Below are 72,089 nucleotides of genomic sequence, written 5' to 3' on the forward strand. Positions count from 1 at the left end.
CGGAAAAAGTAATATAACCATTCCAATGACTCCGAAGCTGTTCAGTTCAGGTAAAAAACCTGCAAAGTTCACCTTTAAAGCGACAGATGACAAAAGTGCAGAATAAACATGCTTGATTTTCCTTTTCGTCACACAAAGATTGTTTGGCAACTCGAATGTTAAGACTGTGTGTGTGTTTTGACCAATGGGAAGCTGTAAATACAGACATCACCGCTGCTTATTACGACGTCCATGGCAAGCTGGGAAATTTGGAAAGAAAGCCAATATGTCTGCGCTCTGACATTTGACATTGAGCAACTTCATTTGACCGGCCAGCAGAAAGGGCAGGAGGACTGAAGGCGCTCGACCAGTTACAACTGATTGGATTATAAGCAGTGTCCTCATTCCCAGTGACGCTCTTTTTGGTGTCATCATCAAATTAAAGGGCATCGTTGAGGGTCGAGATCAAAGTCGGCTTGGGAACAGAGAGGATTATGGGAAGTGGATGCATCCATCATATGCGTTGACAATGTGAATGCATTTCTGTGTAGGCTACCTCATTAACATGTGTAAATAATGATTTGAACAATTTAATATGTGAAACATCCACAATCAGAAGTTTGAGTGAAAGGCATGATGAGATATGAGACGGTATATGAGAAGAAAAAAAAGGTAAATGTCACTTCTTTTTAAAGAATATCTTAAGCGTACTTTCCAGGTGAACTATAATTTTGTCAATTATGCAAAAAAAAGAAAGAAGGGTTTGTTATTTTTTTTTATATTAAACATTGTCAAATATGATTCATTCTTTTTACATGGGTTGAATTCAGATAAATATGATTTAAATAGTTTTTTTTTGTTGAAAATATATTTGGCATCTTTGTCATCATTTTGAATAATTTGCAGTTAAATAAAAAATTGAAAATAAATATATAAAAAAAATCATTTTAAATATTTATTTGAAATATAATTATGCAAAAAGTAGTATGCAAAAAATATTAAACTAAAGATAAACTATGCAAAAAGGTGAAAATATATTTAATATCTAAAATATCATTTTTTATCATTTTAAAGTCATAGCCTATTGTGTTTAATATAATTTAACTTTAAATAAATTTTCACTTTTTCATAATTTGATTCAGATAAATATAATTTAAAATGAAAGCTTTTGTAATATTTAGAGTAAATAGATTTAAAAAAAATCATATTGTCAAATTTATATATTTTTTTAAATAATTTAAACTGAAATAACATTAAAATATCACGTATGAAAGTAGCACACCCCAGAGACTGGATTATAATATTTTCAGATTCTAGCGTTTCCTGTTAAAACAATAACATACCGTTAAATTGCTACCTAAAGAGTTAAACAAATTCAGCAAGAGTTCATTTAACCTGTTTTTGTTTCCCCTTCATGTTCCCGCCGTGACCTCGCGCTCGCGCTGAACGGCTTCAGTTGACAGATCTTTAATAACTGTGAAAGTGAAAGCGCACAGGATGATTAGGGCAGGAGGATCGACACCTCTTTCCTCGACAGAATAATGGAATAATAACTCTACAGGTACTAATCTCTCCGGAGGGTCGAAGGCTATCAGCAGTGTCCCCGCGGAGCCTTCATTGACCGCACAACGACTGTCAGGTGACCGCTAATCCCTTCAGTGAACGTCACGCTATTGTGTCCACGTCCTTCCAGTCGCCCGTCATTGTGGAGATCAGAACAGAGAGCGCTTGTCAAACTCAAGAGGGCGAATTAAGCGTTTTCTCAGCGGAGCGGAGTCACTTAGCTTTGAGCAGGGGATAATCAACGTTTGATGCCGTAGCATGAGATAGTACAGGGCTAAAAGGGCTTGTTAACTGTCGATTAGCATAGGCTAGCGGTTAAAACTGCTAGTTGGCTGGTTCTCAAGTCAGTTTTCTTATAAATGCTGTTGGTTAGCATACAGAGACTAGTTTATGGTTAGTTGGCAAATTCAGTGTAGAAACACTGTCGATTAGCATGCAAACATAGGCTAGCGGGTAAAACTGCTAGTTGTACTGGTTCTCAAGTCAGTTAGTTGGCCAATCCACAATAGAAATACTGTCGATTAGCATGCAGAAACATAGGTTAGCGATTAAAATGGTTAGCTAGTTAACAAGTGTGTTTCCCTTACAAATACTGTCGGTTAGCAAACAGAAACATAAGCTAATGGTTAGTTAGCCAATTCACAGTAAAAATACTGTCGGTTATCATGCAGAAACAGGCTAGCGGCTAACATTGCTAGTTGGCTGGTTCTCAAGTCAGTTTTTTTTAAATAAATACTGCCGATTAGCATGCAGAAACATAGGCTAGCGGTTAAAATGGCTAGTTTGCTAGTTAACAAGTGTGTTTCCCTTACAAATACTGTCGGTTAGCAAACAGAAACATAAGCTAATGGTTAGTTAGCCAATTCACAGTAAAAATACTGTCGGTTATCATGCAGAAACAGGCTAGCGGCTAACATTGCTAGTTGGCTGGTTCTCAAGTCAGTTTTTTTTAAATAAATACTGCCGATTAGCATGCAGAAACATAGGCTAGCGGTTAAAATGGCTAGTTTGCTAGTTAACAAGTGTGTTTCCTTTACAAATACTGTCGGTTAGTAAACAGAAACATAAGCTTATGGTGAGTTGGCCACAGTTCACAAGGCAGTTTTCTTTACACCACACACTTTTCAATTAAAACTATATCTTTATTTTTGTCTACAGGTGTGTAGTTTCTTTACAAAATGACATCGCCATCTACTGGCCTGGCAGCAGAATACAGCGTTTTTAATCGGTTTGGCGGATCCGCGTGAACGGGAATGTTTTGACAACATTGTCATCTTGACGCGAAAAAAATGCAAAGGACAAACTTTTTTTGTTTTGTAAATTGTACAATTGTTAAATGTACCCTAAACCGGTTGTCTTTATACTGTCAGTTAGCACACAGATTCATTGATGTTAAAACTGCTAGTTGGCTGTTTCTCAAGTCAGTTTTCTTTAGAAATACTGTTGGTTATATCATACAGACACATAAGCTAAAGGTTAAAATGTCCAGTTTACAAGTTACTTTATGGGGTGTGAACACTCAATAATGGCAAATAATGGAAAAATCCATTTCTTTTACTAATATTGTTCATAAACTAACATCATAAGATCTATATCCTCTAAATGACATAGCATGCATTTCTATATATGGGCTAATTCATAAGATTTTAATATAGCAGAACATTTCTGTTCTCTCTTCATATGGCAGAAATCATAAAGAGTAGCCTAACTTAACCATATGAATTCAGTGTTTGACATTGCCTTAGCAAACTTTTATAATAGCGTTTCGTTTCATATTTTAGCTTGAGCTCACATTCGAGGCTTTCAATTGACCTCCTCGTCGTTTTGTGTCTGGTTCTAATATTTCTCCTCTTTTAAGCTTTGTCTCTTTGACACGTAATAAATTAGCGCGCGTCTTAGCTCTGCGCTTTTGGGTGGCTTCCGCGCGCTACGCCTGAGCGAGTTTTGGCTTCCTGACCCTGGATTATCTTCTGGTTATTATTGGCACAACTCTCAGTCTGTCTCTCCTTCCATAATCACACCTCAAGACTCCTCCACCTTAATGCTAGCAAGAAAACCTTATTAACATCATCTCACAGTCAATTAACCTGTCACATGTGACTTAGCCGCCTTTACCCACAATGCAGTGCTTCGGTCTATTAATAAACCGCTAACTCCTGAGCAGAAGTTGCTGTTAAAACTGTTAAGACTCTTCACAAAAAAGCACCGGGAATGTATTTGACACTCCTCATCCACTTCTTCCCTCCAGTTTCTCACGCTAGTTTCTTTGCTTTATCTCCTCTGTTGTTTTTAGAGACGCTAGCTGCATGACAGGCAGGGTAAATATGGCTGGATGAGCTGAATTTCCCTCAAGACCTGTGATATTGTCGCACAGAACAACACACTAACGCTAACAGAGCATCTGCGTTTGATGTGACTCATTCTGTGAATGAACGAAGGAAAGAAATAAAAGGGGTTGCTAGTTTTAGACTCTGCTTTTGCACAGCACTTTTTTTTCACAGTTTCACAACATTGCATTTTGTTAGCTGTTAGCTAATGACGCAGAACAGTTTAAACCAGTCTGAGGTTGTTTGCTGGTCTAGCGGGTATCTCAGCTGGCGCATTTTGCTAATTTTGAAGTAGACGTAATTTTGAAAGTGTGGACTTTTTCATGTGTATATATAACATTTTTGTTTTTGGCCGGATACAATACAACATGAACACGTTTGTGGAATGTTTTGTTTATGTTTTCCTGCTGGAAAAAAAAAAGTTTAAACCAGTTTAAAGTGGTTTGATGGTCTTTGCTGGTTTAAGCTGGTCTAGCGGTTATTTTTCTGACTTATTTTGACAACCTTCCTGCAACCAAAATGCAATGAATGTTACAGTACAGCGTTGTAGAAACGTTCTAGGACATTTCAAGAAACTATACCAAACTTTTATACAATTGTTACCATGCAATATTAGTGGAACATTTTGTTCATGTTTTCTATTGGGGGAAATAAGTTTATACCAGGTTTGAACCTGATTAAAATGTCCTGAAAAGAAATTAAGGTTTTTATTCCAGGATTTTCAATGGGGTCCAACAGTTTGAAGGTTTCAGTGCAGCTTCAAAGTCTCTAGTCTACATGATCCCAGCCGAGGAATAAGAGTCGTATCTAGCCAAACCATCGCTCATTAAAAACCCCAAAAAACATTTATATACTTTTTTAACCACAAAAGCTGGTATTTATCTGGCTTATTGGCACATTGTGATGGTTTTGCTAACCTAACTGCAAACAAAAAGCAATGTTGATGTTATAGAAAAGTTGCACCACTCCTTGCAACATTGTGATCAGTTATAAGACGCACAAGCAATGACGTAAACCCGTTGTTGAGGAAAGTCAGCATGAGTTTACAGTATCGTAACGTCAGTGCTAAGAACAAACGAGTACACTTTCTGCTGTTACACTTGTTCTTACGTCGGCTTTTCTCAGTATTTGGCTCTGCTGAATGGGCTTTTATCTTCCTCCTGCGAGAGCGTGGGCCCCGATGCTTCTCCATTGTGCCCTTCCTTTGCCGATTTATTCCTGGAATTGATTGAGAGTGTACAAAGAGGTAGTGCTCTTGAAAGCAAGTCCTTGTGTTTAGACAGCGTGGGCCGCTCGGTCACACTCGACAATCGGAAAACACTCCAGTTAATTCCGTCAATGACCAGAGTCATCACGGTGATGATACGGCGGTAAACATGCGCCTATCAATGGGGTCCGTTCAACGGCTCGCTTGCGGACCAGCACTTCTGAGTAGCATGAGCGAGCAAAAGACATAATCTGCACACTCGTTCTTCATTTCATGAGCTGATTTATCTTTAAACATGACAGTTGCTGAACACACAATCTACATACTTAACCCCTTATCAAGCACCCCCCTTTTTTTAATAGACATGAAAATGCACATGCCGAACTTAAATGGTTGTAATTCAAGAATGCTTTGGACTAGATGTCAGATTAGTCTTGTTTTAAAGAAGACACTTGGCAGATTTTTGTAGAAGTGAAATAAATTAAGAGAGTTAAACAGAAAAAAAGTTATAGAAGTTTGAGTTTCTGAAAATGTACAACGTTAAAAATGTAATTATTCATATTTTAGATAAAATATATATTTTCAAAACCTGGTGGACTCTAAAACTGCAAAAAAATCAAAGGCAAAAATCTGAACAAGTTGTGTTTAAAATGTTAGGTTGATATCTCTTGAAATAAGCTTTCAGTGAGATGTAGTTTGGGCGCAGTACCACACTTCTCCACTAGTGGACATTACTGCCCATATAAGGGCGGCACCATTTCCATATGTTGTTTGAGTGATCTGAACCATTATTTTTACAATTTTCATACAATTTATGAAGTAGTGTTGGAAGTTTGGCAGATTTTGAAATGAATTCAACCTCTAAGAAACACAAAAGATCACGTATGTGCATTATAGCTCGCTGCCACATCACAAATGCTGAATCTATTATTATTTTCTTTATATTTAAAACATTTTCAGACCTTTTTTTCTAAAAGAATTGAATGGATGCTATCTTTTGAACTCTTGGCATGAAAACAAACAGGTTTCTACCATTCTTTCATGATTTTTCATGTTCATCACTATTTCAAAATAAAGGTCTGAACACGCCTTAGGAGTATGAAAATATTCTTGTTGATAAAATATGCAAATTGATAAATTACGGCTCCTTTGTCATTTATTTTGAAAATCAGTCACCAAATATGTAAACTAGAGATTGTAAGCTTTCAAATTATATATAGTTTGTCAGGATTAGTTAAGGTTTAGTATAGGATATTTTTGTTTTAAATATGTTATGACTGTGGTATAAGGGGTTAAAGTTTAATCCCGTCTGCCTGGCACACTTCCCATAATGTTTACGCATTAGGTCAGTTTGTCGAAAGTACAGTGGTCAACATTTGAAGTGGATCAAAAAAGTTAATCAAAGTTGTCCTAAGAGTAAGACAAGAACGGGTACTGTTCAAAATTCAGTATAACTTTGATGAAAGGTTTTGGTCCACTTGAAATATTACACCATTACGCCAGTAGGTGGCGACAAAGGACTATTAAAAATGTAGTTGGCATTGCAGAATTTATTCAAGAGATTCATCAGAAATGCTGATTCATCCAGTAATGAATCAAGTGGAGTCATTAATTCGACATTTGTTATTATACTGTTGTACTGCTGACGTGTTGTTTGTTGTTTTTATCTCCTTTCAGGCGTGGTTGAGGGTGTTCACAGGGAATGAACACTGGAATGACTGACTTGGATGATTGCAATGGTGAAAGTTGGAGAGTCAATGTAAGAAAGGAGAACACAATTATGAATACAACTTTTGAGTGCTGTGTAAACACAGAAATGCTATATTATTGCAAGCTTACCGTAGTTTCCGGACTATAAGTCACACTTTTTTTCATAGTTTGGCTGGTCCTGCGACTTATAGTCAGGTGCGACATGTATATCAAAATTAATTCATACTGACTAAGATGAACCAAGAGAAAACATTACCGTCTGCAGCCGCGAGAGGGCGCTCTAGTTAGCGGAGATGTTCAGAAGCGACACCGAGGAAGAACTCAATGTATTCAGTGTTGAGGAATGAGATCGGGAGCTTGGTGAACTTGCTGACCGGTAACTTGTTGGACTCGCTGGCTAATGTTAATTTAGCGTATTCAGCCTCCCAGGTATATGTTCTTTATGCTATTGTGTCGCTGAATAACTGTTAATGTGTTACGCTAACACACCGGACGCTATTCAGTCTGTTGTTCTGTGTGCTGTTGTGGAGCTGAATAACCTTTCCAGATTAAATGTCTGTTCTTGGTCTTGGATTTTGTGAAATAAATTTCGGAATAAATGCGACTTATAGTCCAGTGCGACTTATATATGTTTTTTTCCTCTTCATGACGCATTTTTGGACTGATGCGACTTATACTTCGGAGCGACTTATAGTCCGGAAAATCCGGTAAGTGTTTATTCAAATAAATCCACTTGCTTTTTTACATTTAAAATAGATCTTGACATGCAATGCGCATTGGTTGACCTTAATAAAAAAGGTCTTGGTTCAGAAGTTTGCAAGTCTGCTCTCATTTAGCATTCATAATTTGTTGCTTTTTCACGCTTAACAAAATCCATCAAGCATAACATCCACCCTGTCAAATGAACTTTTACTTAACTAAAAGTTATTATTATATTTATATTTTTTTCTACAGTTCATATAGGCCTATGTTGACTCTTGAATGCTGATGAGAGCAGGACAGAACCTTACTAACATTTCTCTTTCCAGCTTGAAATGGCACACACACACACACACTTCGGAAACGCACTGGAAAAATGCTTTGGAACCGAAAATGCGTCCGTTTTACAGATTCGTTCAGAAATGCTGATTCATCCAGTAATGAAACGAGTGAAGTATGAGTGAGTCCATTTAAAATAATTTAGATTAAACATTTTAAACTGCAGTCAATTAACATTTTGTCAGAATCTCTAGTAAATTACATGTTATTTCTTTTAGTTGTCCGTTCAGAAATATCGAGAATCAGGATTTTCAATTTATCCACAATCGCGCCAGTTTTAGTGCATCACTTTATGATTAAGATGTTTGGACAGATTTTAAGTGCATTGCTGGGTTTTTTTTTTCTTTTCTTTTTTTCACTTTGCTATGAGGTTTCTAGATTGTTTAAAACAGTTTTTAGTTTAATGGGATTGCTGAGGTGTTTTGATTTGTTTTAAAGTTATCATTACATTTATATCTTTTCTACAGTTCATGTTTGTTGACTCTTGAATGCTGATACAGAGCCTTACTAACATTTCTCTTTCCAGCTTGAAATGGCACACACTCTTCGTAAAAACGTACCGAAAACGCGTCCATTTTACAGAATGACTCTGGAGACGAGGCCTGTGATGTAAGATGACACACGGTTGGCTTTGAGGTTGCAGACGGGTGAAGCTAAACCTCTGGGAGAGGCTCTTTTGTGTAAATCAAGGCTGTGTCTCCCGTCCCGGAGCCGATGATGAGGCTGCTTCTGTCAGTTCGCCCTCACCACTGGATTTGTGTCGAAACTCTCCAGATTCATCGACGGCTGATCAAAGCCCGCGCGCCGACGAGACTTTCCCCTCACTTTCATCTCTGACTCCAGATCTTTTTTTTGTTTTCGCTTGTCATTTCACAATGTTGCTCTCAAAGAAATATAATCATTATTTATCAGAGGAAGCTTTTTTGATTTGTTTTGACTGGAGAATAACGACACCGCCGTACGTGGCAATAATTGACTCGCATGTCTGTGATTCGTTTGGTTATTCAGTCAGAGCAACAATTAAAGTGGATCTCGCGTAAAGTTTGGTGCAACTCGACTTAGGAGTTATTTTAGTCAATACACTAAATTCCAATGTCATTTTTCAGAAACAAAAGTGCATGACGGCCTGGAAAAGACTTCACACTGTTTAAAGCCTAACGCTTTCCTGTTTTACCATCATGAATCGTGAATTCAATTTATGTGTTGGATATTTTAATTTATTTTTATGATAATTTAACAAAAAAATTGATTTTTCATGTATTTAAATGTATTAGATTTATTTAATTTTTTAAATCTTTGATTTATAGATTTTTTTTAATACATGTTTTTAGTATGTAACTAGAAATGCAACATTTTTGTGTTTTAACCGTTTTTAGCGCATTGCTGCGTGGTTTAGATAAAAAAAAAAAAGTGAGTTTTTTTTTTTTTTTTTTTTAGCGTATTTCAGTGCATTTGAGATGTTTTTGTTGTTGTGTGTTGTTGCCTGGTTTTCAGCATGTTACTAAACACCACCAGAAACACTGCATCAACATTCACAAAGAATCACAACACCTCAAATAGATTTTTTTGCATTGCTTTGCAGTATCGCGGGTGTTCTGGGCGCTTGCTGAAAGACACATGATTTGAGGAATCATTGAAACGCTGCAGGATAATGCACCCGCTGTGCTTTAATACTTACTGTGTGTGAGGGGTTTGTTCAAACCTAAAGCAAACACATGCTATATTCAAAGATTTTTTTTTCAAATATGCGTTTATGCTAAAAATACCTCATAACCACATGCTGCTTCCATAGCAACCATGCTATTGCTGCCCATGCATCTTTAAAAATCATGTGTTGAACATGTGGAAAACAAGATGTGCTGCAGAAAGTCACTCAATGCAAACGTATTAGCGTTTAATGTGCGCATTGGCAGTGTTTGAGAAGGCGGCCTGACTTTGAGCTAATCTACAGCAGAAAATCCCCGGCCAATACGCATTACAGAAATCACATCCTACACGAATCACTCCGTCAGCGCACTGTAAGTGGGGGCTGTTATGGGTTTAACGTGTGGAACAAAATATTTTCCGGATTATCCTCATTACCGCCTGATCAGTCCTCCGTAGCAATTAGCGGTTCACTGTTTCATCCGACTATCGTTAGCGTCGAGCTCACGGGCCTTCAGGCTCTCCAGAACTCGCTGTTAGTCTGTTTATTTACATTGTGCATTCATTGTGTGACTTGAAATCTATCAATCCATGGAAAAACTTCAATTGCGTCAAGTATTACTGGAAAATATGAATATGTTTCAGCCTTAAGACAATATTTGATAATTGTCTCAGTTAATTGAGAATTGTTAATGACTTGTTTTGCATTCAGAGAAACCATCGTTTCAGAGTAGATTCACAGTTTAATGCAAGTAGTAAAGTGCAGTCAAAATCTCCAATTTCCATGGACTCCCCCCCCCCCCAGTGCTGATATAAATTAATAATTGAATCAGAGTTTGACACAGTTGATTCACTAAATCGACTAATCGATTCATTGAATCGACTTATTGATAAATTGAATCAACTCATTGATAATTGAATCGACTCATGGATAATTGAATCGACTCATTGATAATTGAATCGAATAATTGATTAATTTAATCGACTCATTGATTCGTTGAATCGATTAATTGATTCTCAAAATCGAGGCTGCGTTGGAAATCCCATACTCTTTAGTAGGTAATTATTTTGAATAAGTGATGACTTTACGGCTGCTAAATATATGGTATGAACGTGTGTGGTATGAATGTAATCTCGATGTACTACTCGCCATGTTGTCATTTGTCATGTGACCAACCAGCGTCAGTGTTCCCTTCACGTCCATTCACAAATGTTCACAAAAAAAGGGCATAAAAATTAACAAACATGTTCTCTAAATAATTTATGAGGGGCAAAAAATGCCCCAATGAGTTCCTAATTTTTGTATTTATATTGATTTAGTTGAACAATATGCTATCACACGAGCAAGAGTGCTGTTTTCCCTGAAAAGCATCCTGCCAATGTGGTATTGATATTATAGAAAAGTTAAAATAAACAAGAAGTTAAAATTAAGTGACGTTTCATTCCTGAAAGATTCGTTTCTGAACAAATTGATTTGATTGAATGATTCAATGACTCCACCTACTGGTGTGCAAGTCACTATCCACTCTGGAGTGCAAGTTTGTAAGACAGGCAAGTGTTTAATATATTCATTATTTATTTCATGTCAGATTGGCTTATTGTCTGCAAAAATACCTCAATAGCCCTTTTTTTAAATTACTTTTTTCTTTTTCTGAAAAATACTTTTTGCCTACTGTGAATTCAAACATACTACTTTTGTCACATACTGTTTTTTGCCTACTAGTATGTAGAAGGGAAGTGTGTGATTTCGGACACAGCCCTACTCAGTGAGTCACTCAATCGATTAATTGATTAATTCAGTTGGCTCACTGAATAGACTCACTCCCAATTCGACTCATTGATTTACTGAATCAATTGGTCAATTCACGAAATTGGTCAATTGCTAACTGTAAATTCAAACACTACTTTTGTCACATACTGTTTTTCGCCTATTATGTAGAAGGGAAGTATGTGATTTCGGACACAGCCCTACTCAGTGAGTCACTGAATCAATTAATTGATTCACTCGGTTGGCTAACTAATTCACTTAATTGATTCACTCCTTCACTAATTTGTCTCATTGATTCACTTAATTAGTTGGTCAATTGCCTACTTCTTTTGTCACATACTGTTTTTGGCCTACTATGTAGTAGGGATTTCAGACGCAGCCCTACTCACTGATTCACTGAATCGACTCTCCCTTTCACTAATTTCCTGCAGCTCAAACAGTAGAGCGTTGGCGCTTGCAACACCACGGTCATGGGTTCGATGTACAGGGAAAGAACTTATAAGAATGTAAATGTGTATCTTGAAATGCAACGTAATTCGCTTTGGATAAAAGTGTCTGCCAAATGTATAAATGTAAATCTCATTTGACTCAATGATTCACTGAATCAACTGGTCTGTTCACGGAATTGGACTATTTGAATTGATTATTTTTTTTGCTGATGTTTTTTTAAACGTCTTTGTCTTAACACGAGTGTGTTCACTGCTTCTTCTGTTAGCTTTTTCCAAAGTCCTGTTGTGGGAAAAGCTAAATGCCTTCTGCTCAGGTTCCGGTTTAGCACTTTTAGATTCACTTGCACTACACCACATGGTGAAACAAGTGTCTATAAATATGAGTGTAGGCTACTTCAGGAGGAGGAGGAAGATGATGAAGATAAGGAACAATGTCACCGACCCGCAGCATTACTCATTCTGTCAGCTGCTGTCTCAACACCTTTCTGTAGATCCATGTGTTCACACGGTGGAGTCCGGCCAACCGGTGTGACACGCCGAGACAAAAATACAGTCAGTCGCCCACTGATCATCCTATTATTGGGACTGGAAACTTGCTTAATATTTTTAGGATCATTTGTAAATTTATACAAAAGCACATTTGATATGTAAGCAATAAGGTACTCGAGGCTGTGCTGTATCATGAATAATAACTCCCGACCGAAGGGCGTTGTTAGGCACGATGCGAATCGGAGTCGGCCGTGACTTATTCACAATACAGCACAGCATCTCATATATTATTGCTTTTATAAACCGGTTAGCACATAATGCAAATCGTAAAGCCAAAAAAATATGTGTCAATGCAACTTTCATTATGTAAAATCAACTAAAAGACTAAAAAATAGTCCCTGCCCGTGAATAACAACAGAAGTTACATTATTTCACCTTTAGATGGCGGCAAAGACTGTCTTTATGAATGAGTCAGTCAGTAGAGAAGACTTTTAAATTGAAAGGACTGAAACTTGTGAACACGGAGAAGCAAGACGCAACTGACAAATTACTAGTGTTAGGACGCGGAAAACCCTCTGTTAAAAGGACAAGATTTCGGACATTCAAACTGATTTTTATTACGTTTATAGGACTGACCTGAAGGAACATGCTATATCTACTGTAAATGCACGTACACTCGCTTACTCAATCTCTCACAATACTCCATAGAGCTTCAATAAACAATATCAATGAGATCAAACATGTGTTTACGTTGCTAAGTGCGGTTGCTAGGGGTGTTGTGTAGTGATACATAGAACCGTTGGGTGAAGCGTTCATAGCCGTGTTTTATCGTGAATAAAACACAGCTATTGACCAATCAGAATCAAGGACTGGAACTAACCGTCTTATATTATAATGTAATAGAACAGTTTGTTTTGTGATATTGGCCCGTCTCGTTCTCTCTGCATTTACCTCTCCTTTGTCTTGTCCAGTAGAAGAGCAGGTGAATATGATGCGAGGCACATCTATAATGAATGTATGAGTGGCCAGACGTGTCTCATCGAGGGTAAAGGATGCCCGCTCAGGGATCACTTCCCCGCTGCTTTATTGCCACGTGCTTTATTTATGTGTTTGACATGGTGCCGCCGGGCTGGAGGTGCAGGCGAACCGGACCGTCACAACCTGTAAATGCCATCAAGAGAGAGCATTGGGGTTAGTTAAAAGGTTATTTATCCCAAAAATGAAATTTCTGTCATTGATTCCTCTCCCTCATGTCGTTCCAAACCCGTAAGACCTTCGTTCAGCTTAAAAAAAAAAACACAAATTATGATATTTTTGATGAATCTGAAAGCTTTCTGAACCAGCCATTGGCAGCAACGTAAGAATACTTTTTTTGCGCAAAATAACGACTTTATTCAACAATCTCTTCTCTTCCACGTCATTCTCCTACGCTGTTGATGTTGTAAACTCGGGGCAGGACTTCCTGGTTCTACGTCAGAATGCCGGCTTACTATTGGCCGACGCTGGTCACGTGATCACCACGACACGTGTGTGAAGCTGACGCAGGAGCCGGCCAATAGTGAGCCAGCATTCTGATGAGAGAAGAGATTGTTGATTTTTTGCGAACAAAAAGTATTGTTTTCGCTTCATAACATTAAGGTTGAACCACTGGAGTCACATGACTATTTAATAATGTCTTTACTACCTTTCTGGGCCTTGAAAGTTGTAATGATATTTCTGCCTATGTGGGGTCAGAGAGCTCTCGGATTTCATCAAAAACATCTTCATTTGCGTTCTGAAGATAGTACGATTTCTTACGGGGTTGGAACGATATGAGGGTGAGGAATCAATGACAGCCATTTAATTTCTTGGTGAACTAACCCTTTAAAATCATCAATCTCTCAAACTGCGCTCATTTGTTCAGTGCCAGAGATCTCAGTGTGAACTCGAGCATTTCTCACCAAATTCTTCCAAAACCAAAAACTTTTTCCACAATCCGTTCCATTATAACATGGCTGTTTTGTTTTGTGTTTTTCTGACGGAAAGGCATCAGATTGTGGGAGTAACGGCTCTCGGACATTTTCCAGTCTTCTGAGCTTTTAAAGGAGAATCCTCTGAGGAACTGTGAGAGTGACCGAACGCACTGATGTTCCGGTTTCGACTGGTTTTGGGTCTTGTTGGTTTCATCCGGTTCTGATGGATGTCAGAATCCTCCGGTCTGTGGATGGACTGTGACAGTAAAGTGGACGAGGGACAGTCAGTGAAAGTAGACCAACTCTAGCAGTTCATACAAACTCTGTAAACTACGATAAAAATCTTTAGGTAACACTTTATTTTAATGTGTCCTTGTAACATATGTGACCCTGGATCACAAAACCAGTCTGGAGTCGCACGGGTATATCTGTGGCAATAGCCAACAATACATTGTATGGGTCAAAATTATAGATTTTTCTTTTATGCCAAAAATCATGAGGATATTAAGATCATGTTCCATGAAGATATGTAGTAAATTTCCTAACGTAAATATATAAAACATGTATTTTTGTGAGTGAATGCAGCACAATCGTGAACATAAATGCACAACTTTAAAGGAGATTTTCTCAATGTTTCGGTTTTTTTTTGCTCCCTCAGATTCCAGATTTTCAATAGTTCTATCTCGACCAAATATTGTCCTATCATAAACCATACATCAATGGAAATCTTATTTTTTTCAGCTTTCAGATGATGTATACATCTCAATTAAAAAAATAATTACCCATGTGGCTGGTTTTGTGGTCCAGGGTCACATACTGTATGTTACATGTACTTACCATAGTAATAACAGTAAATTATGCAAAATTACATGCAACTAACCCTCAACCAAACCCTAATCGTACCCTAACCCTATAGTAAGTACTGTACATGTTTTTAATTAATATTACTCGGTACTTACAATTACACTGTAACAATGACACCTTAAAATAAAGTGTAAGCAATCTTTAAAATCACAAAAAAAGAAATTACATTCAAAGAACAAACAACCATATTAATATCTTCATAAATAATTGATAATTACCATAAAAATAACATCAAATGAAAAAAGTCGAGTAAAACGTTCAGATAAGTCTTGAAGGCCATGTCACTGGAAGTCAGTAAAGTATTAGTATACAGTCGTTCTTATAAACTCAGTAGTCTGCAACAGTGAGCTTAAACCCTCCCCAAAACCCTTTCAAAACCAACTTGTCTATTTATTGTTTGGCTGCCGAAGTGTCTCCAAAAGTCAGCCGGAGCAATAAGAAATCCCATCTCGTGTTGCGCTTCAGTAATGTCTCCTGTGGTTTTGTGTTCGGGTTGTTGTTCCTCCTCAGTTGTTACACCGCTGGAAGAAAAGCTGAGGCCTGCAAACATGGTTCTGGAAACATCCAACACCCAATATCTGACTAAGCGCTTCTCCGATCTCTGTCTGTTGGCGGCTTTATTCACTTGCGAGCTCACATCCATCAGAGAACGAGAAGATTAAACCCCTCGCTCATATTTCCAGCACAAATCCCATTTCATGCCAAAGATAGAATTCCAAGTTCATTACCGCCGGTTTCCATCAAGAAAAGTTTTTTGCCAACTGACAGTTTGGAAATCACAGTGTGTTTGACAGCGGTGATCTGATCATTTCCATATGAATCAGGATGTGTATTTGTTATCAGTAGATGATTGGGTGCTGAAAAGTGAACGATAAGATGGATGGGATGGGCTGTAGAACAAGAGGGATTGGTGACGTCAACCGAAAGGCAAAGACTTTTCAGAGCAAGTTATTACATTTTGATTATGCATTAAACTAAATAAAAAGGTACATTTTCATTGCATGTTGACTTGAGTGTTTAGAGCAGGTTTCAGGACGTCTCAAATCTTCAGATCTGTTATGAGTTCTTCATGAAAGTGTTTTGTTTTTGTGTTCTGTCTGTCAGTCTGAAAGTGTTTGTCTATTTGGGAAGCATTGGTCTATTCTTCTATGTGGGAAAAAAAGTGTTTGCCCATTTTGAAAAAAGTACGTCATTGTATCTGTTCGTCTGGAAAAAAAAGTGTCTGCCTAAAAAAACCCTGAAAAAGTATCTGTTTGCCCATCTCTCTATATATCATCTGAAAAGTGTCCATCTATCACACGGATGAAAAAAGTGTCTGAAAAAAGCGATGTTTTCCTGTCTGTTCATCTGAAAAAGTATCTGCCTGTGTGTCTGTTTGTCTGAAACAGTATCTAAAAAAAGTGTCTGTCTGCCTTTCCATTCATCTGAAAAAAGTACCTGTCTGTCTGAAAAATTATTTCTGTCTATCAAATCACCTGACTATCTATTTGTCTGTCTGTCTATCCATTCATCAAAAAATACCTGTCTGACTATCTGTCTGTCTATCAGTCTATCCATTCGTCTGAAAAAAGTACATGTCTGTCCTTCCAATTGTCTGACTATCTGTCTGTCTATCTATTGTCTGACTATCTGTCTGTCTGTCTATCCATTCGTTTGACTATCTGTCTGTCTGTCTATTAATTCATCTGATTATCTGCCTATCAGTCTATGCATTCGTCTGAAAAAAGTACATGTCTGTCTATCCATTCGTTTGACTATCTGTCTGTCTGTCTATTAATTCATCTGATTATCTGCCTATCAGTCTATGCATTCGTCTGAAAAAAGTACCTGTCTGTCTATGCATTCGTCTGACTATCTGTCTGTCTGTCAGTTTATCCATTTGTCTGATTATCTGTCTGTCAGTCTATCCATTCGTCTGATTATCTCTGTCTGTCTATCCATTCATCTGAAAAAAGTACCTGTCTGTCTATGCATTTGTCTGACTATCTGTCTGTCTGTCAGTTTATCCATTCGTCTGATTATCTGTCTGTCTGTCTATCCATTCGTCTGAAAAAAGTACCTGTCTGTCTATGCATTTGTCTGACTATCTGTCTGTCTGTCAGTTTATCCATTCGTCTGATTATCTGTTTGTCTGTCTGTCTGTCTATTCATTCTTCTGAAAAAAGTACCTGTCTGTCTATTAATTCGTCTGAAAAAGTACCTGTCTGTCTATGCATTCGTCTGACTATCTGTCTGTCTGTCAGTTTATCCATTTGTCTGATTATCTGTCTGTCTGTCTGTCAGTCAGTCTATCCATTCGTCTGATTATCTGTTTGTCTGTCTGTCTGTCTATGCATTCTTCTGAAAAAAGTACCTGTCTGTCTATTCATTCGTCTGAAAAAGTACCTGTCTGTCTATCTATTCGTCTGACTATCTGCCGGTATGTCTGTCTATGCATTCGTCTTTTTTTCATAACATAATGTAAAATCACTTTGACAGAAACACATCCACTGAACAGTCCATCCTAGTACCTGTCTGTCTGTCAATCCATTCGTCTGAAAAAGTACATGTCTGTCTGTCTATCCATTCGTCTGAAAAAAGTACCTGTCTGTCCATCTATTCGTCTGACTATCTGCCATTCTGTCTGTCAGTGTATGCATTCGTCTGAAAAAAGTACCTGTCTGTCTATCCATTTGTCTGAAAAAAAGTACCTGTCTGTCTATGCATTTGTCTGACTGTGTCTGTCTGTTAGTCTATGCATTCGTCTGACTATCTGTCAGTTGTAATGCATCATGGGAGTGGCCAGTCACTCGATCAATTCTGATTGGTGGATCTCTCTACAGGATTATGGGTAATGTTGTTTTTCACTTGGGATCTATCTCTTTTTTTCAAAACAATGTAAAATCACTTTGACAGAAACATATCCACTGAACAGTCCATCCTAAAATATTCATACGTTGTCGTTAAAAATCAGTGTAGTGTCTTTAGTGCCCGTATGAACTAACGGAGCTGGTCTTAATCTAGAGTGTGTCGTTTGGCATGTTATCACTGAGGTTTGGTCTTGGTGAAGTGTTTGTAATTATCTCTTCATTCTGGAGACTCGAGCACTAACAGCACCATCTGTTTTGTGTGTGTGTGTGTGTTCAGGTACGGCACACACACCTGTCTGATCTCTCTCAGCGCCGTCAGCTCACAGCGGCTGCTGTCCACATCTCAGGAATATCTCTGAGCTGAACACCGTTAAAGAGACGCCAGAGGAACACGTGCTGTTAGTGAACACTACACCCACACCTGTCTGTCGAATACCTGTCTGTCTTAAGAATACCTGTCTGTCTGTCTGAAGAATACCTGTCTGTCTGTCTGTCGAATACCTGTCTGTCTAAAGAATACCTGTCTGTCTGTCTGAAGAATACATGTCTGTCTGTCTGAAGAATACCTGTCTGTCTGTCTGTCGAATACCTGTCTGTCTAAAGAATACCTGTCCGTCTGTCTGAAGAATACCTGTCTGTCTGTCTGTCTGTCGAATACCTGTCTGTCTGTCTGTCGAATACCTGTCTGTCTGTCTGAAGAATACATGTCTGTCTGTCTGTCGAATACCTGTCTGTCTGTCTGTCTGAAGAATGTCTGTCTGTCTGTCTGAAGAATACCTGTCTGTCCGTCTGTCTGAAGAATACCTGTCTGTCTGTCTGTAGAATACCTGTCTGTCTGTCTGAAGAATATCTGTCTGTCTTTCTGTCTGAAGTCTGTCTGTCTGTCTGTCTGAAGAATACATGTCTGTCTGTCTGTCGAATACCTGTCTGTCTGTCTGTCTGTCTGTCGAATACCTGTCTGTCTGTCTGAAGAATACATGTCTGTCTGTCTGTCGAATACCTGTCCATCTGTCTGAAGAATACCTTTGTCTGTCTGTCCGAAGAATACTTGTCTGTCTGTCTGTCTGTCTGAAGAATACCTGTCTGTCTGTCTTTCTGTCTGAAGAATACCTGTCTGTCTGTCTGTCTGTCTGTCTGTCTGTAGAATACCTGTCTGTCCATCTGTCTGAAGAATACCTTTCTGTCTGTCTGTCCGAAGAATACTTGTCTGTCTGTCTGTCTGAAGAATACCTGTCTGTCGGTCTGTCTGAAGAATACCTGTCTGTCTGTCTGTCTGTCTGTCTGTCTGAAGAATGTCTGTCTGTCTGAAGAATATCTATATATCTATATATCTCTATTGCGCTATATAAATGAAGGTGACTTGACTTTCTGTTGTTGCTCGTTCTTTCTTTCTAATGTTCTTTCTTTCTTTCTTTCTTTCTTTCTTTCTTTCTTTCTTTCTTTCTTTCTTTCTTTCTTTCTTTCTTTCTTTCTTTCTTTCTTTCTTTCTTTCTAATGTTCTTTCTAATGTTCTTTCTTTCTTTCTTTCTTTCTAATGTTCTTTCTTTCTTTCTTTCTCTGTCTGTTAGTAAATTATTTTCTGACGCTCTATAATTAATTATTATAAAAGACCAAAATGGCCTTTTGAATTCAATAATTTATAATTAGGCATATAATATAATCTAAATGTTGTAAGTAAAAAAAAAACATCAACAACAACAAAAGAAAAACAGCAGAGGAATTCAGTACTACAGCATTTTTTTTTTTGGCCCCACTTTGTCATAAATTATTTTTGCCCTGAGCCCTTATTAATTTCCAGCCCTGCCTCTTTCCAATTAATGACTTCAGAAAGCTTGAATCCCGACTGCAGTGCGGCGAGGCCGATCATAACCACTGCGCCATATTTCATCATAAAGGGTCACTTTATCAAACATCTCGGCCGGTCTGGAGGCCTACCAAATGTGCGATTAGCGGCGGATGTGCTGATAACGTCCAGATGTCCCGCGATGACTTTCCTCACTGATGGTTTTAATGACTCAGGTGTGAGGAGGAGGAGGATATTGATTCTGTCTGGAAGGCTTTAGACGGGGATGTGTTTAAGACGAGGACAGGACCTGTGAGAAGACGGCTTTGTTTCTCTTGTCGATCTGCTAATGCAGCGTAGCGCTCGCGGTCTGTTTAAAACCGGCGCGAGATGGAGCTGAATCTCGGATTATTGATTTGAGTTCACATAAGGATATGAACTCAGCCATTGAGTATGCGCACCGTAAAGACGCTCGATTCAATGCATGGCGCTACAGTGAAATAAAGAGATGACCGTTTAGGGTTTATCAAATCCCAGTCCAGCAGGACAGAAACATGCTTGACACAGGAAAGCAAATGTGGTTCTTTCCCATCGTACATGCTTGAGTTGTGCTTGTGTTACTGAGACATCATCAAAGAAAAGATGGTTTATTAGTGCTGCTTGCGTGCTTCGCAATTATAACTCGTTCCGCACCATTTGCCGTAGACCAGAGCCATAGAGAGAAAGAGTTGCGACACTCCCATAGACCTCCGTTGTAAAAAATGGCGGCGCTTTTAAACGCCTACTTCCGGGATTTGAAGATCGCATTAGTTCCAAACACTGTCATTTGTGCGTTGGACCCCATTCACTTACATTGCAGCGCGTCGAGTTGTTCCAGAGATAACTTGCTGAAATATCGACCTCTTTTGAATTGTCAAGTGTCTACATTGTATCAGAGGCCCTTTGCGATGCTTATACTGGTCTTCATTTGTACATGCACAGCGTAATTATTTATATTTTATCTTGGTTGTTTCAACCGATTGTCTAGCATTGCCTGCTTGCTTGCTAGTTAGCGCGACTCCGCCAGCTGTGAAGGTAGCATCTAACTAGTTCGGTAATGAATCGCTACCACCTTTATAGCAACTTTTATTTAATTGCATTTTTGGGATATACTAACTTTTCATTAGTGACGTGTTGGCTGAGTTTGAGTGGTGAATGCCAAACGTTGAGTTGTTCCAACGTAAGTTAATGAAATATCGACCTCTTTTGAATTGTCAAGTTGTGCTAAAATAAATATCATGAGACGTCCGTCATCAGATGAATGATATGGAAAAGTTAAGTTAGAGCCGCTAAAGCCAGTGCTACTACCCATGCGAACATGAAAGCTTTTCCCTCCAAAAATATAGCCTAAAACGTATCTAAGAAATATACAGTATTTCGTTGCCTGTCCAAATGCAAAACATGACATTAACTAAATGCAATAATGCAATAACAGCTGAAAAAGTACTTGGGTGTGTGTTTTATTTTATATTTACCGTTCAATAATGCAATCGCTGCTGTCTGTCCCATAGAAGAACATGTTTTGGAGCTATTGGGGCTTACATGAACCACGTGACAGCCATAACGGCGACATTAAAGAGTGCGCTCTCACTTTTTACGAATTCCCATTGACAGAACAAGCAGCAAATAAATACTGACGTTTAACCCTCCTAGCGATGCCTTAGCAACAGTCCAACTCTTCCGCTGAAAAAATCAAAATTTATTTTTTATATTTTAGATTGAAGCCTACGATCAATCAGTTCCAAAACTAAATACAAAACCTGTCCTAACTGAAGGAAAACAAGTTGACAAAAAGATTGAATCCAATTTTTGTTGATAATAATGGCGATGACGAGTGATTTATAAGCTATTTTTAATAGACCAGTCTTTTATCACCACAAGTGTGGCTGTTTAATTTTCTACAAAATAAAAGCATTTCAAAACAAACTTCCTGGTTAAACATTAAAACACTCTAAGTGTGATATATTTTGTTGACTATTGACACATTTATCCAAAAATAATTATAAATATTTTTTTACATTTAAATGCCTACAATTAAATGAAGCAAAACAGGTTGACAAATTTGCTGATAATATAGCATAAAGAGCTATTTTTTTTAAAAGATCGGGAACACAAAAGGTGTTACCGGGTTTTCAACACCGCATAAGGGCTAAACACATTTGTTATTTACTATTATGGGGTTGTTAATTTACGTTGAGCTGCTCGGATACAGAGGGAAAGTCTGCAGCATCATCAGCTCAGCAGAACGACACCGATATTCAGTGTTTATTGCGAGGTAAAGCGTTTCCTAATTAGCCATGAATGAGCGGCGTGTGGCTTTGTCTTCAGTCTCTCTCTCTGTTGTGGCATGAAAGCGAACTGTATCAAAACGCTAGGCCGCGTTTAATGTCACAAAGCTGGAGGAGAAGTAGCCCGTCTCGACACCTCGGCTCGATGGGAATAAAGCGACTGGTGTGAATATCAACACCCACCCGGTGGCTCTTTCACACTGAGTCTAAATATAAACCCGCTAGTCGCTAGTATTAGCTGCTAATGCTCTGGAGACCGGCACGCCCACTCGCCTTGCTGACACGCTTGTTATTGTTTGTATTTACACGTTTCACTTCTCAAAGCTCCTGTGCTAAAATAGAAGCCGCCACCTCGTCTTGTCATCTCGCGCTATTGAGGAGCTTAACATGTTTTTTGGTATTCTTGGATTCTGAGTCTGTCCGGTAGCTAATCTTAAATATATAACATGTGAGAAGGAAAACAGTGCACATTATTGTGTTAAATTCATGTGCCTCATAATCTTGAATCAGAATAACTTCAGAATACTAATATATTCTCTGATGACGAGGGCGGTGCAACCTGTCACTCACATGAGATCCACCAATAGCAAACCACAACCAGCCAACCAGCCAATCAATTCCCCATGGAGAAAATCAAGCCCCGCCCACATTTGTTCTTGTTTCAGAATGCAATACATCTCTATGACGTTTTATGTTAGATGTCATATAGACATTTAGAAGATGTATTTAAGATGTTTAAGAGTGTTAAGGTTAAGTCTTAATGCCATTGCAGATTCTATTATTTCCGGCGAAATCACAAAAATGCACACAAAAGTGTCCCTGCTCTTAAGATACAATCATTAATGAACATCTTTAATTTCAATGAGGATTTAAAAAAAAAAAAAAACTATACGAGGGCGGATTAGAACCCAGACCCTCCGGCACGCTTAGCAAAAGTCCTACCACCCAGACCATTAGGGAATACAAGCTGCAATGGTGGATCTATTGGTGTGTTCAAGTCATTTTCATCGGAGTAAGATGGCGGTGTAGCTACTTTACACAAAAAAAGTTATTACACAAAAATACAAATACAGCAAGGCTCTTAAACTCTAGTTCTGGGTTTTTGCTTTTTTGTATGAAGCCACTGCGAACTTTATCATATTATATTATATTGTTATATTATAATGTCATCATATTATGTATGTGCAGGCAATTAGCTTCGCTGTAAATAGAAAAGCCTGACACTATCACTGCTAAATACCTTCAAGTATTATTGTATTCCGCCATGTTTCTCACTGACACACAACTCGTTAAGATCAAGGGTTAAATACCATATGTATTTATCCACTAATGTGAAGAATCCAACCCAATCTCACGGCAATTCGTAAGTATTTTACGGGGTGAATTCGAATTTTTTTTGCTAAATCGTAATTTTTTTATGAGGTGCACAATTCGTACAAATGACCCCCCCGCCCCTAAACCTTCCCATCACTGGGGTTTAGACAAATCGTACGAATTGGTCGTGAGATAGCGTTGGAAGAATCTTGGGACTAACAATGTATTGTAAGTAGTAGACGTAATAATGAAACTCACATGAGGTCTATGTCGATACATTATTGTAATTTTATTTATTTCAACCATTTTTATTGTACATATCTGATATTGCATTGTATTAGCACCCCCCCCCCCACACACACACACACACACTGTCCCACACACTACAAGTCCCCCTGCAGATGTAGTCAATCATTTTATCCCTTAAAACTCCCAAAATGACAAATTTAAAAGAAAAAACTATTTCTTCATGCCTTAAATTATCTTGAATGTAACTCGACACCCTTGCCTTATTTAGTATTCGCGGTTCTATAAATATGCAAATTAGCCCCGCCTCCACTCACTCACAGCAGCAGCTCAGAGATCCACATGTGCTATGCTAATCCACTCTAGCCATTTATATTTACTATAGAAATGTTCAACGATTCTTTTCCCAATATTCTAAGTTCCCTGATATTTTCAAGCTTTCCGTGACTTTTTGAAACCACATCTCAATGTGTTAGCATAGCAAATGCGCTAACCGCCAGACCACAGTTTCTGACAGGAAATGTAGGCTACGTGATTTGAATCTGGTTTCTACTTCTTTCATTTGACTATAACTTGTTAATGGCCACAGTGGTGAAATGAAAGGTAAACGGTGAAGTGAAGCCGGTTTTGGCATTGGCGCTAGTTTTTGAAACCCGAAACAATAACATAAAAAAAGCTTTTACGCTGCTTGCATCTGTCCTGATAGCCGAGCTCTCGTGTTTTCAAAGCGTAGCCTATAGTTTGAACAATGTGAAACTGCATCCTGGAAGCTTTAGGATACGTCTAAGCTCGTCAGATCTTTTCCAGAACATGAATGTTTAATTCCTGACGGAGTTTCCTCCATAGATTGGCTTTACCTCAGGGATATGCGCGCGCGTTTTCCCGCCGAGGAATCTTTTGATGCCGAGGACCGTGAGTCGCAAAGCGCCGTTCCCATTATATTCCCTCTTTTCTCTCATGTAGCCTATAGCTTTCCGTTTGAAAAGAATATTTATGCTTCCACAGGAGAGCTCACTGGGAAATACGAAAGCTGTTTGAAAGGTAAGCTTTTCTCACAGTGTGAAAGACTGCTCAAAAACAGACAGAGTCAGCTTTAAGAACACAAGAACATTTTAGTCTCGTGAACATTTAAAAATACTTGTTTTGCTTTATTAAATTATTATTATTATTTTTAAAATATATTCAGTGATATGATGAGGACGATGCAGCTGAACGTTAATAAATTACAAATGTATTCAAATAAAAAAATCATTATTATTAATAAAGATTAAAACAGTTTTACAAATAAATAGTAGGCCTAAGTTATATATAAATGTGTAAGATGATTATTAAATTACTACAATTTATGTATAATATATTTACAGTATATATATATAATCAGTGGTATGATGGCTATATGATGACGATGCAGCTCAACGTTAATTAATAACAAATGTATTTTTAAAAAATGTCTTATCATTTATTATTATTATAAATAATTTTGGGCTGAATAATTTCAAATTTAAATATATTCAGTGGTATGATGACGACGATGCAGCTGAATGTTAATAAATTAGCCTACAAATTTATTCAAAAAATAAATAAAATTATTATTAATAATATTTTTTAAAGATTACAATAAAACAGTTTTACATATAAATAGTAAGTTATATATAAATTTGTAAGATGATTATTAAATTACTACAATTTACGTATATATATATATATATATATGATGCTATGATGATAATGCAGCTCAACATTAATTAATAAAAAAAATATAAATTTTTAAATGTTTTAAATCATTTATTATTATTATTCAATTATTAAATAAATAATTTTGGGCTGAATAATTTCAATAATTTAAAGCTGCAGTCCGGCACTTTTTTAGGTTTAAAAATATAAAAAAAGACATTTTTGAAAAAAAAAACGTAACCAGCCAGTGTTCAAAACGACCTGCTTGCCTTACCTCGATTCAAAACGGTAAGCTTGTAATAATGATTTTAATTCCAGTGGTACTGGTGGATTTCCGCGGGAATTTCGAGCATGTCTTTGCGTCATTACGTCACTTCTGTACACATAGAGAAGGAGTCCCCGGCTAGCGTGTGGGGATGATGGAGGAGATTTAGCTTAGCACTTGGTATGGCGGATCCCGAAAGTTTAAAGCGACAATCACCAGTGACAACTGGAGATTCGCCAGTTGTAAAACCCAAAGACTTCGGACTTCAGAGTGGCTACAGAAAAAATATATTGTTCACGTTTTGACGTGATATAAGCAATCGTTAGATTTAATCAGCGTGATATAGCTACTGCAATGCTTCCCCCCACCCCCGAATTTGGTCAGAACAAAAGTGAATGTTACTTACTTGTTCAGATGACATTTTCCGATGAAAATTCTAATGTTGACACTTTCAAAAAGTATACTCTGAGATTGCATATGACAGTAGCGACGCGGCAGCCTCAATACATTGTGTTCATCCGCGCTGTTTCATGCCGATTTACTACCCACCACGCACAGTTAATAATTCCGCGAATAACTGCAATTGCAGATTTCTAACAGAGATGGCGACAAAGAGGAAAAACGATGGACTGCAGCTTTAAATGGCTGAATGAATGCATAAATTTGTGACCTCAATTACACAAGAATATTCCCTTATGGATTGGATGAAAAATGGTATTCAATTAGAAAAACATTTCTAGATTTAATCGATTTGTGATTAATAAAGCAAGATGAATTTAGGAGCAAATTTTCACGTGTTTCAACATGCAAGCCAATGAATGTAAGTTGACATTTCGTATGATTAGACACGTGTTTAGAAACGAGACCCCTGGAAAGGCCCGTTTTCATGCGACTGAGTTCAGGTTGACCTCGTGACCCGATCGCTGATGGCCAGACAGACTTGCAGAAGTTTCCCAGCACATGCTGGACGTGGTTCTGGCTGGATGCAGTGGGTCTGAAGACGAGCCGTTGACTCACTGGATCTGTCTTCGGCTCCAGTCCACAGATTTGACGTGGGTGAGACAAAGACTTTGGCCAGTTACCAGCTTGACTTCCAGCAGCTGCTCTTTCTCTCTCCAGAACCAGCCGGAAGTCTTCGCAATGAGCTGCGAACGTCAGTCTGGTAAGAGACAAATGCTTATCGTATTTATAAGGTTCAAACCAAGGGCGATAACTGTCTCGTTCTAAATGTAAAATAATAGCAGAGTCCACAACACAACTACACACACACAAAAAAATTAACTAGGAAGGTTGTGCACTTTAGATCATTTATTTATATTTAGTTTACTTATAATAATTGTGTTTGTTGACTTGAAATGTTTTTTTTCTATTAAGATCCACGTAATTATGTCTCAACCTAACAGTACAAAATCCTAATGCGTTGTCTAAACACAAACCATTTATGTTAAGTAAAAACTTCTTACATCCAGAGGGTGGCGGTATAGTGTGACGCCAACTGCCATTTTGCCCTAACTTAATTTGATTGTGTTCAATCTGCTTAAATATATGTAAAATTGTTGTCGATGTCAAAGATTGTGCGTCAACTCAAATGGTAAAAGCTAGCCGAGTTAGCTAGATGCTAACTTAAGGCTTTCTTTTTAAATGTTTTTCTGAATTCTGGGTCTTGAAACGATATAACTTATGAATAACATATTAACTTGAAGTAAAGTGAAGATACATTTTCCTTTTCATTCGTTGTCGAAGATTGTGCGTCGACTCAAATGGTAAAAGCTAGCCAAGTTAGCTAAATGCTAACATAAGGCTTTCTTTTTAAACACTTTTTTCACTACTTTGACATGAATTCTGGGTCTAGAAACGATATAACTTATGAATAACATATTAACTTGAAGTAAAGTGAAGATACATTTTCCTTTTCATTCGTTGTCGAAGATTGTGCGTCGACTCAAATGGTAAAAGCTAGCCGAGTTAGCTAGATGCTAACATAAGGCTTTCTTTTTATGTGCTTTTTTCACCACTTGACATGAATTCTGGGTCTTGAAGCGAAATGTTTGAATGTTTTATGTGTTAGTTGAAGGATCGTCAGTCAGCCTGGCTTTCTCTTTGGAGAGTTGCATTGCATTCTGGGCTTCAAACGCTTCAAGATGTTGCACAAACGCCGAGTTCTCTCGTCGCCCGAAGCCATAACACAACCAAACAACAGCATGAGGCCGGTTTCTCTGTGGTGTTCCCGTGTCTTGAGCGTGACGTGTGCGGGACGGGTAAGTGGATCTTGACGGCTTCATGCTGGGGTTGATAAATGATGCTCGCAGATGCTGCTCTCTGATCAGACTAGCGACCTGCTAAGTGTCTCTGTTAAAGCCCGAGTCGACCTTCGCCCTGTCCTGGGATCAGCTGAGGATGACATGTTTTTAAAGAGGCGGGAAAGACCCTCAGAGACGAGCGCTTTTAAGTCTGAATGATGATAAACAGACCTTTGAGGAAACCCGAAACATGCTCAGCATTGCTGCAAGGGACACTTTATTTATTAGCATAATATGAGATATGTTAGCATAAATATTCTGTTCTTCTATGCTCGCTTTTCTCTTTCTGGCCAAACAAATCTTAAAATGTATCTTGCTGAGCTAATAAGTAAAAGTTGGCTATTAATACGGTTTAATAATGGCATACTGTAGATATTTACAGGAAACTTGGTTTTTCTGGACGTAGAAATTTTATAATAATGATAATAACAGAAATATTATTATTATTATTATTATTAGTATAACTTACAACTAATAGTAGTAATAGTAATTATTATTTTAATTTTTAATGTTTTTAAATAGTTTTGTCCTCTATAAAATAAGTTATTTAAAAAAAGAGTTTATTTTATATTAAATTATTAATTATGATTAATAATTAAATTATAATAATAATACAAATTTGTGTTATTAATAATAGTAATTGATATTAATTAGTTAACTGACATAAGTATAATCTAAACAAATATTTATTTGAATAGTAATTGTTAAAGTAAAATAATAATTTATTACTATAATTAATAATTTTAGTAAATAATAATATATAATAAATACATTTTTAACCATCTTATTAAAAGGTCTTCATTTAACTAGTCTGATGGAGACCGGTAAATACATAATAATTTAATAAAAATATTGTATTTAATACAATAGGCCGATAAATACACACAGACGTGATCGTACGAGAAGATCAGTGTGAAAGTGAACAGTGACCTTTCTAGCGTCCGCTGACTGTGTGTGTGTGTGTGTGTGTGTGTGTGTGACGGACCTCAATTAATAAAACAATACGGCCAACAGTCTGAAGTTGCGAAAGCCAAAAGTAGGACAAGCTGGAGTGTGTTTTCTGCCGCTGACATGTCTGATGGGGAACAACACACAGATCTGCTGCTGTGTCTTTGTAATCTTCCCATTACGTGGAGGAAGGCCTGGGGCTTTTCTCCAGCTGGAGAACTTAAAACAATCTCCCGTTAAAGCATTATCCACGTCTGCGACGATGATGAATCTGATGCGTTCTCCACCGACCCCGACCGGCCAAGAGCCCCGGAGAAATGAATCAGAGCTAAACGCCATACGAGCCGACAGATGTCCGGAGCCAAGCTTCCCGGCTTCGTCATGGACACTTCCAGAGCCAGTGGACGTTTCTATCTTTCACATTTAAAGATACAAATCACTCAAAAAATTAAGTTGGACCATGCTTTACACTTCCTTCGAGTTTTTAGAGACTGTTGTCCGTTGGGCGGGAGCTTCTGAAAGCATCATTAAACTATAATAAAAGTGTCCACACAGTATATCATATTCATAAGTCCAACGTTAGCTATGTGTGAGGAACCGACCACCATTTAAGTAGTTATTTACTAAAAATATTCATGAACACATCGTTCTTTTGAGTCGAATCTTTTTTAATGATTTATTCACAAAATGAACTGATGGACGGGAACTGGAGCTTCTGAAAAGCATCATAAAATTATAATGAAAGTGTCCACACAGTTTATCATATTCATAAGTCAAAGTTTAGCTACTGTATGTGTGAGGAACCGACCAAAATGTAAGTCAATATTTAATAAAAATACTTAAAAGAGTTGAACTTTTTGATGAATCCGCTCTAAATTATTAATTTACTAAATTAACTGATTCAGGAACGCTTGACTACCGGAGCCAAATTACCAATGCAAATTTCTATATTTGACAATTAAAGGGATTGTTCACCCAAAACTAAACTTTAGGTCGTGGTTTACACACGTTTCAGTCCCTGAATAACTCCAACCGGTGTTTTTGGAGGCTTTTTATTTTTTAATTACCATTGGACGAGAACTGGAGCTCCAGAAAAGCATCAGTGAGTCAAAGATTAGCGATGATTTGTGATGAACCGAGCTAAATTTTAGTCGCCATTAATCTATGGGAGAGAATTCATAAACCTCATGTTCTTTTGAGTCTAACTTTTTTAATGATTAATTCAGAAAATTTACTGATTCAAAAGTTCAAAACTTTTTTTTTACACATTATTTTTGGGGTATAAAAAAATCAAGACACTTTTTTTTTAGATATTTTTTTAAATGTATTTTATTTATTTGTTTAATTTTTAAATCTTTGTTTATTTCTCATCTAATCTCATCTAGGGCACCACAAACTGCCAAAAAACAACAACAAAGACAGTTGCATGACGCCCCGGTTTGGACACCAAGACTGGTTTGGGAAAGTGGTAAATGAAATTTGTTGGTGCGTACAAAGACGTTTCATAATAACCGGACTAATGCAGCCCAGACACATAAAAGACGAGAATGTCATGGTCTGATCAACTGGGCCTTTTATTGTGGTGTTTGAAAAAAAGCTCTTTGTGTCGTCATGCTAGTGGATCCGCACACACAGGAGAGTATTGATGCTGCCGAGAGCGTTTTCTGCTCTTTTTTTTCTGTGTTACTCACGTCGTCTCTGGCCCAAAACTGCACCCTATATATATATATATATATATATATATATATATATATATATATATATATATATATATATGTATATATGTTAGGGCTGTTAAACGATTAATCGTGGTTAATCGCATCCAAAATAAAAGTTTGTGTTTACATAATAAATGTGTGTGTACTGTGTATAATACTTTTTTATTTATAAATACACACACATGCTTGTACCGGTATATATTTAAGAAATATTTGCATGTATATACTGTATATAGATTTATATATAAATTTAAAAAATATCTTAAATATATACATGCTCGTGTGTGTATTTATATATACAAAATAATTATATATAGTCCACACACATTTATTATGTAAACACAAACTTTTATTTTGGATGTGATTAATCGCGATTAATCGTTTAACAGCCATAACACACACACACACTCACACACACACACACACACACACACACACACACACACACACACACACACACACACACACACACACACACACACACACACACACACACACACACACACACACACACACACACACACACACACACACACATATGTACATGGTTACTATAGTTAACTGAAACTTTTTTTTAAATATAGATTAAAATGCCGCCAAGGCAACATCTTTATTTACTTTAACTCGACATACTACAATAACTAAACCTGAAAGAAAGAAAAAAACTATGTATACACATTAAAAAAAAGAATAAACAAATAAATTAAGAATGACTGATTCATGTTTGGAGTCAAATGTTTGGAATAATTGGATATTTTAATGTTTTTGAAATAAGTCACTTATGTTTACCAAAGCTGCATTTATTTGATGAAAAATATTGTAAAAATGTGTATAATACAGAACATTTTTAAATTTTATTGATTTTTTTTTTAATCAAATAAATGCATCTTCGGTAAACATAAATTACTTTGTTCAAAACCATTAAAATATCCAATTATTCCAAATATTTGACTCAAAACATTAATAAATTTTTTTCATTAAATGTGTATATATATAGGTTTTAGTATTTTTTTTATTTCAGTTTTAGTTTATTTTTGTATATCAAGTTAAACTAAATGAAAATAGGTAATTTTGCCTCGGCTATCTATCTATCTATCTATCTATCTATCTATCTATCTATCTATCTATCTATCTATATCCATCCATCCATTTATCCATCCATCCATCCATTTATCCATCCATCCATCCATCCATCCATCCATCCATTTATCCATTTATCCATCCATCCATCCATTTATCCATCCATCCATTTATCCATCCATCCATCCATCCATCCATTTATCCATCCATCCATCCATTCATCCATCCATCCATCCATCCATCCATTTATCCATCCATCCATCCATTTATCCATCCATCCATCCATCCATCCATTTATCCATCCATCCATTTATCCATCCATTTATCCATCCATCCATTTATCCATCCATCCATCCATCCATCCATTTATCCATCCATCCATCCATCCATTTATCCATCCATCCATCTATCCATCTATCTATCCATCTATCCATCTATCAATCTATCTATCTATCTATCTATCTATCTATCTATCTATCTATCTATCTATCTATCTATCTATCTATCTATCTATCTATCTATCTATCTATCTATCTATCTATCTATCTATCTATCTATCGTCAAGTGCTGTGTATGCAGCAAGGGCTTCTGGGAAAGTCCAGAGACAGACTCTTTAATGGTCATCTTTAGAGATTCCCTAAGTGCTGCTCTTTTGAGGACAAAAACAATTAGAGTTGAAAAGCTGGTTTTAGGGAGCGTGCGCTGTGCTTTTGGGCAGCTGGAAGGGCATCGGTGTGAATGGATGATGAATCGTCTCATTAATTCTTCAGAGAAGAAACCGAGAGAGAGAGACACACAGAGGGTCGTGTAGAGCAGTTACAGTTTTTTGGCCTGTAATTACATGACGGGACTCATATTTTCTGTGCAATTTGAGCTTTTTGAATAAAAGGATTTCTGCTCATCACAGTGACAAAAATCTCACACTTATTATAACCAAACCATCTTATTATGTTTCCGTAAAATGTTTTTTTTAGCATACATAACAACATTTTTGTTATAACATTTTTGTTATAACTTTAACAGTACCATTGCATTGATTTATAAGTTTCATAATCACATCCAACCACGTCCAAGGCATATTTAATCTTGCCGAAACATTTGAGACGTATATATTAACTTATTATTTAAATAAGTTACATAATTTTAATAATTATACAACCTGACAGCTACATTGAAGCTACATTTATTTATTATTCATTTATTTAATTTATGTCATTATTAATCTAAAGGTTCCACAAACACTTCCATCTTCCAGGATTTTCATAACATTTTCGAAACATGTACAACATTCATAAATTTCCAACTGTTAAATTTAAAACTTTTTAAACAGTTTACACAAACTTTTACTTTAAATTTTTACTTTACTTTTACTTTAAAAGTAAACTTCTTAGTTTTATACTTTTATATTATATAAACTTTTAAGTTTCTAAGTTTTAAAAAAGTGTACTTAAACCTTTACTTTAAAAGAAACTTAGAAGTTTACTTTTAAAGTAAAAGTTTGAATAAACATTTTAAAACTTAGAAACTTAGAAGTAAAAGTTTAAAGTAAATGTTTATGTGAACTAAAACTTAGAAGTTTACTTTTAAAGTAAAAGTTAATTCATTTGGAAGAAAAAGTAAACTTCTAAGTTTTAGTTCACATAAACATATACTTTAAACTTTTACTTCTAAGTTTCTAAGTTTTAAAATGTTTACTCAAACTTTTACTTTAAAAGTAAACTTCTAAGTTTCTAAGTTTTAGTTTGCATAAACATTTACTTTAAACTTTTACTTCTAAGTTTCTAAGTTTTAAAATGTTTACTTAAACTTTTACTTTAAAAGTAAACTTCTAAGTTTCTAAGTTTTAGTTTGCATAAACATTTACTTTAAACTTTAAATGTATTTTTACTTAAAATTAAACTTCTGTTTTAGATTATATAAACTTTTACTTTAAACTTACTTTACATAAACTTACTTTTTACTTTAAAAACGAAACTTCTAAGTTTTAAAAATGTACATGAACTAACTTTTTACTTTAAAAGCTACACTTTTAAGTTTCTAAGTTTACTTAAACTTTTACTTTTTTCTTTAAAAGTAAACTAAGTTTCTAAGTTTTTCTAAGTTATGAGTTATCTTTAAAACAATAATGACATGCTTCTTTTGAAATAAACGCATACATAATTATTTAATAATTGTATGAGTAATCATTGTTATTATTATAAATTGTAAATATGATTATTAATAACTTTTTGTATTAGGAAATGTGTACATATGTTTTATTTTAGGTTATTCCTATCCAAAATGCTACATTTGAGAAGCACAAAAAATGTTTTGTGCTTCATTTCCACCTAACTATGTCTCTAGAAATATTGAAACCCAAAGCATAAAGCAATGTGATCAGGTGAGCTGTTGATGTTTCCAGAGGCTCATGGGAAATTAGGCCAGTTGAAGGTCGTTGCGACACAATAGTGAGGGTGAAAGGTCATCGCTACTGTCTGCTTAGATTGAGGTATGGATTGAAATTGATTTCCCTTTATTATAGTGTGCGTAATGAAAGTGCAAATGATTGATTCGCCCTTTGAATTTCCATCCGTTTTCTTAATGTTAATGGCGATAATTCGCTCAAACGAACCCTAGACTGTGTTTTTGTGTTCTCCCACTTTAAGGAGAACAAGACAAATCAGCTGAAACATAATAAATAGCCTAATAAACACATTTGTGTCTCTATTGCATGAAAACTACAATTCAGAAGTACCCTTGTGTATGAATGACTTCTGATTAGCAGAGTAGCTTTCATCATTTTCCCATCAGAAATATGTTATCTTTGTATTTGAACAGTTTGTCATTGATTATAGGATTATGATATGTCTAGCCGGTTCTGTACTAATGGAACATTTTACAGTTTTCTTCTGGATTTTCCTTCTTTTCTCCAGGTTTATCGTCAGATGTCATTCCCGCTACACAAACAGTGATTTGCATACAGAAATATCATCATCTGGATCCTGCTGGTTCGACTGGGAAACCCTGCGGCGGCGCCAAAGGTCACATGACCATCAATCTCGCTCAGGTGTCGATTTCCCACTGAATTAATGAGAGCGTTTTTCCTTTCATTTGATCACCCATTTATCTTCAGCGTGTCACTCAGATATTTAGTCAGTGAGACGTCTGGACAAGATGGGTTGGAAATATTAGATGTCAAAGCTTGAGAAATATTCAGCGTGATCATTGCATCTCCTGCTGGCACGGCAACATCGCCATTTTTAGTATCAGAATAGAATAAAACTCCATGGATATACAGTAAATAAATGTGATGTGATGCCGGTAAACTCTCGGTTTCTTTATGAAAGAGCAGTTTTTGAAATTAATCAATATAATAAAATATAACTGTAATAAATAAATACCATATACAGTAGCATTGATTTATTTTAAATCATTGCTCAAAAGTGTCTCCAGAAATCACTGCTCAACAATTTTTTTTTTTATAAGTAAATATACAATTCTGTTCGATTTCTATTTTTATCATTATTATTATTATTAATGATTGTATTTATTATTAAAATAATTGAATTTAATTATTAATTTAATAGTCACATTACATTAATAATAATTTTAATTAATTATTGAAATAAATAAATGACAATGTATAATTAATATAATTATTTTTTAAACTTAAATACTTTAAATACTTATTTGTACAACTGTTATTTATTTATTTAATTATTTAATTATTAACTCAAAACTTTATATATATATATATATATATATGTGTGTGTGTGTGTGTGTGTGTGTGTGTATGTGTATTTTGTGTGTGTGTGTGTATGTATATATTGAATAAATAACATACTAATAATATTAATACGTCCTGACAGCCACATTGAAGCTAAATTATATATTTATCATTTAATTCTTAATTTATTGCATTTATTGAATTATTATTTATTTAATTGTATTTAATTTTATTTATTTTATTATTAAAATCATATTAAAATCAACACACACACACACACACACACACACACAAGCTCTTGAAGCTCCGCCCCCTGCACCGGGAGCAGCAGCTCATTTGCATTTAAAGGGACAGACACAAAAACTGTGTGTTTTTGCTCGCCCTCAAAAAGTGACTTTAACATGCTATATAAAAATATCTGTGGGGTGTTTTGAGCTAAAACTTCACATACACACACTCTGGAGACATCAAATACTTATTTTACATCTTGTGAAAAGGGCATTATACCCCCCCTTTAAGTTTATTAGCAGTTGTCCATTAGTTGTCAACTTGTTTTCTCATTCTCATTTTCTCAACTTCTACGACGATCTTCTTCGTGGACGGTTAGCGATTCTGCTGACGCACGACTCTGACCTTTCCAAACCGAACGTTAATTTCCCCTCAGATTCTCTGCTATCTCTGTCGAGTTAAAGTCTAAACGCCTCCCGATGCATGCAGAAGTTCTGTGAGAGTTTGTCAGCTTGTTTGGCCCGTGATTCATTTGGTTTCGAGCGCCGGCTCGCGTTATTAAAGGCCTTTCAGTTGTTTCAAAGGTTCCCCTTTTCCTCACAAGACAGTCTCATTTCTGCCTTTTGTCCTGGACGGTATTTACAGCCATAATTGAACAGCGTCGGGTCCGCGAGTTCAATTGCAGTCAAAGGGGCTGGAGCCGGCGGATATGAAAAATGGGGCTCTTTTAAATGCTAATCAGCGTGTTAGCGCCTAGCTCCTGCTTGCCTGGCAAAAATAATTGTGCAAATATACATGAAAAACTGCAGTCCTTATTTAAAGATGCGTCCCGTTGGCTCTGGGAGGGCAGTCATGCGCACAATATCCCTTATTTTACTCTTCCACACTTAGCAGAAGACTTTGAGTGATAATTCCTGTCAAATATTTATCATTCTGAAGAGTTTTCGCTCTCATTTTAGTGGGAAATGTCCAAAGAATAACGAAATGTGAGGATTATTGTAATTACGGATCAAACGAGACTCAGCGGCCGATGAAATTAAATATATTACCATATTTCGGGGGCTTTTGTGAGAGTTTGCTGCTGGAGAACAATATAACTAATGTCTGAGGATGAAACCCAACAGAAAGAATGCTGAAAATTATATATGAGCTATTAAAACCATAATTTGTTTTATTATTCATTTTATTGTTTTATTTATTATTAAATAAAATTATTTATATATATGAGGTGTGTGTGTATATATATATATATATATAAATATAAAGTATATATAAATACTTTGTATAAATCATCATTTTTTAATTATTAGCAGTTATTTAAATTATACAATATTTATATTATACAACCTGACATTTAAAATGAAGCTGAAATAGTATCATTATTTTATTTTAATGTAATTTATTATATATTAATATGTATTATTTCTAATTATCATTTCTTATTCATTATTAATAAGTACTTAAATTATATAATCATATTATACATGACAGCTACATAAAGGTTAAAATATTATTATTGTTTAATTAAGTGTACTTAATAGTGATATTTATTATTAAAAATATGCTCTTCTTTATAATTAAAGGAATTATATATTATTAACCATTAAATATCTATTAATAACTATCAATAAATCATACAGTTATAATAATGACACAACCTGACAGCTTTACAGTAGTTCTCAGCTTGTAGTGTAACTAATGACTGTATTTTTAACACTCTCCTGATGGTAGTTTGACTCTGGTCAGTGTTTTCTGGTCCTCGAAGCCTTTAGTTGCTCTCTTCCCTGAGTTCTCTCACAACAGAAGTCACGTGTGTTGCCGAGCGAGGATCGATTGTTCTCCGGCCGTGTCGCTGTTCCACGAAAGAGCCTGGTGAGGGGAAGAAACAAAACCAGGAGGAGGAATGAAATGCGGCAGATTTAAACGGCTGATAATCAGATTGGAGAACACCTGCGTCTCGCTGATAAGAACAGAACAACAGAATCCAGATACAGAACCGATACGGTAAACGGAGAGAAGAAACAAATCAACTGCAGAGGAGAATGTGAGTTAACTAGTTTGTGCTGGAAATATCTTTAGTGAATAGCAGAAATGCATATCGAACAGACGGATTATTCCAAACGACCAAGATATGATAGTACACTTGTGATTTCATAAACTATACAAGTTTATGCTTGTTATTTTGTGTGTTTCTGACTGCAGTATCAAGTGCATTCATACAGTCAAGAAACAAACTGAGGCGTTTTAAAATGATCATCCATCTAACTTTTAATGTCATTTACAAGCTAACAACACAGATAAGGACTTAGTGCCAGTTTCATTGGTAAGTATAAGTGGGTGTCATCTGCATAAATATGATAGGAAATTGTTGAAATTCAAAGATGGAGCGGAGAGGGAGCATATATAGAGAAAAGAAAATCGGGCCCAAAACGGAGCCCTGCTGCACCTCACATGTAACGAAAGCTGGAAATGAAGAAAATGCACCAGTTTCTACAGAGAAACTCCTCTTAGTGAGATAAGACTCAAGCCAACCTCGGTTTTTAACCTATTTAAAAGAATGCATATGAATTCATGATTTGTCTACATTTGTAAAAATAATTATATATTTGTGCATGTGTGTGTATGCTATATTTTCATATAAATAAAATATATAAGCTCATTGTTTATTTTATTATTAGTTTAATTATTTTATTTATTATTAATTATTTAAATTAATTATATAATAGTTATAATAGCTATGCAACTTGACAGCTACATTACAGCTAAAATAAATTAAATTATGCTTTAAATTAAATTATTAAATAAATTAAAGTATTAATTGTAATTATACTTATTTTTAAAATCTTTTATTTTATTATTATTATTGATTTAAATTAGGTCGTTGTAAATGAGCTTATTTAATTTTAAATATTAAAATAATAATAATAAAATAAAGGATTTTAAAAATAAGTATAAAGTACACTCTAAAATTTTTTTGGGTTGTTTCAACCCAATTTTGGGTCAAATATGGACCAACCTAAACGTTGGGTTAAAAATGTAATGTAAAAATTTAACCCAACAGCTGGGTTTGTCCATATTTGACCCAAAATTGGGTTAAAACACCCCAGCATTTTTTAGAGTGGAAGTTTAATTATTAGTTTGATTATCGTATGTATTATTTATTATTTAAATAAATTATATAAATTAACTATACAACCAAAAATAAACTAAAATAGATTAAAATTATATGAAAGTATAAATTATACTTGTATATAAATTTGTATTATTATTAAATAAATCAAATTATCAAATAAAATTTGTAAAATTTAAATAAAAAATGTAAGTGCATATATTTGGCGTGAAACTGAAAATTTCCCATTAAATAATTGAATGGATAAATAGATCAATCATATTTGCCAGCGAAGTTATTGGTTAATATTATTTTCTCTACCTGTACGCCGTTGTACTGCCTCCAGTACCCAGAAAAGCGCTATATAAATGTAACAAATTATTATTATATTTGTAAGATGAACGCTCCTACAGTGTCGTATTTACCAGTGAGATTTTCTTTAAGCCACACCTTTCCAAATATTTGTTGGTGAACTAAAAAAAAGAGTCTTAGTGAGTTAAAAAGCCATAAATATGTACTATATTGGCCAATATGTAAATTTCCCAACCAAAAATGCCTCGTAATAACGACTTTGAGCTTGTAAATAGGATCTTCCCATGAAGAGGACTTGCATCAGCTGGAAAGTCATTAAAGTTATTGCGTTTTGATGAAAGATTATGAAAACAAACATCTCCTCCTTCAGAATAACATCCAGTCTTGATTCGGTTGAAATGTGTGTGCAGGATAACGGCGGAGGGCTTTATTACGGAAGTGAATTGGATGAGTTTTGATGTCTTGTTATCTTTCACATCAGTTTGAGGAAGGGATCCAGCTCTTTATTCTCCGCACCAGTGAATCCACTCGATGTTCCAGACGTCAAACTCCCTCCATCTGTCACTCGCTGCAAACCGGCCCGATTCCTCGCCTCGCTGTCGCTTAGCTGTGCCGTCACTGGGGTTTTATTATTGGCTTCGGGTTCGCTGACACCCGTCACACAGCGTCTTTGTCCTGAGGGCGAATCCAGAGCGACTTTCAGAGCCTTTTTTATAAGGTTCTGAATAAGAAATCACAAAACCTTGGACTAGTGTTCGTTTGGAGATACAAAAAAGGCGCAAACTTGCGAAACTGAACCTGTTAGTGTCAAAAATTGTATCCCGAGCTGGAGCCTAGAGGTTAGCTTAGATGCTAGTTTAACACATTGTTAGCTTTGAGTGTACACACAAATATTACATAGGGGACTTAGATGCTAGTTAGCTTAGATGCTAGTTTAATACGTTGTTATTATTGAGTGTATTCACAAATATTACATAGATGCTAGTTAGCTTAGATGCTAGTTCAATACGTTGTTAGCATTGAGTGTATACAAATATTACATAGGGGACTTTAGCGTTATGTATGTATCTAAATGGGTTTTCTTCCAAACTGTAAAAAAAAAAAAAAAAAAAAGAATTAAAAAAAAATCAAACTTGGTGTTTAGCTCTCCAGAGCATTTTATTTTATTTTATTTAACGACTTTTTCAAATCTTCATACAATGTGACATTACCCATGATTTCATGATTTATATCCATATTAGCTTGTTAATATGTTAACTTTTCTATTTTTGTTAGCATGAGGGTTGTTTTTCTTTTTAGCACAGTTCAACATGTGGTATGTTAGCATTAGCACTAGCCAAAATATAAAAAAAATATATATTTTGTTCATTGCCTGCTTGTTTCAAAAGCCTCTAAATGTCAAAACCATCTGGAAAAAAGATTAGTAAACATATCAAACGTAGCTTTTAGCTTTCCAGAGCATTTTTTAAAGCTTTTTTAACAGTGATTTTTAATTCTGTACCCTCAAATAGTATGACATTACCCATCATTTTTTTCTGTACTTCTCTTTATGTCCATGTTAGCTTTAGCATGAGGATTGTTTCTTCATTTAATAGTCTAATGTCTGTTTTTTTAGCGTTAGCATTAGCACAAAAGGGCTTTCACAGATTAAAAAAGAAAACGGTCCATTGCTAGCTTCTTTCAAAAACCTCTAAAATGTCAAATATATCTGGAAAAAGAGTAATAATCATATAAAATTTAGCTTTTAGCTTTCCAAAGCTTTTTAAACCTTTATTTCTCTTAATTTTTCTTTCTTTATCTTCAAATAATGTGACATTACCAATGATTTCTCTCTTTTTTTCTATTTATTTCCCCATTAGCGTGCTATAAAAGTTAGCTTTTCTTTTTTTGTCAGCATGAGTGTTGTTTTTCATTTTAACAGTCTAATGTGTGGTGTTTTAGCGTTAGCATTAGCCAAAAGGCCGCCACTGATTTAAAAAAAAAGAAAACAGTTAATTGCTAGCTGCTTATAAAACGTCATGATCTATCTAGAAGATCAGTAATAAACATATATCTCTGATTCTGTCACGTTTCAGCTCGTTCTGAACAGCTGTGCGCGGCGAGTGGGCGAACGCTGGTATGTTTCCCAGAGATTTCCCGTTTTCCACTCAAAGCGGCCCGTAATGAATGGATCTTGTATGATCAGGGAGATTAGCATGGCAGAATCTTAATTCGCTTGTCGGGGGGAATGTTGGGGCAAAGTAATTGTATGTACAGTAATCATGTACACCAGCGTGTGGGCGAGCGCCGGCGCACAGTTACACTTCTGTCTCTGTCGCGTTATCAATCACGACATGATTTGTCCCGGTTAGCCTCAGCGAAGGGCGGCTCATGCTAGCGCGCGTACAGGTCTGTTGGGGACATGACTTCTGACACACAAGCCTTTAGTGAGCAAAACAAACCACCAGTCACCGCTAAAGCCACACTGTACTTGGGGATGGAGGGTTTTAGAGGAAATTATAGCGGTACTCGTGCGTTTGCTAACTTAAGAGCGTCTCTTTGCTAATACAAACTCAAATGTGTGTGATATTGATTGTGTACATTTGTGTGTGTATGTACTTGACTGTACAACACATCTGATTTAAAAGCACATTTTATGGAAACTCTAGCGCCCCCTTGAGTACTGGAGGACTTATTACGACACTTTTTTTTGCGTTTATCAAAGATATATTTCATTGTGTTGTTTAGATACATGATGTAGGGGAGAGTGGGGCACAGCCTAACACTTTTTGACTTTCTCAGTTTGTATAAATCCATTTAGGGTTCAGATAAAAAAAATAATTCCCACATTAATTTCATATGTCTAGTAGAATTATTTGGTTTTGTTTCATTAATACAGTGTATATATATTTTTCTTGATTTGCCCTGAAAGAATGGAAGTGTTATGTGACAACATGCCCCATAGGTGCGGTACATTATAACATGACCATATGACAGAATATAATGTTATATGATCTCATCAAAAAATATATACAAGACAAACTAAAACTAAAACTAAACTATTTTGTCAAAAACTCCAGCGTTTGAGCAACCGAACACACATCTCCAACCCATATTGCTCTGTGACGCGTACGGTCACTTTTGCCAGGTTGTGTTTGTAGCACAGGGGGCGGAGCTTCAGATTCTAGAGAGCATTTGATTGGACAGAAGATGTGATGAGAAGCTGAAGTCCGCTGTGAAGTGAGAGACTAAGTTTTGAATGCTTATATGCAAATTTTGTCATTGTTTTGGAGCACACCAGCTTATTTATAACCTTAAGTGTAACGTATTCAGCTAAAAAACTTAAATTTTGATTTCAGGGTGCCTTTAATTAAGAAATGTTCTTTATGGTTAAATAAATGTTCAGTGATATCTTCCAAAAGTTTAAAAATGTTGGTGCATTTTTTTCTCTATATATAGTGTTGATGTGACAACTATTAAATACTTGTTAACTAGATGTGTTTACTCTAGTAGTATTTACTCTAGTTGGTAAATACTAGTAATACTAAAGTTTCGTCATGCTGGCGTGTGTGGAAGTCGGCTATTTAGACCATGTGTGTCACAACTAGCGCCACGTTAGTTTGTGCCTCGCTCACACTTGTTTATTTCACTGGAAACCAGAACACAAATCCCGAGGAATGAACAGTTTCTGAGCAGTGCACCTGTGAGAGTGTGTGTGTGTGTGTGTGTGTGTGTGTGTGTGTGTGTGTGTGTGTGTGTGTGTGTGTGTGTGTGTGTGTGTGTGTGTGTGTGTGTGTGTGTGTGTGTGTGTGTGTGTGTGTGTGTGTGTGTGTGTGTGTGTGTGTGTGTGTGTGTGTGTGTGTGTGTGTGTGTGTGAGAGCTCAGGGTGAAGCCGACAGTCGTGGTGAGCGCTGGTGTTCAGACGAGCTGATGTGACAGCGACTCGTTCACAGCCCTGATTCAGTGTGTCAGTGAAGAGACTAATAACCTCCTGTGAACATCCCTCACAAACAGCCCTGAGCACACACACACACACACACACACACACACACCTGCTGAGAACACACAGTGCCAGCGCTTCACACACGTCGGCCTCCGCAAACTACTGAGGAAGACCATAAAGATTAGAATAATTACATATAAATACACTACCAGTCAAAAATATTTGATCGGTTATATTTTTTAATGTTTTAAAAAAATGTCTCTTCTGCTCACCAACGCTGCATTTATTTGATAAAAAAAAAAATATATTGTGAAATATTATTACAATGTAAAATAACTGTTTTCTATGTGAATATACAGTAAAGTGTAATTTATTCCTGTGATCAAAGCTGTATTTTCAGCATCATTACTCCAGTCTTCAGTGTCACATGATCCTTCAGAAATCAGTATAATATGATGATCTGATGCTCAAGAAACATTTCTCATTATTATCAGTGTTGAAAACAGTTATTTATATTTTTATTTCAGGATTCTTTGATGAATAGAAAGTTTAAGAGAACAGCATTAATCTGAAATAGAAATCTTTTGTAACATTAAACACTACCGTTCAAAAGTTTGGAGTCAGTAAGAATTTTTATTTAATTTTTTGGGGGAAATAAATAAAAGAGATCAATACTTTTATTCATTCATCAAAATGGACATTGGTATGATAATAATCATAAATGTTTCTTGATTATCAAATCATCATATTATAATGATTTCTGAAGTGAACTGGAGTAATGATACTGAACATTTAGCTTTGATCACAGGAATAAATTACATTTTAAAATTAAAATAGAAAAGTTATTTAAAATTTTCATAATATTTAACAAAATTACTGTTTTCTTTGTTGTATTTTTAATCAAATAAATTCAGCATTGGCGAGCAAAGAGACTTCATTTAAAAATATTACCGATCCAATACTTTTGACTGATAGTGTAACTAAGAACTCATATCCATAATCTACAGTCTGGTGTTAGTTCATTAGATTATTAAATGTGAGATTAAGTCTTGCAAATGCAATCTAGAATTCTGCGGTACATTTTTTTATTGTAGTTTTACAAATGGCCATAGTTGACATGTATGAGCTAAAATCTGTGTAGCATAATCCATAAAACGCATTTAGTCAGAATCTCTATTAAGTGATCTCTATTAAAACTATTATGAAAAGATTAATGAAAGAGACTGAACTCGCTCAGAAAAAAATTAGAAGAGTATATGTGTTTATTATTTAATATAGCACAAAATGAGGAAAGAAAGATAAAAACTGTACAAACATGATGATACAAAATGTGAATACATGATGATTGATCGCCTCGTCATACATTTGTATGCTGTTCTGTTAAAGCACGAGATCAACAAGTACTTTTCAATGAGAAACTTAAACTGATCATTGACTCCAGAACACAGAAATAAATATATACATATATTTCCACAGGAAATAAGGCACATATATATATAGTACTTACACATATTATTACAAAATATGTGCATACACATCTGATTGAGAAATCAGAGAAAACGTACTCTGATAAAAATGGCACTGGCTCATATCTTAGTAACTTATTTATTTTAAAATGTTGAATTATTTTTTTGTAGTTAATCAATATTTAGAATTTGAATCTATTGACAGTCCTAAAAAGTCCCCATAAAGTATAAAGTAGGACTTTATACTTTATGCGCTTTTTTATTTTTTATATATAAAGTCTAAAGTTGTCATTAAGAAAATCTCATTTAGCAAAATTCAAAGCAATAAATGAGGAAAACAACAAAAAACACTTTTCCATCGTATGGCCGAACGGGTCTAAGAACGGAAAGAAATGCTTACGGTTGTATTTCCTCTTGGAATATGTAGAATATGTGAAGCGCCGTCGCCACTCAGGATTGGTCTCTGTAACTGGCCATTTGAGCGAAGTAAACGCAATCATCCTCCGCGGTCGCTAGTTCTCATAATCTCATAATGTCTGTAAACTCTTGCATTAGCAACGACTGACGCACTGTATGTATATTTGTAAAGAGCTTGTTATCCGCAACACAGTGGAGAATGAAGCCATGGCACGGAATTGAACGGTTACGCAAAGAGAACGGTGGAAAAACAGAGAAAGTGATTCATTTTAAAAGAAATGCAAAAAATGTAAGATTAGAGATGGAAGAAAATGTAAAAGTATAAGGAAGATTTTTTTAAGGATGTGTAGTTGAATGGTCACGGAAAAGAGTCTTTAAAGATATTTAGATGTTTCTTTAACTTTATAAAAGGACTCGGCTGTCTGTAAGGGTTGGGAAGATCGGTCCACCGGTGAGGAACTGAGAAGGTGAAGGTTCTGGAAAGAGATTTTGTTCATCTCTGTGAAGGAACCATGAGGCGCCGCTCACTCACGAATCACAGGCTTCTGGTTCATGAGAGGGAGTGAAGTAAATTAGATCAGCCCCACCAGAAATTCACTTTCCAAAATCCACTGCGATTTAATCATTTCTTCATCACACTACTGTTCTAGGAGGGTGCAGATCCTGTGCTTCTTCTGTAGGCCAGCTTGGAGTATGGATATACTTGATGAGCTTGCTGGCTGTGAAGAGAGATAAACAGAGGTGTGTCATGTAGTGAAATTCAAAGAACAGTGTCAAAGGATTCACATACAACACACACACACACACACACTAAAGTTTGATCATTTTCGAGAATAAAAACATGACAGAACTGATAAAACAGCATCAGGTTCACACACACTGCACTCTTCTTCAGTGTACCGCCACACACAGACACACGTGAAGAACATTTGCACTTATGATGGGAATTATATCTCACAACAGGTCATTAGTACTCACAAGCTTTGAGTGTATTCCAGCGTTTCCAACGTACACACAGTCCAATCAGTCCGATCAGTAAAACAGTAACTGGGATAATGACCAGATAGATGTAATTTGAAGTATCTGATGCAGATTCTAGAACACACAGAGAAAGAAACACAATATGCAATGAATAATATTGCATAAAAACCTAAACAACAACAGAAAAAGTCATTCTTATTGTCAGTGTAGAGTACAGGTCGAAAAATGAACCATGTTTAAACTTACTGTTCCTCTTGATCTGATCCTCAGTCAGAATCTTCTGGATTGTCTCAGTCAAACTCTTGTGCTCGACCACACAGCTGTACTCGTCCTTCTTCCATTCACCAGGAAGGACATACAGGGTAAGTTTCCTCTGGAAGGTCCCGTCCTCATTTGGTAGTGTGTCTCCAGACTCCACCAAGTTACTAGAAACGCTCATAACTTGTCCATTCTTCCTCCACAAGATGCTTGTGTTTCTGAAGAGAAAGCCTGTGACGTGACACTCCACATAATAGTCTTGTTTCTTCTGCAGCAGAGACACTTCAGGAGGATCTAGAAGTAAACACAGAACAGGGAACAAAACTGAGAAAGGAGAAAGAAACACACACACTTTCTACTCATCACAGTTTAACAGTCTCTAAAATTGACCTGCATAGATTTATCAAGCTGTTAAAGGGATAGTTCACTTTGAAATTAGTTTTCAAAAATTTAAGTTTTAATTTGGACTCTCTGCATGCTCTTTGAGACAGTGACCATAGACCTGCATATGACTGACAGACAAGAACGGTTTGACCTAAAAATATCAAAATTTAAACTACTGCGGGAAAAAAGACACCTGCATCTTGGATGCCCTTGAGGTAAGCTAGAACATACCAAAATTTTATTTCAAAGTGAACTATCCCTTTAAAACATGGTTTATCTGGATCTGCACATGTAAGAAAGAAATTGTATAAATAAATCTGTCTGTCCTGATAACTGGTACTGTACCTGCTTTCTTAAAAGTAGCTTTAGAAAAATGTAAGATCTCCTTCAGCAAGTAAACACACTCATGTTCAAAGTATTGTTTAATGTTTTCAAGCTGTTCTCTGTCATTATTCCACTGCTTCACAGTAGGTGATGCCTGTGGTACAGATGCGTTGTATCTGTTCTCCTTCAGGTCCAGTGAGATAAAATCTTCTCCATCATAAGCGTACTGACCAAACCCATGAGATTCTGCAGTCTCATCATCCCAATCACATCCATACATCCTCTGATACGTATGAACTCCTGAAAGAGAGATAGAGGTAGTGGTATACTCTATTACTTTTTATTTTTAATGTACAAGATAATCATTTGATGTTTATAAATGTAGTATAAGTGAGGAATAGTGTAAATAAACACTTCAGGGTAATATACAAGACCCCTCCTCATCACCCTGTCAACTGGCTGGATGTACATTATATTTACAAGGCTGCTTGCCACATAAGTAAATATTTAGACTTATATTTTGATTTCAGGTGAAATATTTTATTCGCTCATCAGTTCTACTGTGATATAAGAAAAAGAAGCGTCTCAAATACCCGGATGAGATATTAAAGAGTGCATTTTCAGCTGTGCTGGTTGCAGAAGAATTTTTTTCATAAACTTCTCCCATAGGGATTTAAAAAAAGTATTCGTTAAAGCGTTATAAGCTATGAACCAAGCAAACCAGCTACGAGGAATCATAACATTACAAACTTTGGTAACACTTTATTTGATAGTCCACTTTAGACATTCTACTAACTATAAGTAACTTTGAAGCTACATATCAACTAACTGTCATTAGAGTATTAGTAGACTGTCTGCTTAATCTATGCTAACACTTTATTGTGTTGGTCCTCAACAGACATTCTACTGACTATAAGTAACTTGGCAACTACAAGTCAACTTATTCTACTAACCCGAACCCTAACACCTAACCATAAACAAGTCTACTACAGTCTACTAATCGTCTAATGAGAGTTAGTTGACATGTAGTGTAATAAAGCATTTTAACTCACCATCTGACTGATTGAATCGCTTCGTTAGAACATAATTGCTGTTTCTGTAGATCTGCTGTAGTTTTTCTCTGATATCAGTGTATTCCTTCCACATCTCTTTAGATGCATCATCTTTTATCCAGTCCGGTTTGGGAATCAGCTTCTTTATCTTACTGTCATAATAATCAATCTGATGATCATCCAGCGTCGTCACAACAGAAAACTCTGGGATTTCTGGAAATGTCTGGTCGCTTATTCTGGTATAAGCGGTCAAAAATCTGTGTAACTCTGAAAAAATAGTAAACGCACACATCAACACACAAACAAAAAAACTCTCAAAATTGTTAATACATATCAATACAGTGTTAAAAATCTAATTTCTTTTTGATACCAAAATGTCTTGGTTACTCGTGTAACCTCGATTCCCTGAGATAACGGGAACAAGCATTGTGTCAGTGACGCTTTGGGGAAACTCTTTTTTTCTCTGAAATACTGAAGCCTGGTTGAATCAGACAATTGGCATTTCTGCCCGCCAAAATGGGCAGGGACGACTACCTATACAAGTTGACGCTGAATGTTATTTCATCTGAATCCTTTGACCTCTCTTCGGTGATCACAACTCGATCGGCCCACTGGAAAAGTCCCAGTGCTCATGACGGCCAGTACATGCTGGGGCCCGTGAGAGAAATTGGAGAGTTGAGGAGAGCTGTTTTGACCACGTCCTAGATCTCTATTCGATTTAAATGACCACCGAACCATCCAGCGCATGGCCAATCGCCTGGGCTGTTTTCTTAGTAGCGCTGCACAGCTCCTTGAAAGCAGCAGGGTCTGGGACAGACTCATCCATAGTGTGGATGAGTTTGGCTTGAACACATGAAGCATCGCATCTGGAAAGCAGATCAAGCTTGACCAGCCACAGACTAGGCTCTGGCCGCTAAGGCAGATGTGGCCCTGCAAGGTTTAGAGTGGTGAACAAGGCAATGGCCTCCTCCAGGAGTTCCCGTAGCCTTTTTTCTCTGTGGCGTCAACAGTGGTGAGTGCTGGCGAAGCAAAAGAGTGGACACCGGCCAAGTGGGGGCGGGTAGCGCCATGACTTGGTAAGTTCATCATGAACTTCGGGAAAGAATGGAGCAGTTCTGCAGGAACTCTGACGGGGCCACTCCAAGCCGAGCTCTTCATCAGCCTTGGTCAGGAAACTGATAAGTGTGGCGTCCACCAGGCCTGACATCAACTGGCTCGTTAGGCGGCAGGGGGCAGAGTCCTCCATGAAGTTCGACCACTCCTCCGCATCATAAGTTGCCAATGACATGGCGAATGTCATTAGTGAATTAATTCCTCCTCGGAACCCAGAGACATAGACCAAACCGCTCACACCAGATGAGGGTGCTGGTCTTCGCAGGAGAAGGAATCCCCTTGTGAAGAGTGATGTACGCGAGTGTGGCGAGCAGGACGAGGCCGAGGGCCGTGAGAAAACGCTGCGAGGCCGGTTGCGCGATTGCTGATGAGCGACACCTGAGCGACGCACCGGTCTCGTATCTCTCACGGAGGAGGGGAAGCATAAAAGGAGGAGCGACGACAGTGAAGGACGAGAGAGTCCAGGCCTGGCCTCGCCACAGCGGGATCCAATCCGGCGAGAGCTCACTCAGTCCTGTCTGCTCGGCCCTGTGACTCTGCTGTTAACTTCTCTAAAGCTCCTGAGAGGAAGAGAACGGCAGCGCATGAGGCTCAGAGTCGCTTTCTTAAAAGAAAGTGGCCTGCGAGATGAGCGCGACTTCAGCGTGGGCAGGTAACGCACTCACGGTGCTCATCCGAGGAGTGTGTGAGAGTCTGCATGTGCCACCTTCATGGCCTGGCGAGCAGAAGGCTTCTTATCTTTGTCTTCTCTTCGTCTTCTTCGGAGTCAAGCAAGGAGAGGATCTTCACACTTGGAGAATGATTCAGATGAAATAGCATTCAGCGTCGACTTGTTTAGGTAGTCGTCCCTGCTCGTTAAGTCTGCTTAAATGCCATTTGAATGTGATTCAATCAGTATTTCTGAGAAACAGGAGTTTCCTCTAAAGTGTCAGCGACTTACACAATGCGAACTGTATTGAAAGGGAACAAGTCATTTAGTTTTTTTTCTTTTAAAGACACCATACAATCAAAATTGACAATTTTATGGAATATTGCAGTAATTATTAAAAATTATTTATTTATCTGTGCACATCTTTTTTTTTATTCATGTGCCTCGTAATCTTTAATCACCCTATTTGTTCTTGTAACAGAAGCCATTTTACTTCATAATAAGAAAAGACTAGTGCAACTTTCATTTCATGACATCTTTCATTTCAAATCAATACTTTTGCATGGATAACTAGTGTATCTTTCACAGAACAGGGACGCAGACACAGGAAGCATATTCTTTCATTTACATTAAAATGTGCATAACTTCAGTCATTCATATAGGGCTATTCTCATTCTTGTTATGGTTTTGCTGTTTAAATTGACCTGCCTGCATGAGCCAAATACACATAATACTGAAACATTTTCAGTGCAGCTTTAACAAAACAAAATCCTGCGTTTCATTTCAATAACCAGTTCTATTATCCTGGATATTATACAAGATGTTTGAGAAAATATTACATATCAGATTCGAAAACTCATAATTTCTGTCTGTTCAACACACGGAAGTAGGCCATGTCATTTTAACAACGAATTCTCTTTCAACATCACAAAATGAATCTTACCTGAGTAAACCAAAGGCATGTAGATGAAGAAAATTATGAACTTCATTGCAGATGAAAATCCATGTATTTGAGACACAATTCTTTGTGTAGTCGTCGAAGAGCGCTGTAAAACTCTTCAGCCTTTGCTACATCTGAGTCAACAGGTAAAACCGGTTACTGAACTGACGTCACTGCAGCTCTAGAGAAACCGTCTCAATACGGAAGTGTAGGGAGGAACCTTTTACTCACAGGTTGTTGTCGCTTCGCTCAGTAAAGTTTCTCTTCGGTGACTACACTTAAAAATAGTGTCTCAAATACATGGATTTTCATCAGCAATGAAGTTCATAATTTTCTTCATCTACATACCTTTGGTTTACTCAGGTGAGATTCATTTCGTACAGTAGTTTAAACGATGAGTTCTCTGTCAGCGAGGCGTTCTGCTACTTCCGTGTGTTGAACTGACACAAAATCATGAGATGTTTGTAATAGAATAGATTAAAATATCAAAGAATAAAGAAAGTAAGTTAAGAATTTCAGTGGGATTGGTGTCTCAAATTAATGTAAAATTCATTTGGATAATGGTATTTTATAGTTATTTGATTTGACATTGAGATTCTTAACAGTGGTGTAGTCTACGTGATACGCAGGAAATGCCAAGTATTTCCGTATCTTAAAAAAGGCGTGAGGAATACGTAACAACTTCGTTTTGTGACAGAACTTTCACACTTTCATTCATAAATTCACCGCGTCTGTGTTTGCAATGGACACAGATCAAATCGCGGAATCCACTCACAACACAACTGTATAAAGCAGAACGTCACGGAATTTGGTCATTTTTTGAATGAATAAATCAAAAGTAGGCTATAGGCTGTACAATGAATCAAATCTCGACTAGTGTCTGTGAATATTAAAAACTCAAAGAGACTGCACTGCAGTTGTTCAACGCGTCTCTGGGAATGAGCGCTCAATGTGTGCTCTACTACTACACACACACACACACACACACACACACACACACACACTGAAGTAAGCGTGACTTCACGCTCGTGGTGTTTTCAGCGCTTCACTGTAGCCTATGAGGACATGATGTAGGCTACACATGACACATGAACTTCATCACAGAGCTGAGAGTCACTTCATGAGAATTTCACCATTTCATTTGATAAAACTATCGTCATTCATTCTTATCAATTATCATACACACAGAAACTGTAATGTCTTTACGACAACCTGTCAAAATAAAAGTTCGGTATAAACTCAAAGAAATTATGAAAGAAATTGCACAGTAAAATGTACTGTAAAATAATAATAATGATGAAATCTATTAAAACTTATTTTAAAAAGGAATATCACACAAGTTTTCATACATGTTTTAATTTAAACAGTAAACTTGCCAAAACAATAACAGATAGCAGATAGCAAGGTGACATTGATTCAATGTTGAAATTCCATCAGAATCATCATTTTGGTTGTGGTTGAAAATGCAATGCTAAATAATATTGGATCAATGTTGATATTTCAATGCTTTTCAGTGTTGAAAAAGACAAACATTGAATCAATGTTGATTTTTGGTCAGCTTCATTTCAACTTGAGGACCCTGTGTTTTTCTGACGTCACGACAAAAATTTTCTTTCAAAAACACCATTTCTGAAAGTAAATTTGTATTTGTGATTATAATGTTTTTTTTTATTATTATTATTGTCAGCTGATATAACCTGTGCTTCAGGGACCATATTCATATAACATCTAAGGCTAAATGTAGCTCTTAACTGTTAAGTTAAATGGTGATTAACACTAAACAGTAGAAAATCAGTCCAGTCTCCTCAGCTGTAAATTTCATTGGTTGTTAAAGTCTTGTGTTGCTTATAATAAATGTATCACTGAATCACTTAGTCTCATAATGCTCTCAATTACATGTCGTTGCATACTGTATGCATTAGTGAGTGTGGTGGTGCTTATGGGGTGATGAGACGGGTTAGGCGGGGGGGGGTCACAGTATACTCACTACAATAAACTAGACTACACCACTGTTCTTAACCATGTTTGAGAGCTTTATGTCGTTGTGTTGTTTTGTTCGATGTTTGTTCAGCGAAACACTTCTTCGTCACCACATACACTGGAAAGAATGAGGTGGGTCCAGTAATCCCAGAGTTTTCTGCTGAAACGAGACTGGATGGACATCAGATTGATTATTATGACAGTATCACAAAGAAGATGATTCCCAAACAGGACTGGATGGAGGAGTATGCATCTACAGAACTGTGGACAGAAGACACTGAGATCAGAAAACAAGTACAGCAGATCTACAGAAACAACATGCCTGTTATAATGCAGCGATTCAGTCATTCAGATGGTGAGTTAAAATACTTAAAACTACATTTTTAAATGTCAAAGGATTACCTTGTGCATAGGGATGGGCAGTATGAAGATATACCGGTATTTGGTTACCACATACAATTATATACAGTTATATATATATATAGTTATAAGCTCAATATATCCTGAAAAGGAACTCTTTTAGAAGGCGGATGGGAAAATTTGGGACGTGTTTGATGTTAAAAAGTGTCAGTAAGCACAATAAGTTTTGTTTCATTTATATTTTTGTTATATTATATTTGACCTATAGTTTTTGTAATTTTCTTCTTTTTTTCTTCTTTTTATTAACAGAAATGAGATCAAACAACACAAAATAATATATTGTGTTCTTCATCGTAATTGTAAAATAAAATTTCTCATATCATGAAATAAGAATTTGGTCATATCGCCATACTTGTGCATTAAACAAAAAAGAGCAGAAGTTATACTTTCTCCCAATACAACCTTTTTTTTCTTCTTCAGGAGCTCATATTTATGAGAGGATGTATGGCTGTGAGTGGGATGATGAGACTGAAATATCAAAAGGGTTTGATTGGTACACTTATGATGGAGAGAATTTCATCATACTGGTTATGAATGAGGGCAGATATACTGCACTTGTAACACAGGCAATACCCACAGCGGAGAAGTGGAATAATGACAGAGAACAGCTTAAAGTGCTGAAACGATACTACGATCATGAGTGTGTTTACTGGATGAAACATTTCTTGGCGTTACAGAAAGCGGCTTTGACGAGAAGAGGTACCTTGTTATTGAGAACTTCACTTTGTTCAAAAAGTAGATTTTTTATTTTTGGGGTTTATCTTTTCTCATGCATTGCTTCATTAAAACAAAAACAAAACAAATGCACAATTTACGTTTGAGTTAATCATATAAATGTAACTAATCTGTAACCATCTATTTATGTTTTTATATATTTATTTTATATATATATATATATATATATATATATATATATATATATATATATATATATATATATATATATATATATACTTACTACAATGTTTATCCTATCCTACCACATTTGGCTAATAGGATTGCAAGATTACACAAATTTATCAAATGGATTATTATCATTGAAAGTTGACATTTATCAAATAGATATCTGAAGTCAATATCAAACATTAAAGGATTAGTTCACTTTTAAAATGAAAATTCTGTCATCATTTACTGACCCTTAAGTTGTTTCAAACCTGTATGAATTTCTTTCCTCTGCTGAACACAAAGGAAGATATTTAGAAGAATGTCAGTAACCAAACAGTTTTTGGTTCCCATTGACTTCCATAGTATATTTTTTTCCTACTATGGAAGTCAATGGGAACCAGAAACTGTTTGGTTACTGACATTCTTCTAAATATCTTCCTTTGTGTTCAGCAGAGGAAAGAAATTCATACAGGTTTGAAACAACTTAAGGGTGAGTATATGATGACAGAATTTTCATTTTAAAAGTAAAATTATCCTTTAACAATTTGAAAAGGATAATTCAGCCATTTAAAAAAAAAAGATTCTTGCAGTCAGTCTTCAGACACGAGATCAAACCGTTACTATTAGGACCAGCCATTGTTTAATATGAATATTTTGAATGTAAAAAAAAAAAATCCATATTCATTTTCTGTTTATTTTTTTTGTAATTTAGTTTTGTAATTTTTGTTAATTAAAAAAAAAGAAGGTCTATTTAGGTTTTATTACATTTTAGGTCAGTTTTAGTTTTTTATTTATTTTATATTACAGTACTTTGACTTAAACCTATTTCTGGTATTTTCCATGAAAACATCGTTTTGTTTAATTTTCATTTTTCATCTAATATTTATATTTAATTTGATTTTAGCTGTATTTCAATTAACTTTTTTTTTGTTAATGATAATAACCTAACTAACCTACAGTAACCTAACTGGACCTAACTAATAACTTATTGTTAGTATTGATTATAATTTATTAATCAGTTAGAGTTGTTTAGCCTTTTATTGGTGTTTCAATATATTATAGTATTCTCAAGTGTTTTTTTGTTTGTTTGTTTCTTTTTTTTCAACTTCAAAAGCAATCTTGGTACTGGTGACGAGTGTGATGGTAGTATTGGCAGTCCTGGTTATTGGTATTGTTGTTTTCATTCAGATCAAAGTAAGTATATGTTTACAAGTCTTTTTCCTGCTCCTGAATTTCTGTGTTTCATCAGCTTTAGGATGATGGGAATGTCCTCAGCAATCACACAAGCATTCAAAAGTTTGCATTTACACAGACATGTTAATGCGTTTGATAGAAATTCCATTAAGTTGGAACTAAACTAAGCTAATGCTTCACTAAAGTTGAGAATCACTATTATTCTTAATTATTGTTTTTAAACTGCACAGCCTCATCTTAAATAGCCATAATTTAAGTTAAATTTGCATGTGATAAACTTTTGGATGTGACAAATCATCAAGATGTCAAGAAATTAATAAGTTGTTTATTTGTTTATAAGTTGACATATTGTTAATAAGACCAAGCATTAGATGCATAATCCCATTTTCAGCTGCATTTATATGGACCACAATAGTCTTATTCACACTAGTCCAGGGGTTTTCAAATTGACACAACGTACACTTTATTTTTTACTAATTTTCAATAGAGATTATTGCGCCGAGAGCGCTGCACACCCAGTATGTTTACGCGTTAATAATATCAGAAACATAGCGTCTCTTGTCAAAAACCCTGCATCTTTTCGCTTTTTAAAGCGGTGGTGTAATGCCCTTTTCACAAGATGTAAAATAAGTCTCTGATGTCCCCAGAGTGTGTGTGTGAAGGTTTACCTCAAAATACCCCACAGATATTTATATAGCATGTTAAAATTGTCACTTTTTGAGGGTGAGCAAAATCGCCTCGTTTTGTGTCTGTCCCTTTAAATGCACATGAGCTGCTGCTCCCAGGCACAGGGGGCGGACTACAACTTTTAGCCTTTTATGTTCAAACCGGAGTCAGACAAAGATGGAGAGACTCGAGAAGAAGTGACAACATGTAGAAGCAACAGGACATTTCAATTCAATTCAATTCAAATTTATTTGTAAAGCGCTTTTCACAATGCATATTATTTCAAAGCAGCTACATACATTTAGTGTAATCATGTATTAATTTAGGGCATAACATATCGCCGGCGTCGAGTCGTCTCTTCACAGGCGTCGGGTCGTCTCTTCACGGGCGTCGGGTCGTCTCTTAACGGGCGTCGAGTCGTCTCTTCACAGGCGTCGAGTCGTCTCTTAACGGGCGTCGAGTCGTCTCTTAACGGGCGTCGAGTCGTCTCTTCACAGGCGTCGAGTCGTCTCTTAACGGGCGTCGAGTCGTCTCTTCACGGGCGTCGGGTCGTCTCTTAACGGGCGTCGAGTCGTCTCTTAACGGGCGTCGAGTCGTCTCTTCACAGGCGTCGAGTCGTCTCTTCACAGGCGTCGGGTCGTCTCTTCACAGGCGTCGGGTCGTCTCTTCACGGGCGTCGAGTCGTCTCTTCACAGGCGTCGAGTCGTCTCTTCACGGGCGTCGAGTCGTCTCTTAACGGGCGTCGAGTCGTCTCTTCTCGGGCGTCGAGTCGTCTCTTCACGGGCGTCGAGTCGTCTCTTCACGGGCGTCGAGTCGTCTCTTCACAGGCGTCGAGTCGTCTCTTCACAGGCGTCGGGTCGTCTCTTCACAGGCGTCGGGTCGTCTCTTCACAGGCGTCGGGTCGTCTCTTCACAGGCGTCGGGTCGTCTCTTCACGGGCGTCGGGTCGTCTCTTCACGGGCGTCGAGTCGTCTCTTCACGGGCGTCGGGTCGTCTCTTCACAGGCGTCGGGTCGTCTCTTCACGGGCGTCGAGTCGTCTCTTCACAGGCGTCGAGTCGTCTCTTCACAGGCGTCGGGTCGTCTCTTCACAGGCGTCGGGTCGTCTCTTCACGGGCGTCGGGTCGTCTCTTCTCGGGCGTCGGGTCGTCTCTTCTCAGGCGTCGAGTCGTCTCTTCACAGGCGTCGGGTCGTCTCTTCACAGGCGTCGGGTCGTCTCTTCACGGGCGTCGAGTCGTCTCTTCACAGGCGTCGGGTCGTCTCTTCACGGGCGTCGAGTCGTCTCTTAACGGGCGTCGAGTCGTCTCTTCTCGGGCGTCGAGTCGTCTCTTCACGGGCGTCGAGTCGTCTCTTCACAGGCGTCGAGTCGTCTCTTCTCGGGCGTCGAGTCGTCTCTTCACAGGCGTCGAGTCGTCTCTTCACAGGCGTCGAGTCGTCTCTTCTCAGGCGTCGAGTCGTCTCTTAACGGGCGTCGAGTCGTCTCTTCACTGGCGTCGAGTCGTCTCTTCACAGGCGTCGAGTCGTCTCTTCTCGGGCGTCGAGTCGTCTCTTCTCAGGCGTCGAGTCGTCTCTTCACAGGCGTCGAGTCGTCTCTTCTCGGGCGTCGAGTCGTCTCTTCACAGGCGTCGAGTCGTCTCTTCTCAGGCGTCGAGTCGTCTCTTCTCAGGCGTCGAGTCGTCTCTTCACAGGCGTCGAGTCGTCTCTTCTCAGGCGTCGAGTCGTCTCTTCACAGGCGTCGAGTCGTCTCTTCACAGGGCATCTGAAGTCTGACGAACTGTGACGAACTGGTCTCCCGAGATAACAACAAAAAAGGCAGATGGGAAATAATTAGCGTAGCTGCTGTTCATAATATGAATGCATTTGATCTGATTTAACTGTAGTATAAAAGGTATGAGATGCATTATGTGAATGCTTGGCTAAAGAGATGCGTCTTTAATCTAGTTTTAAACTGGGAGAGCGAGTCTGAGCCTCGGACAAAATCAGGAAGGCTATTCCAGAGTTTAGGAGCTAGATGTGAAAACGCCCTCCCTCCTTTAGTGGACTTAGATATCCTAGGTACGACCAGAAGCCTCAAATTTTGCGATCTTAAAGAGCGCGAAGGATTGTAGGGCGATAGAAGATCCCTTAAATACACAGAAGCTAAACCATTTAGGGCTTTATAGGTCAGTAGCAATACTGTGTAATTGATACGGAACTTAATAGGTAACCAGTGTAGAGATGATAAAATTGGTGTTATATGATCATATTTTCTTGACCTAGTAAGCAGCTGCATTTTGGACTAACTGTAGCTTGTTTACTGAGGATGCAGGACAACTAGCTAATAGAGCATTACAGTAATCTAGTCTCGAGGACATTTCTGAATGGTTAGTTGATGAATTTATGAAGCTTATGTGTAGTTATCTTCTAGTCATTGATTAGCATATTCTGTCTTGATAATCTATAAATCGCGTTCCCGGGGGCAGGGTTTATGTAAATTTTAGGGTTGGTGATGTGACTAACCCGGGAGGAATGTCGTGTAGTTCCTACCAGCCGTTTGTTGTAGTTCTTAAAAAGCAATTTCTTTAAAAGCAAATATCTCCCTTTGCTTTGAACTTTGAGCGTCGTAACTTTTCAGATGTTGTTTATGATCAAACAGCAACATTACACACTAACTACAGTCAAATCATAATCAACCACCCCTTTAAAGGATTGTTTTTGCTATGATTTATTGATTTAAATTTATCTGAATCAATAATTAATTCCATACATTTGTTGACCACTCTGTGTCCTTGCCCTGAAACGCCTTGAAAACCACTGGACTAGTCTAAATAAAAAAAAGAGTCTCATCTAACCATGGCAATTGTAATAAATGGGTCAAATCTGAAGATTTCATTTGGATTCAAAAAGTTTTCTGTATAAAAAGAATGCATTTAAAAAAATACTTATTTATCATTTGGTTCATGTTTTCATTTGATGCTACTGACAACAATTAACAAAGTTGAATTTAAGTTTTAAAAGCTATATTTACAAAAACAGTCAAAGCCAAATGTTTATCTTTAAGCACATTTTAGAGAAATACCTTTGCAGAATTTGCTGTTTTTTACAATTGCAGTGTGTATTGCAAAAATCTGGGATTTGGAATTGGTCACATGCAGTTTCATGTGAATTAAAATTGTGTAATTAAAAAATAGCCTTATTTAATTCATATTTATAACATTACTTTGCAGAAACGAGTCATCAGGTATAAGCGGGTATCTACTCAAGAAGTGACCTACTCCGACAAACAACTATGAAGAGTTTCCTCCAGTCGTCTGCACTCTCTCCAGATTTCAGTCCGGTTTTGAATCTTCAGGATGAGGGAGATCAGATATTTCCAGCATGCTTGTGGGACACGTTTCAGTGTTGATTAATATTCATGAGTATGGACGTCATGAACTCCCCCCCCCCCCCCCCCCCCCCCAAAAAAAAAACATTCAGAGACTGTCTGGATATGAATCTTGTTAATATGTGTAATAGACTGTGTAATTGATGTTGTACTCGGATTTGTATATATTTTAAATGATAGTCAATTTTTTGTTAATGTATAGTTTATTTATTTTCAAGTTGTAAGTTCACTGATTACTAATAGTTTGACAGCTTTTGTACGGTTAACAAAATAAACACTGTAACATTTCAGAATATGTGCAGTTCTTTTTTTTAAATAAAACTTGTACGTAAGAAAATATAAAGATGAACATAGTAAAAGTTTGTAAATGTGTACAAATTTAGAAATAGTATCTTGAAATTGTGATATTTTTGTCTCTAATTTCTATTTTTTTTAAAAGTTAATATCTTGCATGCAAAATTGAAAAATTATTTTATTTAGTAAATATTTCATTATTTTATTGCTTTATTTCTCACAATTTTTTTTTCTCAGTATCCCGAGATAAAAAAAAATGATCAAAAAACGAAACAGGATTTTATATCTGTTCTCATTAATGTTCAAAAGTCAATGATTTTCTCATTATATGAGTATGTTGGCATTTAAGTTAGTTTATATGTTCAGTTTATGTTAGTTTATATATTAAGTTAGTAAGATATGTGTTTGGTATGTGTTCAGTATATGAGTTCTTTATTATCAGTCTTATCTTTGACATTGCTTTTGTCCACACCAATAAATGCGGTATGACTTTTCAGAAAACACCACGGCATGAATGTATTATGCAGATTACCGTTTATGAGTTTATATTGGTATTTATACTGGAATGACCGGTCCAGAGTCTTTTTCATGCACTTAAAGTTGTATCAATCACAAATATGTTAGTATAGTTTTCTTGTTGATAATCTCAGATAAATTGCTGCATTTGCCTTTTACCCTGAAGACTTTTAAACATCACACCTGGACTGACATGATGGTAAGTATGATGACAGTTTTCATTTTTGGGCGCGCTGTACCTTTAAATAATACACCACACCACCTGATGCATTGGCTATCACCTTATTTATAATTTATTTACGCACTGACTGTAAAATCCAACAGTGATTCTAACTTACACTTTTTAGTTAGCTTTACTTTCTAATTACTCCCATCTAGTGGTGAAATTGTATTTTGCATTCAAACGAATAGTGCTCTCTAGCTCCTCGCTTTTCAAATGTGTGTTGCAACTACGGTAGCCGTTATGTACCAGGAAGCGATGACAACAATAGCCCTTCGTCGAGTTTGGCTATACGCTACATGTTCTACTGTTATGCTGCCTATATTACACAACCAAGCAATTAAAAAAAAAAGCGTGTAATTTAGACCGTAACATTGTCTTACCCGTCGAGAAGAAAGCAGGCAACTTCAGAGTCCCTTTCAAAGTCTACCTGGGTAAAGCTATCCCGTTCTTTACCCTCGGTTTTTGAATTGGCCGGTCACGTTTCCTTTTAATTAAAATTTTGGCATTTCTCCTGTGGCTCGGCATAAGTGATCCTGAATTATGAAGTACCGTGCAGTGCAACCTTTCAAATTTACCGGGGCCGTGTCTCGCATTACGCCTCTCTCCTTGTTGTGACGCCGGCGCTGAACAAACACGTGCTGTGGAAACACGTTGAGCTAGGCTAGTGCTTTTTGTCCCTCTCTGCTATTATAGATCAAGATTGAGGAACGACATGGAAGCCTCCATGGACTTACCCGTCCCATGTAAATAAAGATAAGAAATTCTTCGCGTATGAGGATAAGTCGGATCATTGGGAGAGGTAATTGTACACCATTGAGAAAATGTTTATGAATAAAGACATTGATTTTAGTTAATAAAAAACTTAAAAAGATACACATTGTCCCTTTAATTGTAAAAATCTAGTAATCTATACTATTCACTATGCTTTGTTTACTCATAAAACCCAAGTTACGATTAATTGATTGGTTTGAGTTTGGTTTTTGAGGCGTGGAAATTCTTAATGGACTCATTTCCTCCACTTTTGCATTTGCATTGACTCAATTCCCAAAGTCATCTTGAATGTTGAATTGTCAATACAATTAAAAAAATTGAGAGAACATCACATAAGCTGACTTCATAAATTGATGTTGATTTTCCTAAAATGTCGCCATTATGGTGATTAGCGTTCCCTTTGGTTGGGCACTTGGAACTTCATTTTATTATTGTAATTTTCTTCCCATTGATGCAGCGATGCAACAAGAAGTCAGTTATTTGGTTTTAAAGGAAGAGAAGTAATGATATATATACACACAGTATGTATGCATGTATAACATAACTAGGGTACAGAAAGTATTCAGACCCCCTTAAATTTCATTTAAAGTAAAAAATTTTCCCCATTATTGTACACACCGCACCCCATATTGACAGAAAAACACAGAATTGTTGACATTTTTGCACATTTATTAAAAAAGATAAACTGAAATATCACATGGTCCTAATTCAGACCAGGGCCGACACTTTTTTATGTCACCAAAACAAAAACATCACGTATTTAGTCTAATATAACTGAAATTGACCAAATTCTATATTAAAACAACACCAAAACACAAAATATTAAGTTTCTGATCATAGGCAGAGCGGGTGAACCAACACCATGAGGATATGCGCTTCCCCTTTAAAAACATTTACTATAGGTTATGCAGGATTTGGCATGGCAGAAAGCTCGCAAAGAGCACTCATTTTATTATATCATTAAAAAGCGGTTAAACAACTTTATTTTACAATAATGTCTTATTTACATAGCCTAACTGCTTATTATAACGTGAGGATTTGCGCGTAGAACTAATCCACTCACCGCTCAAAACACTGGAGTTTCGCCAATATTCTTTTATTACGAAGAAAACTAATCCTAGACCCGCATTTATAGACAGCTTTTCCCTCTAAAAGCAATCAGAAGCATATGGAAGCCTGTTTTCGCAACCGAATAAAAAAATAAATAAAAAAAATGTTTATCTCATAATTCTGACATAGATTTCCCACAATTGTGAGTTTATCTAACATTTCTGACTTTATAACACGCAAATGCGACTATATATCACGCGACTGACTTTATAATTTGCCATTTTGAGTTTATTTCACACAATTCTGAGAAAAATTACCTTATTTTTTTAAAACGCGGAAACAGTAGGCTATTTTTAGCAGGCAAATGAATACGGAAATTCGACAAGCGCTCCGACTAATTTCCGAATTATATTTCTGAAGACAATGTGTTATTTATAGTTACAGAGATTAGTGCTCCTGTGAGCTAAATGCTGCTGAAGACGTTTCGTTATGGAATACGTAAATACTTTTTTTGCTCTCAATAGTAAGTTTGCAGAATGACCATATGATTAGGGGGACACATTGTGTCATCTGGGGGGGCACTGCCCCCTAATGCCGATGTCGATCCCAGGGGATTGCACATACCTATGTATAAATGTATAGGATAATGCAATGTAAGTCGCTTTGGATAAAAGCGTCTGCCAAATGCATAAATGTAAATGTAAATGTAGTTGTTGTGAAGCCACTCCTTCATGTTGTATCTGTGTGCTTAGGGTCCTTGTCTTTTTGGAAGGTGAACCTTCGGCCCAGTCTGAGGTCCAGAGCAATCTGGAAAAGGTTTTCGTTCAGGATATCCCTGTATTTGGCCGCATTCATCTTTCCCTCGATTGTAACCAGTCGTCCTGCATGACACCCCCACAGCATGATGCTGCCACCACCATGCTTCACTGTTGAGACTGTATTGGACAGGTGATGAGCAGTGCCTGGGTTTCTCCACACATACCGGAATTAAGGCCAAAAGTTCTATCTTGGTCTCATCAGACCAGAGAATCTTATTTACTTACTACAACTTTCTCCCATCTCCCGACTGCATCTCTGGAGCTCAGCCACAGTGATCTTTGGGTTCTTCTTTACCTCTCTCACCAAGGCTCTTCTCCCCCGATAGCTCAGTTTGGCCGGACGGCCAGCTCTAGGAAGGGTTCTGGTCGTCCCAAACTTCTTCCACTTAAGGATTATGGAGGCCACTGTGCTCTTAGGAACCTTAAGTGCAGCAGAAATGTTTGTGTAACCTTGGCCAGATCTGTGCCTTGCCACAATGCTGTCTCTGAGCTCTTCAGGCAGTTCCTTTGACCTCATGATTCTCATTTGCTCTGACATGCACTGTGAGCTGTAAGGTCTTATATAGACAGGTGTGTGGCTTTCCTAATCAAGTCCAATCAGTATAATCAAACACAACTGGACTCAAGTGAAGGTGTAGAACCATCTCAAGGATGATCAGAAGAAATGGACAGCACCCGAGTTAAATATATGAGTGTCACAGCAAAGGGTCTGAATACTTAGGACCATGTGATATTTCAGGGGCTTTTGGGCTTTTGATGTATGGTGCCCAGGGGCACCACACTGTCTTAATACGGCCCTGCAGCCACCTCTCTTCTTTTTTCTTCTGGTTGCTGTTCGTGTGGGGAAAATAAAAGTTTGGAGATCAGGAGATCCAGTCCGGCGGCGGGACTTTTCCCTGGTGCGCAGTCGAAGGGGCCTCAAGTTACAACCAGCCCTAAGTTTGCGATCTCTTCATTCAACCTGAAATAATTGAAGAACAGCAAAGGAATTGCAAGTATTTTATACATTCAACTAACTAAACAGAGGATTAGTATAAGCTGTAGACCTCTTGTTCTGTTCAGGTGGTTTACTGACTGTTATGTGTGGTTACATTGACATTTCCGTTTCATTCATTAACTTTCACTTTCCATTTTACCCATGTATGCGTGATTGTGTGTATATGTATGTTTAGACTAGTGATGTGTTTGTGATTTAAATCAATTTTTTTTTCACATTCATGTGAGTATTGATTCTGTGATCCTTGCTTGCAAAGTCTCTCCACAAATGCGAGCACAGCTACATAGCTTTTGAGTAGCACTGTATCCAGTATAAAAAAAAAAAATATATATATATATATATATATATATATATATATATATATAGTTCACAGACGATCATTACTGGGTGTTCGCTGGATGAACAGGTTAATTCATTGTAATATTAATTCTGCTACATCAAGTTAATTATATTAACTTTCCCCGCCATTGACGGAATTCTCTGTGTTTTCACTGTTATACGGTGGTTATTCAGTATTACGCTTCTTCTGAAAGAGTACAGAATCTCCTGATCAAAACACAGGAGAAGCAGAAACAAGTGAGATCATGGGCAAATTACAAACTGAAGTGAGTATCCCTATGCCCTACTCCCTTCGAAGGGAAATGCTCTTGAAGTGGGGACTTTGGAGTGAGCAGGGCACTTGGTAAAGGGAGCAACGAGAGACAATGTAATTTCCTCATTATTTTCACCTGGGATGTTCCCATGACAACACAGCACAGCGTCCATCAGCTGAATAGCTGTTCTCACGACAGAAATGCAAGTAAATATACATTTTATACAAAAACAGTTTTTAAAATATGCATTATGTTTGTGTGAGTGTATTTCTCTGCTATGAACTATTAAACTTGACGTCTTATCTTTAACTAACACATTTCTTACATATGAAACTTATTTCAACATAACATTACGAAAATGTGTTAAATATATCACAAGCAAAACAAAACATACTCTGTTACTAACGTAATCTCGGTTTCCTGAGAGTAGGGAACAAGTATTGCGTAGCTAATATGCAGTGGGGAAACTCCTTTCCTCGAGAATATTGAAGCCTATATTTTAAAACGCAGTGCAGCTGCACAGCAGACACCAGCAGAGCGTCTAGCTCACCCATTGGCTGTGCTGCGGCAACTGCACATCCTATGGCGAGGCGGCTCAGATGCGCGAACCAATCAGGCAGCTTAGCGCCAATCACGTCAGAGCCCGCCAGAATGGGTGTGGCTTATGGCTATAAGAGCCCACCATTTCGCCATAGCATCAGGTTAAATCAACTGAAGTGAAACCCCTGACAGAGTGCAATAGTGCGGCAGGCCTACTCTCAGGGAAACGAGGTTACGTTAGTAACCGAGTACGTTCCCTTTCGAGAACGGTCACTTCGTATTGCGTAGCTAAGACGCAGTGGGGAAACAATGTAAAACGCTGCACTGTTAGCAACTGACTCAATCCCATACTGGAGCCTATAGGGCAACAACCCAAGGCTCACAGTAAGACACGAGCCATTAATAAAAGTTCCCGACAGGGATATGAATCAACAGCCGTCCTTATGACATAAATGAGAGTTGGAGCCTCCAGAGGCCAGGCTCACTCATATGAACAGTATTACTTCCTAGGACAGATTTGTGCTTATGGACAGTAAACCATGTTAGACTGATAAGACCGGACGACCGCCAGGTCGAACTTATTATACTGAGAGGACTCAAGCTTGTAAGCAGGGTACCTCCAAATTATAGAACCTAACAAATGTGGACGGTGAGGACAAGCCGGCCGCCGCACATATGTCTTCAATCGGTACACCACTGGACCAGGCCCACGAAGAGGCCATACCTCTTGCAGAATGGGCTCTAGCACCTATGGGGACACTCCTGGCCCACCGAGGCGTATGCCAGAGAAATGGCGTCCACTATCCATCTCGATAGTCTCTGCTTCGTGACCGGTAACCCTTTGGTGCGGCCGCCGAAGCACACAGAGCTGTTCCGACTGCCTGAACGGTGCAGAATGCCCCAGGTAGATTTTGAGAGCTCTGATGGGACAGAGCAAATGAGTCTCCCCCGTCGTTCTCCGAGGGGGGGAAGCGCTGATAACCTGATAACCTGCGCTCTGAACGGAGTTGAGAGCACTTTAGGTACGTAGCCGTGCCTCGGTTTGTGGGTGACTCTAGACTCACCAACCCCAAACTCCAGGCAGGAAGCGCCCATGGAGAGCGCCTGCAAATCGCCCACTCGCTTAACTGATGCCAGGGCCAACAGGAGAGCAGTTTTCAGCAAAAGTGGCATAAGGTCAGTCGACTGAAGCGGGTCAAACGGGGGACCCTTCAAGGCCCGAAGGACCATGGAGAGGTCCCATGCCAGCATAGAAGGGGGTTGAGGGAGGTTCATCCTTCTGGCCCCTTTGAGGAAGCAAACAACAAGGTCGCTTTTCCCTTGTGATTGGTCAGCCACGGGAGCATGGTAGGCTGTTATGGCCACCACATATACCTTGAGCGTGGTGGGGGATCGTCCCGTGTCCAAAAGCTCTTGAAGGAAAGAAAGTACCACTGATACCTCACATGACTGGGGGTCGAGATCCCTAGCTGTGCACTAGCTGGTGAACACCGACCACTTCAGAGCATCGTAGACGGCGCTCTAGCCTCAGTGATAGTATTCAGGACTCTCTCTGGGAGGTTCCAGGATACCCGTTGAGGGGCCACACATGGAGGGCCCACAAGTCGGGGCAAGGGTGCCAAAAAGTCCCGTTCGCATGCGTGAGGAGATCATTCCTCATTGGTACAGGCCAGGGGTGCTGTGTCCACCATCTGCACCAGCTCTGGGAACCATACCTGGGTCTTCCAGAAGGGGGCTACTAGGAGGACTGTGGGCTAATGTAGAAAAAAATCCTGCTTTTTAATTTTTATTAAGGGAAATAATTTTGTCTCAGTTTGACTGGTACAAGTTTGACTGGTAAATCATAAAGAGTGTTTTTTTCCCCCACCCTTTTGTATATATATCATTGCATATTGTATGTTCAGGGGTGACAGATTGATAAGCAGACATGTTTTTTATGACTGGATGTAACTTTGTATACTTTGCGGTAAAAATGGCTCTCCTACTGACTTTGTCCTATTTGTGCGGCTCTCATGAACAAAATAGTGAAGACCACTGCTTTAACAGCTGAGCCGAAGAGACCGGTGCTGGCGAGTCGAGAAAAGCCATCCTGCCCGCCTCTTTGATGTCCTTGAGGTTTAACCAAAGATGGTGTTCGACCACGATCAGGTTAGCCTTACCTCTGCCTTTATAGCGCGCAGTGCTAAGTCCGTGGCGCTGCGTAGGTCTCTAAACGCCTCAGGATCCGGGCCCGACTTGTCCATAGCCTGGAGAAGCTTGGCCTGGAATACCTGCAACACCGCTATGGTGTGCAGGGCCGAAGCAGCCTGGCCGGAAGCTGTAAAGTCGCGTCCAGCGAGGGCTGAGGTGTTTCGGCAGGGCTTGGATGGGTGAACTGTTCTAGCTCTCCATCCAGCAGCAGTGGGCGGGCAGAGATGAGCGGCGAGCGCTTCTTCGGCAGCTTCTCGTGTCCCTTTTCCGCTGCGCCATCGACAGAGGAGAGCTTGTGACGGGGGGCCTTGCTGGCGCCTGGGCAGAAACCATCCATCCAACTGGCTTTTAGTAGGCTCCTCGGGCGAGGCCCAGATTCGCCACAGCAACGGTGAGGATGCGAAGCATCTCTGCGTCCGAATTAGTCCTGGCCACACTAGCACTCGATCGGGAGAGAAGGGTGGGGTCTACGCCGAGCCCGACCACTCTTCTTCAGACTTTGCAATGGAGAGTCTGTCATCAAGCTCTTCTTCGTCCAATCCGCCGAAGGAGACGAGACCCTGCTTGCTGGGAGGGGCGCTGGTCCGCCTGAGTAAACAGGAACGGCGAAGGGGATTGTGATGGAGAAAGCGAGGCACGCTGGGACGAGGCGCTTCTTCTTGAATCAATGCTTGCGCTTTCTGAATTTTTTTACATTTATTTCAGGATTCTTTGATGAATAGAAAGTTCAAAAGAACAGCATTAATCTGAAATATAAAGCTTTTGTAACAATAAACACTACCGTTCAAAAGTTTGGGATCAGTAAGAATTTTTATTAAATTTTTTGGGGGAAATAAATAAAAGAAATCAATACTTTTATTCATCAAGGATGAATTAAATTTATCAAAAGTTACAATAAAGACATTTATAATGTTACAAAGGATTCTATTTCAAATACATGCTGTTCTTTTGAACTTTCCATTCATCAAAGAATCCTGGAAAAAATGTTTTACAATGTTTTCAACATTGATATGATAATAATTAAAAATGTTTCTTGAGCATCAAATAGTTATATTATACTGATTTCTGAAGGATCATGTGACACTGAAGACTGGAGTAATGATGCTGAAAATCAGCTTTGATCACAGGAATAAATTACATTTTAAAATAGATTAAAATAGAAAAGTTATTTTAAATTGTCATAATATTTAACAATATTACTGTTTTTGTTGTTGTTGTTGTATTTTTAATCAAATAAATGCAGCCTTGGTGAGCAGAAGAGACTTTTAAAAACAACCGATCCAAAACTTTTGACCGATAGTGTAACTGTAAGAACTCAGATCCATAATCTACAGTCTGGTGTTAGTTTATTAGATCATTAAATGTGAGATTAAGTCTTGCATATCAAGAATTATATGCAAGTGCCATAGTTGACATGTATGAGGTCAAATCTGTGTAGCATAAACCATAAAACACATTTAGTCAGAATCTCTATTAAGTGATCTCTATTAAAACTAATATGTATAGATTAATGACAGAGACTGAACTCGTTCAAAAATGAGCACAGTATATGTGTTTATTATTTAATAGAGCACAAAATGAGGAAAGATACAAAATGTACAAACGTGATGAAACAAAATGTGAATACATGATGATTGATCACAGGTCGTCAAACATTTTTATGCTGTTAAAGCACAAGATCAACAAGTGCTTTCCAATGAGAAACCTTTAGACTGAGGAAACGTAAACTGATCATTGAATCCAGAACACAGAAATAAATATATACATATATTTCCACAGGAAATAAAGCACATATATATAGTACTTACACATATAATTACTAAATATGTGCAGAAACATATAAACATCCAATTGAGAAAATGTACTCTGATAAAAATGGTACAAATTATATTGGCTCATATTTTAATAACTTATTACTTGTTATTTAGAGGCAAAATTCAGCAAATTAAAAATTGTAATAATTTTTTTGTAGTTAATCGATATTAATTATTTTAATCTATTGACAGTCCTAAAAACATTGTTTTTTAGTAAAGATTTGTAGGACTTTGTTTTCAACAGAATGGGAATTTTAGGTTATATATAAAAATAAAAAAGCACATTAAGTAATATAATTAAGACAATTATAATTAAGAAAATATTTTAATTTTTTCTCATTTGGAAAATTCAAAGCAACAAATGAGGAAAACAACAAAAAAAGCTTTTCCATCTTTGGACTGAACGGGTCTAAGAACGGAAAGAAATTGTTATGGTTTTATTTCCACTTGAGATTGGTTCGACACGATTACAAACCGTTCTCAAGCCAAACTGAGTCAACAACTGACACATTGTTTATTTGTAAAGAGCTCTGTTATCAGCACCACAGTGGAAAATTAAATCATACTGTATTTGTACCGGCTAGAACGGTCAAGCAAAGTGAATGGTTTGGCCCAACGGTAGAAAAGCAGCTAAAGTGATTCATTCTAAAAGAAATGCAAAAATGTCAAGATTAGAGATGGAAGTAAAGGTAAAAGTATAACGAAGATGTTGTGTAGTTGAATGCTCATGGAAAAGAGTCTTTAAAGGTCTTTAGATGTTTCTGGGTCTTCATAAAAGGTCCCGGTCGTCGTTCCACCGGTGAGGAACTGTGAAGGTGAAGCTTCTGGAGAGTGATTTTGTTCTTCTCTGTGAAGGGAGCCGCTCACTGACAAATCACAGGCTTCTGAAGGGGACGGACATTAGGGAGAGGGAGTGGAGACCAGAGCCTGAGACAGTACATGTTCTGACGAGGTACTAGATTTCTCACAGTTGATCTTCTTGTAGCCTGTGCAGAGAGATAAACGGAGGTGCTTCAATTAAATTTAAAGAACACTATCAATACACACACACACACACACAAACACGCACGCACACACACACACGCGCGCACACACACACACACACACACACACACACACACACACACACACACACACACACACAACAGAATTCTTATAGGTTGATCATTTTAGAGAATAAAAACATGACAGAACTGATAAAACAGCAACAGGTTCACACACACTGCACTCTTCTTCAGTGTACCGCCACACACAGACACGTATGTAGAACATTTGCACTTATGATAGGAATTATATCTCACAACAGGTCATTAGTACTTACAACGTTTGAGTTTCTTCCAGAGTTTCCAAAGTACAAACAGTCCAAACAGTGCGATCAGTCCAACAATCAGTAAAACAGTAACTGGGATAATATATGAAGCATCTGATGCAGATTCTAGAACACACAGAGAAACATAATGAATAATATGGTCGAAAACACCAAACAACAACAACAAAACAAACCTAAAAACAAAAACAGAAAAAAGTGAAGCCGTTCTCATTGTCAGTGTTTAGCCCCTAAAATAAGTTAAATGTAAGGGTAGAAAAATGAACCATGTTTAAACTTACTGTTCCTCTTGATCTGATCCTCAGTCAGAATCTTCTGGATTGTCTCAGTCAAACTCTTGTGCTCGACCACACAGCTGTACTGGTCCTTCTTCCATTTGTTAGGAAGGACATACAGGGTAACAGTCTTCTGGAAGGTCCCGTCCTCATTTGGTAGTGTGTCTCCAGACTCCACCAAGTTACTAGAATCACTCATAGCTTGTCCATTCTTCCTCCACAAGATGCTTGTGTTTCTGAAGAGAAAGCCTGTGACGTGACACTCCACATAATCTTCAAGGTTCTTCTGCAGCAGAGACACTTTAGGAGGATCTAGAAGTAAACACAGAACAGGGAACAAAACTGAGAACGGAGAAAGAAACACACACACTTTCTACTTATCACAGTTTAACATTCTCTAAAGTTGACCTGCATAGATTTATCAAGCTGTCTGTTAAAACATGGTTTATCTGGATCTGCACATGCAAGAAATAAATGATCATCTGTCTGTCCTGGTAACTCTGGTACTGTACCTGCTTTCTTAAAAGTAGCTTTAGGCGAATGTAAGATCTCCTTCAGCCAGTAAACACACTCATGTTCAAAGTATTGTTTAATGTTTTCAAGCTGTGTTCTGTCATTATTCGGTATCGGTGCATCCCTACTTCATATGTATATAAATGATCTACTTGGTGAACAAAGTAAATTTCTAAACAACAAAGTACCTATTATCCTGTTAGCATCTTTACTGAACTTCAAGAGCTCCTTCAGCCAGTAAACACACTCATGATTGTAGTAATGTTTCAGAAATTCAAGCAGTGCTCTGTCATTATTCCACTTCAGCGCTGTGAGAAATGCCCGTTGTACAGATGCGATGTATCTGTTCTCCTTCAGGTCCAGTGAGATGAAATCTTCTCCATCATAACCGTACTGTTCAAACCCATGAGAGTCTCCAGTCTCATTATCCCACTCACAGCCATACATCCTCTGATACGTATGAACTCCTGAAAGAGATAGAGAGGGATATTATTTTTTTAAAGGAATAGTTCACTTCAGATCAATTTACTCGCCCTGAAGTTGTTTCAAACCTGTATGAATTTCTTCATACTGACCTGCTGAACACAGAAGATGATATTTTGAGAATGTTGGTAACCAAACAGTTAATGGACCCTATTGACTTCCATTGTAGGAATTTTTACCATTAATTTCTCCCATAGATATTTCAAAAACGTTTTCTTTAAAGGGTTACTTCAACCAAAAATGAAAATTCTGTCAATCAATTCAATCGATCGATTAAAAAGATATTAATTAATCGCACATTTTGCTGTATAATTAATCGCACCTACCATTAAAGGTTTTAATATATTTTTATGTTGTAATAGATTCACATTGAATCTCCAAAATATTGTAGAAACAACATTAAGAAAGTATTCTTATGCTGCGTTCACACCAAACGCGAATAGAGCATAAAATTAGCGTCTATTGTCTACTAGTGTCTATCTAGCGTCTACTTGGACGCTTGAACATTTTGAATCCTTTCGCGCGTCCAAAGCGAAAAGGACGTGCATAAAAAGCAAGCGTTTGAAGCGGAATTGACGCGCGTCCGAGGCGAAATCCGCTTCTTGTTGGAGGGTCAAGTGCTAGGCGGTTGTCTGTCTGTGCTAGCAGCTGTGCCTGTGTGACGGCCGCTTTCAGCAGCAGACAAGTGTTTTTATAACTGGTGTCGCGAGCTACCGGTAACACGCATCGGAGCGAGGATCACCCTCATCCTCACCCACCTAATCAATCATTTATTTTTGTTTGGATGATAAATGGAGCCAGCCTCCAAAAGTAATTAACCTGTC

General features: G+C 37.3%; 4 protein-coding genes and 1 long non-coding RNA gene across 10 annotated transcripts in view; 3 read left to right on the forward strand and 2 right to left on the reverse strand.

The window, feature by feature from the left end:
* The first annotated feature begins 1,398 nt into the window (after nt 1-1,398).
* Nucleotides 1,399-9,222, forward strand: LOC306989016. Of its 2 annotated transcripts, XR_013795546.1 has the most exons (4): nt 1,399-1,618; nt 6,754-6,835; nt 7,815-7,945; nt 8,351-9,222. It is a non-coding gene; the product is annotated as an uncharacterized lncRNA (long non-coding RNA). The 2 variants fall into 2 exon arrangements; XR_013795547.1 differs by lacking the exon at nt 7,815-7,945 and having other exon boundaries at nt 8,351-8,910.
* A 14,602-nt stretch (nt 9,223-23,824) lies between these two features.
* On the forward strand, nt 23,825-34,536 carry LOC306988873 (uncharacterized protein). Its single transcript, XM_079594049.1, has 6 exons — nt 23,825-24,421; nt 24,515-24,550; nt 26,487-26,610; nt 30,082-30,164; nt 33,896-33,982; nt 34,407-34,536. Exons 1-5 carry the CDS (start codon nt 24,376-24,378, stop codon nt 33,940-33,942), a joined length of 336 nt encoding a protein of 111 aa, XP_079450175.1. The 5' UTR covers nt 23,825-24,375; the 3' UTR covers nt 33,943-33,982; nt 34,407-34,536.
* Nucleotides 34,537-44,015: 9,479 nt separating this feature from the next.
* Nucleotides 44,016-50,552, reverse strand: LOC306988871 (class I histocompatibility antigen, F10 alpha chain-like). Its single transcript, XM_079594046.1, has 6 exons — nt 50,359-50,552; nt 47,654-47,920; nt 46,623-46,901; nt 45,882-46,187; nt 45,633-45,749; nt 44,016-45,373 (listed from the first exon to the last, which is right to left on the reverse strand). The coding sequence occupies exons 1-6, from the start codon at nt 50,402-50,404 to the stop codon at nt 45,288-45,290; spliced, it is 1,101 nt and encodes a 366-aa protein (XP_079450172.1). The 5' UTR covers nt 50,405-50,552; the 3' UTR covers nt 44,016-45,287.
* Nucleotides 50,517-59,150, forward strand: LOC306988872 (major histocompatibility complex class I-related gene protein-like). Of its 2 annotated transcripts, XM_079594048.1 has the most exons (6): nt 50,517-50,718; nt 52,427-52,467; nt 52,567-52,690; nt 53,176-53,454; nt 54,755-54,834; nt 58,704-59,150. In XM_079594048.1, exons 1-6 carry the CDS (start codon nt 50,673-50,675, stop codon nt 58,767-58,769), a joined length of 636 nt encoding a protein of 211 aa, XP_079450174.1. In that variant the 5' UTR covers nt 50,517-50,672; the 3' UTR covers nt 58,770-59,150. The 2 variants fall into 2 exon arrangements, with proteins under 2 accessions (XP_079450174.1, XP_079450173.1); XM_079594047.1 differs by having other exon boundaries at nt 50,531-50,718; nt 52,427-52,690.
* Nucleotides 59,151-68,380: 9,230 nt separating this feature from the next.
* The window catches only part of LOC306988677 (major histocompatibility complex class I-related gene protein-like), a 7,062-nt gene continuing 3,353 nt past the window's right edge, over nt 68,381-72,089 (reverse strand). For all 4 annotated transcript variants that reach the window (XM_079593792.1, XM_079593793.1, XM_079593791.1 and 1 more), the window contains exons 3-6: nt 70,971-71,249; nt 70,276-70,581; nt 69,989-70,102; nt 68,381-69,653 (exon numbers count right to left, since the gene is read on the reverse strand). In XM_079593792.1, the coding sequence (XP_079449918.1) occupies nt 69,568-69,653; nt 69,989-70,102; nt 70,276-70,581; nt 70,971-71,249 (785 nt within the window). In that variant the 3' untranslated portion in view covers nt 68,381-69,567. The remainder of the gene's footprint in view (nt 69,654-69,988; nt 70,103-70,275; nt 70,582-70,970; nt 71,250-72,089) is intronic.

The sequence above is a fragment of the Phoxinus phoxinus genome (assembly GCF_949152265.1).
Source record: "Phoxinus phoxinus genome assembly, chromosome: 20".
NCBI lineage: Eukaryota > Metazoa > Chordata > Actinopteri > Cypriniformes > Leuciscidae > Phoxinus > Phoxinus phoxinus.

What these genes read in the sequence shown, in the direction of transcription:
- LOC306988871 (XM_079594046.1), bottom strand. Translation starts at nt 50,404, where the DNA reads ATGAAGTTCATAATTTTCTTCATCTACATGCCTTTGGTTTACTCAG. An exon ending in CATGCCTTTGGTTTACTCAG is followed by an intron (nt 47,921 to 50,358) that starts GTAAGATTCATT and finishes CTATTTTTTCAG; the next exon opens with AGTTACACAGATTTTTGACC. An exon ending in GCGATTCAATCAGTCAGATG is followed by an intron (nt 46,902 to 47,653) that starts GTGAGTTAAAAT and finishes TCTCTCTTTCAG; the next exon opens with GAGTTCATACGTATCAGAGG.
- LOC306988873 (XM_079594049.1), top strand. Translation starts at nt 24,376, where the DNA reads ATGCGCGCGCGTTTTCCCGCCGAGGAATCTTTTGATGCCGAGGACC. An exon ending in ATACGAAAGCTGTTTGAAAG is followed by an intron (nt 24,551 to 26,486) that starts GTAAGCTTTTCT and finishes CTTCGGCTCCAG; the next exon opens with TCCACAGATTTGACGTGGGT. An exon ending in GAGCTGCGAACGTCAGTCTG is followed by an intron (nt 26,611 to 30,081) that starts GTAAGAGACAAA and finishes AATCTCATCTAG; the next exon opens with GGCACCACAAACTGCCAAAA.
- LOC306988872 (XM_079594047.1), top strand. Translation starts at nt 50,673, where the DNA reads ATGAAGTTCATAATTTTCTTCATCTACATACCTTTGGTTTACTCAG. An exon ending in CATACCTTTGGTTTACTCAG is followed by an intron (nt 50,719 to 52,426) that starts GTGAGATTCATT and finishes ATGTTTGTTCAG; the next exon opens with CGAAACACTTCTTCGTCACC. An exon ending in TTGTTTTCATTCAGATCAAA is followed by an intron (nt 54,835 to 58,703) that starts GTAAGTATATGT and finishes ATTACTTTGCAG; the next exon opens with AAACGAGTCATCAGGTATAA.